General features: G+C 39.3%; 1 long non-coding RNA gene across 2 annotated transcripts; it reads right to left on the minus strand.

Moving 5' to 3' along the window:
• Positions 1-16,387: 16,387 nt before the first annotated feature.
• On the minus strand, positions 16,388-54,939 carry LOC123288797 (uncharacterized). 2 transcript variants are annotated; one of them, XR_011505743.1, is made up of 5 exons: positions 54,900-54,939; positions 32,779-32,935; positions 26,741-26,851; positions 25,418-25,540; positions 16,388-19,759 (listed from the first exon to the last, which is right to left on the minus strand). It is a non-coding gene; the product is annotated as an uncharacterized lncRNA (long non-coding RNA). The 2 variants fall into 2 exon arrangements; XR_011505742.1 differs by lacking the exon at positions 54,900-54,939 and having other exon boundaries at positions 32,779-43,653.
• Positions 54,940-72,089: the final 17,150 nt, after the last annotated feature.

Consider the following 72,089-nt stretch of genomic DNA (forward strand, 5'->3'; position numbering starts at 1 on the left):
GGCCTATACAATCCCAATACTTAAACTGCGCCCCAGACCTGCTATATAAGAATCTCTGGGGGTGGGTACCAGCATGTGCATGTTTTTTAATGTGGTAAAATAGAAATCACATAAAATTCACTACTTTAACCATCTTAAGTGTACAATTCAGTGACATTAAGCACATTCGTACTGTTGTACAACAATCATCACCATACCTCCGCAGAAATTTTTCAGCATTCCAGACACAGACATTGTACCCATTAAACAATAACCTCCTATTCCTCCCTCTTTCAGCCTCGGGTAACTTCTCCTTTCTATCTCTATGAATTTGCCCATTCTAGGTAGCTCATATAAGTGGAATCATAAAGTATTTGTCCTTTTCTGTCTGGCTTATTTCACTCAGGAAAACGTTTTCAAGGTTCCCCCATGCTGTAGCATGTGTCAGAATTTCCTTCCTTTTTAAGGAAGTATACATTTAAGGAAATATACATCGTATGTATAGATCACATTTTGCTTGTCCATTTATCCAGTGATGAACATTTGTGTTGTTTCCACATTTGGACTATTGTGAATAATGCAGCTACGGCCGATGCTTTATATGTATCTGTTCAAGTTCCTGCTTTCAATTATTTGGGGTAAATACCTAGAGTGGAATTGCTGGATCATATGGTAATTCTCCATCTAATAGTATCCATATTTTTAAAGCCCCCCCAGGTGATTGTGAACTTCTGCGTTAAAGTTTGTAACCTCTGAAGAATCCGTACCTTCTCATTCCAATGGTGGGGGTGCGGGGGTGGCAAGGAGCAAGTGGGCAGCTTGGTTGACTTAGCCACAAAACAGGAGCTTACAGACCGTTTTGAGAGTACAGAGAAAGTCTTTCTACCTTCTCCCTCAAGCGTCTGAAAACAATTCTTTGCAGTCCTTTATTGGATGTTTTTATCAGCCTTCCAGAAGAGCTATCTTCAAAGAATATTTCAAATTTCATTACATATACAGCTTTAAAATATTAACTCAATCTGTAGAATTTTATAAAAATGTACTGGATTAGAAAATGACACAAAAATAATATCCACTGGTTTTCTTTTATAATATCGTACAACTAAAGTGACACATTTTGGAGTAGCACAGTTATTAAAATGCAATCTTACGCTGATATAAATGTCACTTATATTTAAAAGAAAAGTAATTTTACATGATTTGCTGTCTTATTTTTTTGTGCTGATGATACCGGGAGATTGGTGGCTTCAGTGACTGCATCGAATGGCCTTGTTCCTTCTACCATACTACTTTAAATGAAGACTGGAAGCTTTTAGAATCCTTCCCAGGGGAATTTATGAAATGTCAAAATGGTCACATCAGCCACTTGGACTAGCCTGGGAATGAAGGCTTAATTTGGTCATGGGAACAGAAGAGGAATCTTCCCTTGAAGTTTTTTCACCCTCCTGGTCTTTCTCCTCTGAAAACATTCCATTATGTTGTATCATTGTCCAAAATGGAATGCTCACAACTGAACGCAATTTATCAGGGATATCATTTAGGACTCTTTATGTTCCAAGTGGTAGGAAACCCAACTGAAGGAGCTTAAACACTGAAGGGAGGTTATGAGTGCATGTAACCTAAAAGAAGTCAGGTGGACTTCAAATGAAGCTTGACCCTAAAGGTCAAACAATGACACCAAGTTTTCCGTTCCCCTTTTTCTCTCTGTCCTATAGTCTACAATGCTGGCTTCATCCTGAGGTGGCTCTCTAGCAGGTCTACACTCTCCCTTTATACTGTAAAAAGACCTGCCATAGTTCTGTATCTGCAATCTGTACACCACTGTGCCCAGAGGGAGTCGTGAGGGTCTCCTCTGGTAAAGCTAATAAGGGCCCGTCCATGAAGCCAGGAGAGGCACCAGTTCCACCCAAATCAACTGGCTGAGAATGAGAGGGCGGTGTTTTCCCACAGGACATTCAGTATTCTGCTTCCAGGGAAAGGGAAGAATCCATTCTGAGCAGCAAACAACATGTGTCTACCATTCCAGGTGTGTTCTGACCAAGGCAGAGCAGAGTGTGACTCATGTTCTAGAGCAGTGCAGCCCCACAGAACTTTCTGCGTTGATGGAAATGTTCTATGCTGATGCTGTCTAATACGGCAGCCACCTAACCACATGTGACTACCGAGCACTTGAAATGTGGACTAAGGCACATGTGTGACAGAGGCACTGGGTTTTTAATTTTATTTAAATTAAAACTTAGTTTAATTTAAATAGCCACACGTGGCTAGTGGCTGTCGTATTGTGCAGTGCAGTTCTGGAAACTTAAAGTTCCATCAAAGCAACTGAAGATGACATTTTTTTTTTTTGGCAAGCACATAAGATTATTTATAGTACATAATGGAGCTTATTATCAACAAAATTCCATAACTTTTTTTTCTATTTATGAAGCCACTGAGTCATGTCTTTGTCACTCTGTACATTTGCAGTTAATTATTTAGAACAAAATGCAAGATTTTACATTTACTACAGTTTGAATTATCGGGGCATCCCCATCCTTAAAGAATTTTTTTTTAAGATTTTATTTTTTTTCCTTTTTCTCCCCAAAGCCCCCCGGTACATAGTTGTATATTCTTAGTTGTGGGTCCTTCTAGTTGTGGCATGTGGGATTCCGCCTCAGCGTGGTTTGATGAGCAGTGCCATGTCCGCGCCCAGGATTCGAACCAACGAAACACTGGGCCGCCTGCAGCGGAGTGTGAGAACTTAACCACTCAGCCACGGGGCCAGCCCCTTAAAGAAATTTTTTATTCTGATTTTTCATCCATCATATTGGTCTGCCAACATCATGTTGGTCTCTATCATGAAAGGAATCTATCCTGTATCAGGGCTTTTATTATTGTTATTATTAATCTAGGGATTATGAATAACTTTTAAGAGGCTGTGACACTTCTATAATTACATGTAGATTTTTGTGTGCTTCTGCTCATGTTCATCTTTTTTTTTTAAAGGAAAGGGCCCAATGCCTTCATTAAATTTTCAAAGGTCAAAATCAATAATAACTCACATCTTTGCACAAATTATTAAACCAAGGCAGAAAACTGTAGCCAGCCTACTGTTTAAAATGGCCCTACACTGGCCCCATGCCCTAGTGGTTAAGTTCGACGCACTCCACTTCAGCAGCCCAGAAGCAGTTCCCAGGCACAGACCTATACCACTGATCAGCCATGCTGTGGCAGTGACCTACATACAAAACAGAGGAAGATTGGCACAGACGTTAGCTCAGGGCTAATCTTCCTCAGCAAACAAAAGAAGACATACCAAATTAATACCGGTGTTTGCACCAGGCCCTGTCTCTGGTCCCTTAGACAAGAAAGATAGGGAGCTTTTCTTTTTTAGAGCTTTAACTACCTTGCTCTGTGACAAAACTGCTGCTTACCGTAAGGTAATACCACAAAAATCAGAAACTTTCTTAAAGTTTTGACTTCTTTAAAAAATTTGCCAACTGTTGTTCAATCTAGAGCCCTTAAATAAGTGTTCTTGTATTTTGTCCACAGTTTATAGTCATGGGTGAGATGGTCACTCATACATCATTGTATATTATTCATTATCTTATTTTCTCATTCTTATATCTTAATATCTCATCCTTATATACATAGCATTTATTTAACTAGAACTATATTAATGAACATTTGGAATTTTACCAATTTTTTCCAGTGCAATCATTGCTGTAATACACATCCTTATTTGTACCTCTCTGAGCACATGTCCAAGCAGATAATGAGAACTGGAGGTGTGGCTTATAGAATATGTACATTAAGATTGTAAAACATGGCGGCTAAAAGTTTGGAAACACAAATAATATTGTTATATAAATTATATCATCATATCAATAGACCATTTGATATGTGTTAATATACGTAATAAAAGTCCAAATTTATCACATGTATCAAATGTAGCAAAATGTTTTCAGACAGGGTGGCCACCCTGTAGATACTACCAAAATATCTATGAATGCTAAACACTCTACCCTGATATAAGTAACCAAGGGAACATTGATTCTTCTTTCACTGGAAGATTTGAAGAAGAGGCCTTTCTATCTGTACTAGGTTAAAGATGGCCATCAAAAGCCATGGGCCGAAACAAGTAGTGGCAGATGGACAGTGCCAGGCACTTGGCTATCTTTGGTGCTCTAGCTCTCATCTTAAACAGGGCTCGGAATGATGGGGTCAGCATCTCCTCAGCTTTGCCTTGCCTCGCACTCTGAAGCCATTGGGGAGACACGGTATTTGCACAACCCTGGAGTAAGAAAGTTCACGTAAATGAATACTACAAGGATGGGGTGATGAAAAGGAGCCTCATCTCAACTGCCCACCCCGTAACGTATGCCAGCCCCGCTCTCAACAAATAGCAGACTCCCCAAAGAGCAAACGTTAAGGATTATTAAACCTCCATTTCTTAATTTCCATTTTGATTCAAAACTCACAGGAGGCTATGATCTGACTTTATGATTCCTTTCTTGCCGTGAAGCTGGAAGGGGGAATCTGACATTTATTAGCTGGTAAAGGTAGGGTTTTTCTTTATGGTATTAAATATTCTTTTTCATGATGGTGCTTTACTTTACAAATGGCAAACAGATCATGATGTGACCTGTGTGGAAATGTTTTCAAAGGAGTTTGAGAATTCTGAAAAATTCTCCCTATTGTGTAATGGGTTGAAATCCCAGTATCACGTCTGACAGACTCTCTGCTGGCACCACTCACCATATTGGTAAGAGAAAGTTAACTGAACATGGGAAAACCCTTGGTGCATCTATTTCATATTCAGCAAAGTTGTTTTTCCAATGAATTGTAAGATAACAAAGATCCATTGTTATCAGGCATTTTTATATTTTTTCAGTCAGGTGTTCATTCATGAAACACTGCCTAAACATTCATGTTGTACCAAGCGTCAGTCTAGATCATGTGGGGAATACAATCATGAAATATGCTTAGATCGGCTTATAGCAGAGTCCCACTTAGTTTCTTGCCCAATATGGTTTCAGATGTAAGGCTGTTTATGGAGGTCAAAGAGACAATACTGATATTTTTAAAGAAAGACAGTTTCTACCCTCATGGAGTTGAAGTCTAGTAGAGAATGTAAATGTTAACGTTAAGTAAAAAATTACAAGTATGTGAATTCACAGCAAAGTGAAAGTTCTAACCTTCCTTTATAACTTAATACCAACTGAATTCTTGTCCCTCCTCCCCATCAGACAGCCAACATCCAATAAGAACGAGCTCCTTGCTTTTCACTTCCTCCCTTCATTTCATTCTTTCTCCTACTTTACTTCATTCTTCCTCCCATGTAATATTTACTTATGCAGTGCCTCCTACTGCCCAGCGCAGTGTTAGAGCAGGAAATGTTGACGTAAGCAAGATACACAGTGAGAGAGGAACTATGGTCACTGGTGGCCTTCTCGTAGCACCTGATGATCCAAGGGCAGGCTTTCCCTTCATAGTTCCCACATGGTGGTCATGTCTTTCCCTTCTCTGACTGGAAACCTACGAATACCTAGGACCAGAAATCAGAGGGTTGTCCCATGGCAAACGATTTACTGGGGCGTGGAGATAGCTGGACAGTATTTCCCATGGAATGAAGGCCGGTGAAATGGCCAAAGTTTATTGAAGCTCTCCGTACATTGCTCAAGACTTGAATTCACAGTCAACAGCCTCAGGGTGGCTTTCACTCCATCCTTCCTTCCAAGAACCACAGAGATGAAGTAAATGAACCACAGGAATAGGGATTTCTTCCAGGCTGGAGATATTGCAATCCTTCTCTGAATATAAGAGTTGGCTTAAAAAGGCAGCATTCACTATTGAGGGGATAACTCTGAAGAGGTCTTGTGGTTATAATGGTTTTATGATTATTTTGGATCTCTGTAAAGACTCCTGTGTTTGGGTAACTGATTCCTCACTGGAGAGATCACACAAACATTCCTTAACATTAGTCTGTGGCTTTGTTAGACAGAATTAAAAGAGCTCTGTGTCCATTCCAGTCCCCAGTCATACCCCAAATCTGTCATTCACATGACTGTAGATTCTTTCAGAATTAGACTCTGGGTCTTCTGTGTTTTTCAAAAATCACATATACAAAAACAGTCTGGGGGAATTCTACACTATGTGTTGAAAATAAAAGATATTTAAGTCAGATCGCTATCCTCCAAAACTCTATAGACGAAGAGGTGATTTTTGTTAGTTAAAATGCACACATACATAAATACATACACACACACAAACATACATATATAAACAAGCAAAGAAATAGGTTGAAAAGCATCCACTCCTTTTCTTCTACCGTCAATCAATTGATCAGGAAATATTGCCTAAGCACATATCCTTTGAGGGAAGTCTACCGTACATCTTGAAAATAAAAGATGTTTAAGTCACAAACAAACACGTAAATAAGGAGAATAGATTAGTGGTTACCAGAGGAGAAGGGGCTTGTGGGGGCGAAAGGGATAAAGGGGCACATGTGTATGACGATGGATAAAAACTGGACTGTGATGGTGAACATGATGCAGTCTATACAGAAACTGAACTATAGTGATGTACTCCTGAAATTTACACAACATTGTAAGCCAATATGACCCCAATAAAATAATGTTAAAAAATGAAAGAAATTTAAACTGATAAATGAAAAAAAGTAAAGGTTGTTTAAGTCAGATCACAGTCATCCAAAAGCCTTTAGATGAAGAGATGAGATTTGTTAATTAAAATACATATTATATATACACATACACAAAGAAATAAACAAATAGGTTTGAAAAATTACCAAAGATGACAAAAAGGAATACGTTCAACAAATATTTACAAATTATTTATTTATTTACTAGGCATGTTCTAGCGCCAATTTAGAGCTTTTATTGTAGTGAGACAGACAGATAATAAACAAGCAAATAGATAATTTCAGGTAGTAGAAAGATCTATAAAGAAACGATAAGTCAGGGTAAAAAAGATAGAATTATGGAAGAAGTATAAGATTTATGTAGAGTGTGGTCAGGAAAAAGGTGACATTTGCTATCAGTCCATGTGAAAATACTTGCAGAAAGTAGCCATGGATCCACATCATGCAGGACCTTGAAGATGATAGAAAAGACTTGGACTTTCGTTATATGAGTTGGAAGAGACAAATGGAGGGTCTTGAGTTGAGGACTTACATGATCTTAGGTGTGTCTCCTGTGTTAGAACAGACTGCAGGGACAAGGACTGAAGCAGGAGACCAGGTAGAAGGCTAATGATGATGAGCTTTGATGACGGCTTGGATCTTGGGTGGCAGTGGGGGTGATAAGAAGTAGATGAACGATAGAGTATTTTGAAGGTAAAATTAACCAAAATTTGTTGACGCATCAGAAGACAGATGTGAGAGAAGGTAAAGAGTCAAGGATGACATCAAGGTTTCTTGCCTGAGCAATTAGAGGAATTGCTAGTTGAAATAATTTTTAAAAGTTTAATTTGTTAAGATGATGTTGTAATCATAATGCAAAATCATCCATTCCCACTAGAATGGTTGAAATTTAAAAGACTGACAACATCAAATATTCGTGAGGATATAAAACACCTAGAATTCTTAGGCATTGCTGATGGGAATGTGAAATGGTATAACTACTTTGGAAATCAGTCCAGTACTTTCTCATAAAGTTAAACTTACAGTCACTTATGACCCAGCGATTTATCCATAGATATATAACCAAGAGAAATGAAAACATATGCTTCAAAAAGATATATATAAGAATACTCATAGCAGCCTTACTTATAATAGTCCTAGAATGAAGACAACCCAAATTTCCACCGACAGGAGAATGCAAAAAATGTGATGTAATTATAAAATGGAGTACTGCTCGCGATTTAAAGGAATGAACCACTGTTACCCAGAACAACAGGGACAACTCTCCAAAACACTTCTATGAGCAAAAGAATTCAGATACAAAAGGATATACATAGATTGGTTCCATTTAAATGAAGTTCTAGAACAGGCAAAGCTAATCTATGGTGGTAACTCAGAAGAGAAAGTGCGTCTGGGGTAGTGGGATGGTGGGAGGGTTTCACTTGGATGAAGCGCAACACATCTTTCTGGAGTGAGGGACGCATTCTCTGTCTTGGTGAGAGTATGCTTACATCAGTGAATGCATTTATTAAACCTGATCGAATCGCACACCTAAGTGTACATTTCACTTCACTATATGATTATTATGCCTCAATAAAAAACGTTTATGTAAAAAGGAAAAAATGTTTAAATGAATATTTAAAACATAAAAATATAGTTACCTAATGATACATGCCACTTATGCATATAAAACACAGAAATCTGTGTATTTCTATTGATACAAATATGTGTATGTGTGCAATTAAAAGCAGTATTTTTACATTAAAAGAATCTGACTTAGCAGCTTTCCCTGTCTGACTCAGCACTAATAATAACTAACAGTAACATTATCTTGTTTAAATTTTAGGACAACCTTTATAAAGTAGCTTGTTTTCTTTGCCCCATTTCACATTGAGTATTGGAGAGTAACCCGACTTGCCCAAGGTCATGGCACTGTTGAGCAGTAGAGTTGCAACTTGAACCCACGTCCACATTTCTCTAGAGTTTGTACCTTTAATTGCTTCATTATTTCTCTCCCACAGCAAGGCCACCGGCACTCTCTAAGGAATCTCTTGGGTCTCTCTAGGACCTCCGACAATCTCTGCAGGCACTGTCCCTGTCCTCCACCCTTGCCTTCTTCTGAAGCTTCCAGTTTCTATGCTATCACCTTGTTCCTGGTCCCAGCCTTCCTACGCAGCTCCTTCACATGGATGCTTCATTTAGAATTTCTGCTTGCCTTTTGCCTTTGGTTTTATGTTTAGATATTGTCTTTTAGCTCTGACTTGGCTGAACCATCTGAAGCTTCCAAGCTAGTCCTGCTCCACCAATGCAAAATATCCAGGCTCCAGAACCCTCCCCTTAATCTAGAACCCTGGAGGGGACTTGGGATAATTCCTCTCACCTGGTAACTGAAACCTATTCCGTCCAATGTGGAAATGCTATATAACTCTTCTCGCTAGATTCATTTGATGAGACTAGACATCTACTTATTAGCTACCAAGATATTCTATTTTTTTAAGCCATAGGATGGAGATAATTTTACTATTAACTGATACAAAATTCGAATGTGTTCGATCTTAGGAAAAGCAGTCCTTTTCTAACAGAGTTTTAAAAGTCCAACTTGCAGATTCTGAAAATTCAACCACTTTATGTTTTCCAAAATTCAAAAATGGTTCTAAAAGCTAAGGCTAGATCTGGCAAGAAAGCAAAAGAAATAACTAATAGGTTAGAATGTAAAACAAACAACCTTTCAGCAAGCTGTGCCTTTTAACCCCGGGAAATACTCTGGTGCCTTGGAGAACACAGGTCAATGTATCGGTCTTCCACTTTATTAAATTATTAGTATTAAAAAATAACTCTGAGCAAGCAACAAAACACAGCACCGTGCTTTCTACAAATAAAATTTAATTTGCTATCTCAAGAGCTGCTGGCTTTTATCGCCAAAGATTGGAACATAGTATTTTCAGAGAGAAAGTTTTTTTTTTTTTTATCTAGTTTGGAGGAAACATGGCCAACATTAGTTCCAAATATTTTATTTCAAACATAAAGCACAGAACCAATACTAATAAACAACAGGCTCTTATGCCAACATTGGTGCATGTTTTTGTTATTGCATTATATTCCATGAGAGTTATTGTGCATAATTAAATAGAAAAAAACCTCTTGAACTTGGAATTATAAAACCGTCACCACAAACCAACAATTCCAATTGATGTGTATTAAGCCATTAAATTTATTATAAAAAAAAATGAGGAGGGAAAAAAATCTTTTCCTTGTAAATCATTAAAAATGCATGAGAGTTGAAAGCACAGCAAACAGCCCATACGTTTGCTTTGGGAACTACTGCAGGAGAAGGCACTGCAATTCAGAACAGAAAATGAGGTTTTCTTGAAACCAGAATGGCCTGTTATCAAAATGACTACCACGTGGGCTGCTGGGAAGAAAGGACTTATAAATTCTAAGAATGTAAATGTTGGTCCCAGTGTCCTGGATAAAGAATGTTTGGGGGGTGGGGGCTGGCTGTGGTCTAAGGAGTCTCACAGTTGAACAATTCGTTAGAATGGGCTGCCGTGGGATCTGTGAAAGGTAAGAAGATCCAGAAAAGACACGCTGAGTTAGGATCTGGCTTCTGGTCAACCCAGTGTGCCCCACATCCACACCAATAGCTGAGACACTGATTTAGCAGCCAGTTATTTAGGCATCAGAAATCATGTCAGTCTATTCATTCTGGAGGATTACCACAGCTCATGTCACAATCCAGTCTGTGTCCGCACTGTGAGTTTGCTCTGAAAAGCTTTTCCTTAATGTGTTATAACTGTGAGGCATTAATGAAATGAGTAGGAGTAGAGAGAAGGGGATCAAAGTTGCGAGGAACAGATACCATTCAGGTTGGCTTAGATAAAAGTGGATCTTTACTGAAGGGAAAGTCAAGGTCATCTAAAGACTGGAAACCGAGTTCAGTTAGAACACTTAGGAATCTATATTGGAAAGTGAGGCGTGAAAGCTCCTTCCTCTGCCTCTCATGGAGTCACATGTGATCCTTTTGGGAAAAGGGGCTATAAGTGAATAGAGCACATTTTCTTTACTCACCTATTTTCTCTGGTGCTCACTGGACATCTGCTCTGTTTTTCTTAATCCATGCAAACTCTTTCCATTTTATTGATGGCTTTGCTGCCCCTTACTAATTTAGATTTGCAGCATTGGATGCCACGGCCCAACACTGGCCCTAACTTTACATGACCTCCCATCTAACTGCCTCTTTCTCTTTGGGTTCACTTTTTTTTTTAATAAAGGGAATCTATTGACCTAGTTGGGGTCACAAATTTATCCCTGGTCCCATCAGTAGTGGCCAGAAGAATTGTCAGCTTCCCAATCACCGGGGCGGGAACAGATTCTCTGAGAAGAGGATGAAGACAGCAAGTAAATTGACTAGAACGTCCACAATCATACAAGCTATATGATTAGCCTGTGAATAGTCAAGAATTGAACCCAGAGAAAATATACATGCTGTCATGGGGTTGTATATGTATAATACTTAAATAATTGCTGTAGTTTTCCAATTCTAAAATGAATATATTTTTCACATTTTAACATTTTTCAAATTGAGATGGAGCTTGCAATCAATCTGTATATTTAATACAGTATTTTTTTCCCTTCCACATAATAGCTGCTATTAAACTGATGATGCATCTTAAGTTCAAGTTTCTCTAAGAATTGAGGAAACATGGAAGGCGTGATTCTACTGGCTTATAGTTTTGTCAGAAGACAAAAATCAAATCTCTTTATATAAAATTACTATTAAGCACCATCTTCCTAATTGTTCTGTTTTTGTCTTACTTTCATTTAAAAGTTGACAATTTCATCATTTCAACAGGTAATTCCCCAATCCCATCATGTTACTCTGTCCTCTGATATCACGCCTAAATCATCTCTCCCTGGATTAACTCATTATCCCAATTAAAATCCTTGATATATGTCAAAGACGTGCCCTTATTTGTGACAGAGCCATTAAAAAGGTATTGCTTTAATTCCTTCTATAAATCAGTTCCTCTATTCCATTCCCTTAATTATGTACTATTTTTCTCTGGAATCACTCCAATGTCTAGGATATTTTTTTCCTTACCTAGAAGTGTTTCCAAAATTTAAGCATAGGATGCCAACATAGTCTGACAAAACTCCCCTTCCTCTTTTGTGATGTTGCTTCGCCATCAGTCCAAGTGAGCCCTTTCCCCTTGCCAGATGATTCAACAAAGCACTAAACTACCCTTTAGACTCATCCAGCATGCTTCCTTGTAGGCCATTTGCCCACCAGTAGAGACTGGCTATTTTGGATTATTTTTAATCCAAAGAGAGAACTAATCTTTCACTTTCTTTTCCAATGGAATTTCCTCTTATTATTTTCAAACTCTGGAGTTATTTATTTAGCCTGGTAGTTAGCAACAGATGCTGTGAACTGGCATCATCAGCAAGTGGAATGATGTGAAATGAAGACCATTCTCCCCAGGAAAGTTTTCGTTCAGGTTGTGACATGGACATATAGCGTGGCTTCAGAAAAGGAGTTACCATCTCTGACCAGTAAGTGGTTAAGAAGATGAGCAGGACTAGGTGACGAAGAGTCTTTCGGCTCTAACATTCCACAGCCTCTTTCTTAATGGTCTGGTTAATATTTTGCTGCGTTCTTATAGGCTCACAATCACACTAAGTCTTGGACCTGCACCTGTAATACCTCACCAACCATACATTCATTAGTCTGCATCTGTCTGGATGCAGGAAGGGACCATCGAGGCTTTTTCCAAGTCCCATCCTCCACTAAATGTGCATGCATGAGCATGCACACACACATGCACGCATACACATTTTGCTTTGGAAGTGAACCTATATGGAATCCACTCCTACAGGGGTTCAGCTCTTTATCTTTTTTCCCTGATGGATACACACAAAAAAAGAAATGATGTTCTCGTCCTTCACTATAAGAAGATTGTACACTGCCTCCCCTTCTGTTAACCTACAGAAGGAACTATTTATCTGGAATGATTTATGCTATTTTTCGATAATCTGATTATAAAGCTGGCTAATACACCATAAGCTTACCTTAATAGACCATGGCCTGCCCTTTGAATTCCTTTTCGTGCTTTTGTTTTAGGACATATTTCCTTCGGGCCCGGTCCTCTTGATACGCACCAGCCATACCTGCAGTGATAGTCACCACCGTGTGACCTCTTCCTGGTTTTGAAGTTTGGAACTCCATTTGGCTTCTGGGCTCATTTCGGATCACAATTCTGCTTGCTAAATAAAGAAATCACTGCCAAAAATTGAGTAGGCATGATACCAACTCCTTTAAGCTCCTAAGAGGCAACTCCTCCTGACCTGCTGATTCGTACAATGTGTGTTATGCTCAAATTACTTGAGAAATCCCTGGCCAGCCTTTTGTCAATAGTTATTTTTGCAAGGTCTACATTACTTTCTAATTGACCAAATTTATTTTCATTTCTCTCATTAAAGATAGGTTTAGAAGTAGCCTCAATTGTGTAGCTTTTCTAATTGCTTTCTTCCTCCAGGCCTGCTCTCATTCCTAAATAGGCCTTTATCCTACCCTTAGCATCTATCTATCCATCCATCTATCTATGTATCTAGTCTCTCTATTAGGGCTAATGGATTTGGAAAAGTCACCAGTAGCTGGATGTCTGGCTTTACAAACTTCGGTATGAATAATGTTCCTTCCCTCAAGTAGTGTCTCCCCTGCCCAAGTACCATATGCATGGAATGACTTGCCTGGGTTAGCAGGAGCCCAGCCCCTCCATTTCCTGACCATTCTAAGATGAAGTCATGCTTGGTCTTTCTTGCTCACTGGAACCAGAACTCTGATGTGCCTTCCTAAACCTAGAGACCTCCTCTACAACAGCAAAGTGATAGTTGTTCCAGAATAACCTACAGGCCGTGGGGCTCCAGGTGCTCCATCCTTGCCAATGCAGATTCCTACTGAAGATCCAATAGGTCTTCAATGCTACATTTGGTTTGTTTCATGGAAAAACTGCCCTGGGCTCCTGAGTTATAGTTTCTGTGTGTGTGTGTTTTAATTCATTGAAAAAGCTGATACCCAAGGCTCAATGTGGCACGTGGAAGATCTGAATCAGAGCATGTTCCAGGGTCCTCTGCCTCTTGGGCCCAGAACAGCCATCCCCTTTACCCTAGTAACAAGGGGCTAAAGTCCTAGATCCACGTATTTCAACGCTCAGAGTTATTTATTTCAGGAAACTTGAGGCCTCTCTTCCACCAAGTGACTCAGTCAAAGCCACTCAGGCTGCTCTAACAGTTTCAGACAGCTTACAATTTTAGAAAAAAGGTGGAGGGGCTCAGTCCTGATTCCCTCCGAAGGTCCCCAGGCTCCTGTGCAAATGCCCCCCCTCCTCCTTTGCGCCTGCTTAGCCATAGTTTCTTTGGCCAGGTACCTCAATGCACACGCTAAATGTTCTCCACAGACATTAAAGCATTTTGCTAATGGCTTCTTTCAGCATTTCCCTCTGAGACTCTATCCACACCTGGTTGACCATTTTAACTGTCTGCTTGGCTGGCCAACTTGGCCCAACCACAGTGAGAGTGTGGGTGTTTTTCACTGAATAAACTGCTTTTACTGTTTTTACTGGCTTGACTAGTCAAGCAGATTAAAAGTAGTTACATGTGCTTTTAAAAAATTAAACCATTTTTGGCTCTTTGATCAGTGGTTTGATGAAATCTAACTGATTTTTCACTTGTGTTTAACACACGTTAAAGCTTAAGATTTCTTTTACCTTTGGGCCTCCTCTCCTCTCTGTGCATAACCCACAGGACTGGTCAATCCTGTATCGATTCTCAGCTGGTCAGTTTTCTCATCTGATACTTGGACGCAAAATCTGATGCTCCCCACTCACTGCTTAAGATCAAGGCCTTTGAATATAGTGGGACCCAGAAGTCCTTATCCTGGCTTTGCTCCTCACTAGTTACATAATCTTGGGCAAATTACTTCACCTTCTTTGTGCCTTAATCCTCAACTGTGAAATGGGAGCATAAATAGAACTTGATGATAGAGCTGTTATAAGAAACAAATTAGATAGTGCATGAAATATCACAGTAAACAACAAATGGTAATAACAGCGAACATTTATAGAGCATTTTCTATGAATCAAGTGCTGTGCTAAGAGCATCTTAGATTATCACATTCAACGATATCTATTATTATTTGTCCAAGTTATTTAAATTCCACAAATATTTGGTCATTACTCTGTGATAAGGGCTTTTGCGGATACAAAGATTACCAAGATAACATCCCACAATCAATTAGTTTATATTCTAAAGGAAACACTAAGACAAAGAAATAAAAAAATATGCTGAGTGGTGAGTTCATGAGAGATCTACAAAGTGTTATGGGGGCATAAAACATGGAGAGATTATTTCTCTAGGGGCGTGGATGTTATCAGGAAGCCTTCTTGAAGGAGGTGATATTTAACTATGGGTTTGTTTAAGCAGGCAATAGTAAAAATAAGAAGAAATCAGCAATCATAATAGCAGCTAACACTCGTAGATTCTGTATAAGCAGATGACTTACTTATCTCATTTACTCAACCCCATGAATTAGATAGTATTAATCTCATTTAATCAACCCCATGAATTAGGTATTATTATCATCCCCCATTGTATTCACAAGGCTAAGAGAGGTTAAGTAACTTTCCCAAGAACTCATATCTTGTAAGGCTTGAGTCAGGATTTGAATCCAAAGCCTGTGTTCCTAACTCCTATGGATTTCCTGCTTTCAGGTACTTGGGAAGCAAGTTACAGTACAACTGGCAGGACCAGTTTGTATACACACAAAACAGGGGGCTGCAGCTGGCTTCAAGGAACTCTGGGAAGTTATGATTGGCTGCAGAAGTGGATGGGGGAAGGGCGGGAGTAGGAGACAAAGATGTGAATATCAGCGAAGTCCCTCCCAGAGAGACATAGCCTTTAGGAACACTGCAAGCAGAGGAAGTCACACAGTCAGAGACGTACTAGAGGAAGACGAATTTGGAAAGGGACTTCACTAAGGCTGAACTGATAAGACTTGGTGACAGGTTGGGTTCAGGGAGGCAAAGGCAAGGCAGGAATTGAAAACGATTCCCAAATTTTCCTCGGGACATAACATGGGAGAAAACATGTTGATAATTATTAAGTGTCAATCACATGTAAGATTTCGCTTTTCACTCAGGCTCTTCTCAAGTTGCATAAGTGTGGAGGTTCCCTATCCTTTCCTCTCACTAAAGAATGTTAAGATTCCTCCAGAGAATCTTCCCATGGAACTGGGAAAAGGGGGGAGCCTTTCAATGTCCCTTCTGGAATTGTCCGTGCAGTTTCCTTAGTCACGAGCATAGTGCACATTATGGTGACTGGATTATCCATCACATCTGCATCCTTGCCAGGAAGTAGGATAGAGCTAAAATAGATATGCATGGGACTAAGGGTCAGAGTTTGAAACTTGTCCTTGTCACTTCTAATTTACATTAGTTTGGGCCAAAGTCACTAATTTATGTGAGCCAAATTATCTCATTTAATTCTCTTAACCTCTCCATGAGGCAAGCATGGTTAATCCCATTTTACAGATTCAGTAAAGTGAGGTTCAAAGAAATTAAGTAACTTACTAGTAGTGGAGCTAGGGTTTGAACTCAGATCTGTCAAGCTCAAAAGTATGGAGGTTATCAGTTCACTGAAGTCTAGGAAAAATCGACATTCATCTCCTTATAGTAATGAGACCCTCTATTTGAAGCATTCTGAAATATTATATGGACCTTCTTGGGTGTTCTTCCTCACCTTTTAACACAAAAGTTTCCAGAGCAATTTTCCCAAACATCTTAGATTTGCTGAAAGAGACTCTTGCATAATTCCAACCTCTGGCCAAACTCTCTTAATGAGGTTATTTCCCATCATATGCATTGAGTTTGGCCTGAGTCAGCCATTTTTCTCAGTTTTGATTTTTTTCCTCCCCCTGCCCCCTTCTTTTGCAGTCAATATTCATTTTAAATGCAAGAAGTCAGCCTCCTTTTTAGCTGACAAGGCTGGTTGTTCACACACCTTTCAGGTGCATAACTGACAAGTGTCCACTTAGGTGTGGGGCGGACTCTTATCAAGTCTTCCGAAACATTCAAGGGAGAGAAGGCAGAGGAAGCCAACAATTTGCTGAGCAAAGGATGTGGCGATCACTGGAGCCAAAGCAATCCCCACCCGCTGTTCTGAAACAGTCTCTTGCTTAGCAAAGGTGAGATTGGCAGCCTCCAAGCATCCCAATTCCAGCTCCTGTGTCCTCTTTCCTGGTTGTTTCCTGGAGTGAAAAGAATTTGCCCACCCAGGGCAGCGAGGACCCCTTTTCCAGACGAAATACTTCATCCAGCCCTAATCCTCTTGCTCCTTTTCCCTCCTAGTGCGGTCAGTAACTCTCTCTTTCTGGGCAAAATGCATTCCAGTGGTATTTCCATCTTGGCTACACGTTTTAATCACTTGGGAGCTTTAAAACCTGCCAGCACCTTGCCCCACTCAAGACTAGCTGAATTTGCATCCATGGAAGTGGATCCAGGGCACCGCATTCTTGGGGCAGTGTGCTAGCCAGGTACTTTGTATAATATCCCTCAATTGGGGTTTGTCTGATATTTTTCTCGTGGTTGGACTACGGTTGGTTATGGGTTGGAAGAGGAAGACCGCAGAGGGGAAGTACTCTTCTCATCACAGGATAGTGCCATTCTCAGCACATCTCTGAGTTTGCCTTTGAGAAGAACCGTGTTGTAATGACAGCTCTGGAGTCAGATGGCCTGACCTCGCACCCTGGCCCCACCACCTACTCACACCTGATCTCAGTCAAGTCCATTTTTCCCAAGTCTCAGATGCTTTATCTGTAAAGTGAAGTAATAATCCATCTGCCCTATGCATTTACAGCATTTCAAATAGCGCCTGGCCCACGGTAAATATTAAAGAAATGACGACTATTCTTATTTATCATTATTAACCATTATCTTGGGCAAATTTCTCTCATGTTTCATTAAATATGAAATACAAGAGTTGCATTAGGTGATATTTTAGGTGCCTTTAAGTGATAATATTCTTGGATTCTGGATGAACCTTTTCAAATTATTTGCAAGTAAAAAAAAATGGACCCATCAATGCATGATGTTTTACAGTTTCCCGTTCTCATTCTTTAATTATCTTTTGAAACTGAAAGCTGAATTAGCATTTCTTCCAATGACAATTTAGTTAAGTTCCTCTATATCTCAGAAGCAGTTACAATGTATGGGAAAACACTGGACATAGAATTAGGAGATATGAGTTCAATTAGGGATGACAGTTGATGTTACTAGTTGCTAAGTTAGCTTGGAGTTGTGTTTCATTTCTGGAGACGAGTGCACTTTGACCCAGCCAGGCACCCTTGAATGGGTTTTATTGGGACCACCATGGTAGATAGAGGGCTGGGTTAGAGGTATGACCTAGGATGGCAGAGATGAGCAGAGTGTGGCAGAGGAGAGTGGGCAAAAGAATCGCCTTGGGGAGCACTTGGCAATCCCAGACTAGTAGGTGGGAACTGGCTAGCATGGCTCCGGAGTTTCCCCTACAGTGTGGAAGGCAGTCAGCTGCAGGATTAACTTGAGGATTCTCACGTGTAAAATGAGGATAATAATTCCCAGCTCCTGGAACTATTGAGCAACTTTAATGGGACCACAGATTTGGAAAAGCTTTGCAAACATGAAAAATGCTATTCAGATGTATTATTATTTGTGAACATTTGGGACAGAAAACAGTGAGCACTGAGCAGAGACGGGCTTATATTTACACAAGAACATACAATCTTCCTGTCTGCAAAGGTCAATAATGTGGCCCAGTGCATGAGCCTGGAGGAGGTGAGCCGCGCTTTCTGTAGTGTTTAGGAAGTTTCCCTCTTGTAAATCTTGAGGCCACTCAGGTAAACCTTGGACCAGCTCAGTCAAACAAAAGATGTACGGGAGTCTAGATTCAATGAAGTCGGGAACTAATGACAAACTTGCCTCTCTCAGATAACAGCCCTTGTTAATGAACATTTTAAATTTTAATGTGTCAATAATTTAGGAGCCAAGTTTGCTTGGGTTGTGGGCTTTTTCCTTCCTCTTATGAAGAATAATTTTGCAAGAGTAAAATCACTGAGCGGGGCATTCCTGTGAAGTTCATTAGGAAGGTGAAGGGAGGTTAGTCTGTCTCAGGATGTCCGTTCTTTTGTTGCAAAAGCTGGCTCCTGATTTTTATTTTAATACTGGTCTTATGAGATTCAGGGTGATGCATCTGATCCCAAAATTTGAGACACACGGCTTGAAGCTGGGACTGTCTCAGAAAACAGAGGTAGAATGCAAATAAGAGGCCTTGCTGTTCCCTTATTGCCCAGGTTAACGCATTTAGATTGTGCCCAAAATGAACGAATATAGTCACTTGGTAAAAGTTTCAAAAGGTTCTTTGTTTCATCTGGAGGAGAGGTTGGCTGACTACAGCCAGTGAACCAGGGACTCCGCCTGTCTTTGTAAATAAGTTTTATTGGAGCAGAGCCACACCCATTGGTTGACTTGTTGTCTAGGGCTGCTTTTGCATTTCAGCAACGAAGTTGAGTAATTGTGGCACAGCCTGCATGACTATCAGACTCTAAAATATTTACTACGGACCCTTTACAGAAAAAGTTTGCCAACTCAAGACCTGAGATAATTTTAGATGTCCACAGGTAAACAGTTTTATTTTAATAGTTATACGTTTATCTTAACATGCATTGGAAATTCATAAAACCGCCAAGTCTGTATTTTTTCAGATTTTTTGCTGTTAAGGACAAGCTAAAGAAGATATATAAGGACAACTTTGAGTCACTTTAAGGAAAAATACTGAATAAATAATACAACAAGAAAATATGATGGTAGTATGCAAAACTCTATTTGAGAAACAGACACACTGGGCACCAAAAAATTTGTTTGATTTTCATGTTGAATTAACCTCTCTGGTTCTAAGAAAATTAGCCTAAGAGAGGTTTTTCACAGGTATGCTTTTAACTTATTCTCTGTTTGAGTCTTACAATAGTTTGGAGCAGAAACTAAACAGGTAACAATATTGACTTCAACTCACCCACATAAAGATGAGACATGGAGGAACCTTCCACTTGCAGTCACACAGTCATAAGCAAACCTGTTTTAGGGGAGGGGATGGGGAACAGAATAGAGCTTTCAGGGTAAAACCATAAATCTAATCTTTGCTCATCTGAAAGTGGTGTTGGCTAAGGCCTGATATCAGATCATCCTTTGGCTTTGTCATGTGACCACGGACACAGGAATTCAGACTGCTCTGGCCTTACCACTATGGTCAAGTACTTAGGCTTAAAAGAAAACCATATAAACAGCCCCCACAATGCACCACCGGAGCTTACTCTGGGCCCGTGGTTCCCTGAGTGTATACCATGGAATATTTGTAGGTTTGGGGTTTTTTTTAATTAGTTCGGTGGCCAAATAACCTTAGGAAAGAAAACTATGTAAACAGAGTTGAACCTGCTCAGATTTACTGCAGGATTTTTCAAGATCTGCATAGAGATGGAGGATGCAACTTTGCCCAAACCTACCTGACCACAGAACTCTTTTCTCCCAGAGTATTTTGGGAAATGCCACTTTTAAGGATGTAGAGGAAAGCAGACATAATTAGATAAGCATCAATATGATTTGGAGTCTAGAATTGATTTAATTATGACTTTTTTTGGAATTCCTTCTCTTTAGTGTGTATCGTCAACCTAACGGGAAATAAGTTTCGTGATACTAGATGGTGCAACTTCCAACCCTGAAAGGACTTGTGTGCAGAAAATACTTGGGAACTTTGAAAAACAATCTATGCTAAAACTTTTAGGAGGCTAATTAAAAATAAATACCAAAATCCTTAAAAATGTGCATTGTCTTTTTGTAAGCAATTCCACTTTTACAAATTTATCCTCTGGAAAAATCAGAGACATGTGCATAAAAGAATTCCTGTAGAGTGATTTATAATACTGAAAAATTAGAAACCATTTAAATGTTCCATAATAGAAGATTGTTGGGAGGGTTTAAATATACTGGAATATTAAGTAGACAATAAAAATCATATTATAAAAAGTACTTATTGACATAGGAAATTGTTCATGATGTATATCTAAGAGGAAAAGTACTATTAAATGGTATTCACAGTATCCTATTTTTTAAAAATTACATAAGTGAGTAAACATGAAGAATATTAAAAAGACTTACAGGAAGTATAAGTAGTGGCATTGTTTTTGGTGATGGAATTATGGGGGAAATCCTTTGTGCTAATATGTTTGCCAACTTTCCTACACTGAACCTATGTTATATAATTAGGAAGAAAAGAGTTTGACTCAATTACAGTAGAAAATCCTACAGAAAACAGATAGATTTCTCCTTATATCACTGTTTCCAAAACAACGATGACATGAAACATTTTGAAAATGCACGAAGCTCTGTATTGCTAGGACCAGAAAGGATTTCTCCCAGGCGCAGTATGCCAAAGGATGATACCAGAACCCTGGAGGCTTTGTGACTAAAAATCGCTCTTCATGTTTTGTTCTGTTCAGAAACGTGTTGACATGAGGAATGGTTGTGCCCACATCTCAAGAAACGACCTCTGGTTTGTAATCCAGGTGGACAATTTCTGTCAGCACATCAAAGCCCTGACTCAACGTGTCTTATACATCTGTCCCACCCATATATAGCCCAGACCTCCATGCTTGGCCCTTCTCCCCTTACCCGACTTCCTCCCAACCTTGTGGAAGGAAACAATAGCCTGCCAAAATCCCGGAAACAAAAGGATGAGTGATTAATTCAAGAGATTAAAGGAAAGTCATATGGCCAAAATAGAGGGTGAGAGAACGGAGTGGAGCAAGATGAGGACAAGTCACATTCAAGAGTTTAGACCAGCACAGTCTAAGATATATAACGTGAGCCATGTATGTAATTTTAAATCTCCTAGGAGCTACATTTTAAAGAGTAAAAAAGAAACAGCTGAAGTTAAATTTAATAACATCTTTTAGTTAACCCAATATATCTAAAATATTATTTCAACATGTAATCAATATAAAATTATTAGTAAGCTATTTCACATATTTTTCTACTAAATCTTTGAAATCCGATGTTTACATTTATAGCTCGTCTTAATTCGGACTCATCACACCTCAACTGCTCAACGGCCACATGTGGTTACTGCACTGAACAGCGCAGGTTTAGACTTTATCTTTAGGGTAATGCAAAGCCATCAAGGGGCTGGAATGAAAGGAGGATGATCACCCAGGCTGCTCCGTGGATGATGGATGTGATGGGAAAAGATGGGACACAGGGAAACCAGAAAGGAGGCTCTTGTAGAATCTACAGGAGACCTTAAGGTAATGGCAGAGAGAATAAATAGATCACAACAGAGTCAAGAGATAATTAGGAGGTAAACTTAACCATTTTGACGTGCACATGAGCCCGTGGAGCACACAGACCCAAGAGCTACTTCACAGGGTATAACGATGCATTTATTTTTCCCTTTCTGACCTCTTCAGACTGAATGTCATAGACCTGTGCGAGCAGTCGCAAAGGCCATATGGGTTTCCTAGGAGCCATGAAGTGAATGGTTTGGGTGAATGGTTTGTGGTGCTGTTTTGACCCTTTCTCCTCTGTACAGAGTAAGACAGAAGAATCATCCAGAAAGTCTGAGAGTGGTTGTTGCCTTTTTTCCCCTCCATTGCTGACACATTGAATCTATGGATAGAGGAGGGGTGGAGGAGGCAGATGGAGAAAATGCTTCTTAGGGGTGATTACAGCCAGAGAGGGGCTTGAAGAGACATCTCTGGGCCCCATATTTCTTTTGCCACCAGTGACTCCCAAATCAAATGAGCCCAATCTGCAGATCAAAATGAGATTTTTCTTATTGACTTCCCTGGAAGCTTAGCCGGCTCTCTGCAAATCGAGTCATGATGTATCCTGCATCATCATCAACCATTGCCGATTGCAGGGATGTCGGAACTGGGCTGATGTTGGCAAATATGTCACTGATGCATGAGGCCAGGGAAAATCCAGCTCTTATTGGCCTGGCAGTGCTGACCTGGTTTGTCCATAAATGAAGAGCAAATGCAATTTGCAAAACACATAGAACTGATAAGGGGTTACAACAAGGCGGAGCTGGAATCACTTTTCTAGGAGCAGGCATGCTTGAAGAGGAGACAAAGCAGATCTCAGCTTGAAATTGGACAGACAGTGTTTCTTAAGGGTTGCTCTGCGTACCACCTTTCTCATAATCACCTGAGGATTTAAAAATATGCACATCTGGGTCTAACCCCAGGCCTGCTGAAACAGAGCATCTGTGGGTGGGGTCTAGGGAACCTCCATGTTTAACAAACACCTCAGTGATTCTTTTTTAGGCGGGGGGAAAGAAGATTGGCCATGAGCTAACATCTGTTGCCAATCTTCCTCTTTTTGCTTGAGGAAGATTGTCCCCAAGCTAACATCTGTGCCAACCCCCCTCCATTTTTTTTTTGTATGTGGGATGCTGCCACGGCATGGCTTGATGACTGGTGTGCAGGTCCATGCCCAGGATGTGAACCTGTGAACCCCAGGACGCCGTAGCAGAGTGCACAAACCCAACCACTACACCACTGGGCTGGCCCCTCCCCTGGGTGATTTTTGCACACATGAAAATTTAAGAGTTCCTTGAGGAATGGTAGTGTGACAAGAGTATTTCCCCGTTTATTGGCAAAAGCACTGAACTGGAAGTCAATCTACCTGGCCTTTCATCCAGACTCTGCTACTGGATGCTACTGGCGGGACGACCTCACGGTGAGGAGAAAGAAAATGCAGTGTGAAATCAGAAGAGGGTGCAGGCCTGCCTCCTTCACCTAAGAGCTGTGTGGTGATGGCCAGTAGCCGAGCCGAGCCTCATTGTCGCCACCAAAAAATGCAGAGATAGACTCAGGTGACCTTGAAAAGTCAAGCTCTGGCACTCTCCTTCTTTAAAACACCTAACCTCAGTTCCTTCATCTGTAAAGTGGGCAGGTTATCTTTCATTTCGGTTATGCTATTTTAGGGATCCAGTGAAACACTGTATTTTGAAAAAGACTTTTCAAAACATTGACACAAATATGAAGTTGTAGTATTAATCCATAATAGATTTATCTTTGTAGGACATTATTTATCACAAGACTATTTCTACACTGATAAAAATCCTCTTAAAAGCATAGTATTTCATTTTATTTATCTTATTTTTTTTTAGATTGGCACCTGAGCTAACATCTGTTGCAAATCTTTTTTTCTTCTTCTTCTTCTCCCCAAAGCCCACCAGTACATAGTTGTATATTCTAGTTGCAGGTCCTTCTAGTTGTGTTACATGAGACGCCGCCTCAACACGGCCTGATGAGCAGTGCTAGGTCTGTGCCCAGGATCTGAACCTGCAAAACCCTGGGCCACTGAAGCACAGCTTGTGAACTTAACCACTAGGCCACTGGGCAGGCCCCAAAGCATAGTATTTTATTTTTTTAACAAAGCACAATACACAGTACAAAAGGATATTTTTTGTTTGTTACTGAAATGGGTCCAATTAACCTCTGCCAACCCTCTCTTTAACACTATCACTAGCCTTGCAGAGGACAGAGATTCACTCTGCGAACTTAGCATTCAAGTCTATCAATAATTTGGCCACTGTCTCCTTACACATAGCCAACACTAGTATAATTTAATTATTTGATGACATACCTTGTGTTTTTCTACTTCACAACTTTGCACTTATTTCATGCCATATCCTTGTCCTAAAATTTCTCTCGTCTTACCCAACACCCTCCTATCAAGCTTCTACCTATAAAAATATCATGGATGGGCTGGCCTGGTGGCGCAGTGGTTAAGTTCGCACGTTCCACTTTGGCGGCCTGAAGTTCGCTGGTTTGGATCCTGGGTGTGAACCTAGCACTGCTTGTCAAGCCAGGCATCCACATATAAGGTAGAGGAAGATGGGCACGGGTGTTGGCTCAGGAAAAAAGAGGAGGATTGGCGGCAGATGTTAGCTCAGGGCTAATCTTCCTCAAAAAAAATATCATGGACATATGCAAATATGTAACTTCAAAGATGTTAAGTCTGATGCTGTATATGAAAGCAAAACAAACACCAAAACAGAAACACAGTTCATGACCTAAGTATCTATCATTAGGGGATTGATTATACAAATACAGTTATACAATAGAATACTATACACCAGTTCATATGTTGTGTAAAAGAACATTTAATGGCATGGAAAGATAGTCATGATCTGTTAACTGTTAAATTAAAGAGAAAAAGTGCTATTTAAAAAATAATCTATAGATAAATTATACAATACAAATAAGAGGAAGACACACACTGACGGTTAGGCTCTAATTTTCTATTACATCGTGGGGAGTTTATTGCACAGCCACACAAAGAAGAAGGGAAAAGCAGGAAAGGTCCCAGGACCCACACAGCCAGAACTCAAGGAGAACTGAACCCCCTGCTCACTGCTGAAAAATGCAATATTGCTCCTCGAGAGTTAGTCAGATACTCCAGAGGTTCACATGCACATCATGCAGCTTCTCTCAGCCTTTGCTGCTCTCTCAGCTTGTTTTTACTGCCCTCTGTGTGTCTCAAATTTGAAACCTGAATGAGAGGATCTGACTCAGTCATTTTGTCATCCCCCAATATGGAGCCTCTGCACTGGGCAGAGCTCACAGGCCAGGCCAATTCACGGCCAGTGGTTTGCTCAGCCTATAGACAGTTGCCTTTGGCCTTGATCTAATTACTCACGTGCAGGGTGACATGAGCATATGACACAAACCTGGAAATGTACACGTCAGGAACTTCTGTGGCTGCTCTTCTCAGAAGTCACTGAAAGCATGGCAGGCACTTAAAGATTCGTCTCCTCCTCAGTAAATTCATCAAATAATATCTGTTATTATGCCTGAATGGTGGGGAAGAAATAAGACAGTTAGCACTGGATTTGGTTCCATGTGACAGAAAACCCAAAATTACTTAAACACATGAGGGTTTATTCTCTCAAATGGAAGAAGTCCGGAGGTGGGCAGTTCAGGGCTGGTATGGCGACTCGTAAGGTCATTAGGAATTCAGGAGCATTCTAACTTTCTGCTTCTCGTTCTAGCACACAATACAGAAGTCATTATTTATGCTCAGCAATATTCTTTTCTTCTCTCCTTTCAATCAAGCACACAATACGACTGCACTTTCCCTCTCCTTTGAATATTGGTGTGGCATGTATCTTGCTTTGACAAATGAACTGTGAGAGGAATTGACATGTGTCACTTCTGAGCAGAAGCTTTAAGAGCCAGTGCACAATTCATTATATATGTCCTTCCACCTTTTACTGTGAATTTGAAAGTGCAGATCAAGAGAAAGCCTCTATCAGCCTGGGCGGCGGAGTAACCCTAGTTAGCACAGGGTCTTTGCTGAACTCTATTGGACATTTAGGTGAGGAAGAAACAGAAAACCACTGAGATTTGGGGATTGCTGTTATGGTAACATAACCTAGTCTATCCTAATACATAGTGGCATCCTCAAAGTCACTTCCTGGTCTACTGAGCTGCTAGAGATTTAGCCATCACCTTCATGTTCCAGGTGTCAGGAAAGAAAAATGGGGAAGGGCAAAAGGGCCAAAGCTCTCAGTGATGTTATCTCTCTTAAGGAGGCTTCCTGAAAGTCCCACACTTGAATTTTCACTTACATCTCATTGGCCAGAAGTTAGTTTCATGGATAATGTAACTGCCATAAAGGATGCTGGGTAGTGTAGTCTTTTAGGAGGACACATTGCTGCCCTGAATGTAATCAAGGCTGAGTTATTAAGAAAGAAGAAAGGATATTGGATAATCAACCAACAGCATATAACACAAAACAGGATTCTCACTTTCTTCTTTTACTTAAATTTTCCTAATCTTTCTATAAGACCTGTAGTAATTTCATGTAAGAAAAAAAGTTATTGGCAAAAATGAGAATTTATCCATTAAGATAGTTTGAAGGCCACCTACTTCATGGATGCTTCCTTTATCAACCCGGTAGAAACCCAGTCTCTCTCCTGTGAGTTCTCCCTAAATCCTGTTTGTCCCACCCCTCTTTTTTTTAATAACATTTGCCTTTGTATCCTAGTTACCTGTGTGAATGCATGCCAGGTGTCCTACTTGGTCAAGGGCTCCCTGAGGGCAGGTCGAGCTCTTATTCTCCTCCATCTTCTAACATACATTTCGGGTATGGTAGGTGTTCTCTATTGGAAGAAGAGAAAGAAAAAAGAAGGAAAGAAGGCTATTGCTCAAACACTATTTATTTTCTTTTAAATTCCAAACTGAAACAGAAATGAGCTCATCCTTCCTCCAGAGAAAGTGCATTAGGGAAGCACCTAAGTGCAAAGCACCGAGCTCCAGTCCTTGGAAAAGAGAAGAATTTAGACAGAAAGCACACACCATAGACATCCAAGAAGGGGAATGATCCAACACATGTGGAAATGTATGGACTGGTTGGATTTGGGCATGATCCAACTTAGGAAGCACATGGACAGGTTGTGCTGCTGGCTGAATGTCATGGAGGCCAGCATACGAATGTCCTCTAGTGTATGCCAGAGCTTCCCTCCACACTGCCCACGCCTCCAGGTCACCTCGCATGTGGAACTTCTTCATAACTAAGCACGTGCTGTCTATCAGGGACTACAGACCCTGAAATGTCATCCACATAAATGTTTATACAAAATTCCAGTATATGACCAAGAGTGCTGGGGGAAGAAGCCAATGTCCCAACATTACCCTCTGGACAAGAGAGTTTTAAAGGAGAAGTAAGATGGGGTTGAAAAAAGTCCTCCATAACAGGAGCCGGAAAAGGAATCCCCATTCTGGAAAGGCAATCCAAAATAACAAATCTAAGAGTTAACACTCTGAGTACTTGTCACATGTGCTATGTATCAGGTACTATGCTAAGCACTTTACATGCATTGCCTCATTTTATCCCCACAATGTCCCCATGCAAAGGATATTATTTTAACCTCTATTTCTAAAACGCAAAAACCAAAGAGCTCAGGGATTTTAGGAGATCAATGACACTAACGATACCGTTTAACAGTCTCCCTGTATGCACACCCCTGTGTCGGGTGACTTTGTGGTTCCTCTTATCAAAGGATGAACTTTATTTCTCCATCGCTTGGATCTAAGCTGATCTTGTGACTTGCTTTGGCCCAAATAATTTCAAAGAAGTGAGGATGTGCTGGCTTTGAGGCTGGGCGTGCACGCTTCAGTGGTCTCTCTCTTCAAACCTTGCTACTGCCTGTGAAAAACCAGAGTAAGCCTGCTGTATGATGCAAAGCACGTGAGACAGAGCTGAGTTATGTTAGCTGACTGGCCGGCCACGAGCTGGCTGCCGATGTATATGTGAGCCCAGCCAGGATCACCAAGTGCACCCTGATCAGCAGAACCACCCAGCCAGTCTCTGGACTCCTGAGCATTTATTTTAAATGTTTATTATTGTATGCCACTGAAGGTCTGTAGTTGCTTGTTAAGCAACATTATTGTGGCACTAGAAGGCTGACAGAGGGACAAATAAGTAGCTTCTTCAAGGTCATCTAGCTAGTAAATGACAGAGTCAAGATTTGAACCTTGTATGTCTACCTTCAGAGCCTGACGGGCATGGGGAACACCTGAGAGAGAACAAATCGCCTGGCAAATATCCAAAATTCCTCAGGATCTCCAGTCAGAGGTCTGGTGTTAATCCCGGGGTCTCAATGAACTAGTTCATGTCTCGGGACCTTGGTTTCCCTATCTTTCAAATGGGTATAATAAATACTTCTTTTTTGAAAAACAAGATTGACACCTGAGTTAACATCTGTTGCCAATCTTCTTTTTTTTTTTCCTTCTTCTTCTTCTTCCCAAAGCCCCCCAGTCTATAGTTGTATATTCTAGTTGTAGGTCCTTTTGGTTGGGCTATGTGGGATGGCTTTTTTTTCTTTTTTTTTGAGTAAGATTAGCCCTGAGCTAACATCTATGCCCATCTTCCTGTATGTTATATGCGGAATGCCTGCCACAGCATGGCTTGATAAGCGGTGTATGTCCATGCCCAGGATGGAACCCCAGGCCACTGAAGCAGACCGTGCAAACTTAACTGCTATGCTGCCAGGCCGGCCACTAAGAAGTACATCTTTTCACGAGATTCCTGTTAGGATCCAATGAGATACCTGATGTGAAAGCGTTTCACAAAAGGCTATGCAGATGCCAACATCACATTCTCCACCTCTGCCAATAGCTCAACAAGCAGAGGCTGCTCTGCCTGAAAGGGGCTTTGCTAGGAAGTCCTCTGCTCTGCTCTTCGCGCAGATGGATTAGGGCGTGAGTGCACCTGTGGAGGATGGGGTGGTAGATGGTTTATCCTTAGAGCATTCCCCCTCTGTTAACAGGAAAGCTTTAGCTGAGTTCTAAATGGGAGATAAAGAAAAAAACAACCTAAGCTGCTATCAACTCACAGCGGCCCTTAATGGTGATTTAATGCTGGAAGCTCTAGCTTGCCACAAGATTGTGACAGGGCTGTATTTTTTTCCATCGGGGTTAGGTGAGTGGTAGTGTGGCTGTATTCAAAGGCAGTGGGGAGAGGGTGTTGGGAGGGCCGTTAATCATGTTCCTGAGAGCATGGTCTGGACTATGAGCTGAATTAAAGGGGCAGGGAGACTAGGAGATGGCTGGAGAATGACCTTCGGGGCAGGGCGTTTTCAATGAAGCACAAAAAAGAGGGTCAGGCGACACATCGCCTGCAGTTACTCTTCTCATTTTTATAACTAAATTCCTCCTCCCTGGAGCCCCAAAACCCACTCTACTAAAGCCTTGACAGAGATCATTTAGTTTCCTGGGTGGTTCCAGACATGGTCTCAGCATGCAAAAGATCAGGAATCAGAGGCATCACAGAATGCCTTAGAGTCTCGAGTTGACTCCTGCTTTCATCCTTTACACGCCTAAATACTTTTTTAAAATGTACTCGCATTTAATGTTTAACCCCAGACACTACTCAGCTCTATGCTTGTACCAGTATGCATTCATGCATTTGTTCATCAAGCACTATTTGCACCCTTCTGTTAGGTGACAGGCACTGTGCTAGGCCCAAAGGACACAAAGATGAATGACATATGGTCCCTGCCCTGAAGGAGAGCACAGCCCATCCAAGAGGCGTAATTGGAGATAAGACTTAATCTGCACTTGGGCAACCAGAAACTGCCTCCTGGAGGAGGTGCCACCCCAGCTGAGGCATGATGATGAGCCTCAGAAGTCTGTAGTGAGCAGTGAGCATGAGCGAGGCACAGAGACAAGAAGAAGCATGGTGTGCAGAGAGCTAGGGGGTTGCTAGAGAATGCCGGAAAGAGAACAGGGGAGCTGGAGTTGAACCTGGAAAGATAGGTCAGGCGAGATTATGAAAGGGGCTCAGAGGCCATGCTAAGGAGTCTGCAGGTGATGTGGAATCAGCAAGGGCTTAAGAAGAGAAGTACAATGGTTTGGTCTTCTCCACCTCCCTGATTGGCACCACTCAGTTGCTCAGGCTAAAAACCCGAGTCAATCTTACACTTACTCAGCACTTGTCTTTCCCTGCATATCCAATCCATTAGACCATCCTGTAGATTCTACCTCCAACACGCAGCCACTTGTCTGCACCTCTCCCGCCTCCACTCTCCTAGCCCCCATCACCTCTCACCTGGGATGACCCCCTAACAGCTCCCTCCTTCCACTCTTGCATCTGTTCTCCCCACTGCAGAGCCATCTTTTCTAAACAAAAATTGGAACCCATCTCTTTTCTGCTTCAAACTTCCAGCGGCTTCCAGATGGACAAAATCCAAGCTCCTCATCATTCCCCACAAGGGCCTCTGTGCCCTGGCCTCTGCCCACTGCCAACCTCATCTCCTTGCGCTTCTCCCCTGCTCACCTTGCCCTGGCCACGCTGGGGCTCTTGCTGCTCCTTCAACAAGGCAAGCTCATGGCCATCGCATCACCTTTACCCTTGACCTTTCTACTGCTTAGTACTTTTTTCTCTCACATCTTCCCATGATTCTCTCTCATTTTGTTTAGATCTGCACTCAAATGACTCCCCTTCAGAGAGGCTTTATCTGAGGACACTAAAAGAACCCCTCCCCATCCCTACTTGCTGTCATTAATCCTCTTATCTTGCTTTATTCTTTTTTAAATACTTATCAAAGGCTTAAATTACGTTGCTTGTATATTTGTCACTCTTATTCTCTATCTTCCCTTTTAGAATGTTACTCTCTTATCTCTAGCTTCCCTTCTAGAATGCTCCATGAGAGAAGACAAACATGTCTATCTAGTTCACCATCCTGTCCCCATTTCCCAGAACCATGATCTGAGCTCATAGGAGGTGCTAAAAAATATTTGTTCAGATGGAGGATACAGGAAATGGGCATGTTTGAGGCAAGAGGATGAATTCTCTTTGGCACTGGTTGAGATATCTAAAAATCAGTCTCCATAGCTAGACTCAACTTTTCTTTAATCTTCTACACCCGTGCTTCTCCCTCATACCCATATTTCCTCTCAGATCCTGAGACCACTTTCTAAGATCTTTAGAAAGGAGAGCTTCACCTCTCTGAATCCCACCTGCAAAATAGGAGTAATGAGACTCCCTTCAAAGCTGGCTATGAGGATCAAATGAGACTATATAAGTGAAAATTACTACCTAGATCTTGATGACAAACTTAGACTCCAGGGAATAGATTATCACAAGATGTTTGAATTTGATGGATACATAGATATTATTATATAGTATTCTGATATTTAATATTTCTTTAACTTAATATTTTTAAATTTTCTGCTAGACTACAAGGACCAGTTCTTATTCTTTTTGGTACTTCTCCATACCCCCACCCCAGTGCCTAGCACAGTATCTATTTGCTGATTTCACAGAAAACAAACAGCTTATGCTCCAGAATCAGGCACATTTGGAGATTCTCTGCTTGCCAGAGCCATGAACCACCAGGATACACTGATTCCCTGACTGCCTGACCTCCAGGATCTCATTACTCTTCCCCCTCTTGCTGGTCTCCTGCTCCCAGACCTCCCTTCTTGTGACCATAAGAAGTTTCTGAATCCTTCGTCTTGGCGACTGCTTCCTAGAATACGTGATTGTAAAAGCACGCATGTCTGGCTCTCCATCCCCATGTTGACCAGTGTTCCAGGCTGAGGCCAAATTCAGGCGCACTCTTCTTTTCCAATCTATACACACACACACACATGCACACACACTTTTCCTATTACAGTTGTAAAAAGTTGGAGCAAATTATCTGCATACATTGTGTGAATTTTTTTTAACTTAATAGAGCTTGTAAATCATTCTTTAAATTGACTTATAGACAGAACGCGTGCTTTTTCATAGTAAGCTCCCCTTAAGTTTATCTAACAGTTCTTTGACCAAGGACTATTTTGGTTATTTCTAATTTTTCCTGTTTAAAAGTCACTTCACACGTGTGTGGGCATGACTGTTGAATGACTTCACACAAGAGTACTGGCGAGTAGATATGCTGTCAATCTTGATTTCTATTGCCCAAAAGGCTACATCAACTGACATCCCAAGCAACAGCATATGAACCTCTGTTTCCCCAGTATTACCTCAATTTTTTTATCTTTGTGAATCTGTTGAGTGAGAAATGAACTCTCATTTTTGAAAACTTGTATTTCTTTAATTGTGAGTAAGGCTGAGCATTTTATTGAATGCTCAAGACATTTATGTTTGTTTTTCTTTGAATCTATTGTTAATATCCTCAGCTCATTTCTCTTTCAGTTATTTATTTTGTTTCTTTATTTGCAGATACTGAAGAATTAAGAAAAATTATAATATAGTTTTTTTTCCATGTAGAATTTTAAACATTTTACATAGTCAAAGTTGTCAGTCTTTTTTTGTGGGGTGGTTTTTTCGGATTCATTTCTCCTTTAGAAATATCTTTTGTACTCACGATTACAAAAGCATTCCACTACATTTTCTTTTAGTGGTTTGCATGGTTTCCTTCTTTCCTTTTTTTTTTTTTTTTTACAATTAATTCATTAATCCATATGGAACGGTGTTAGTTTTCCATTGCTGCATAGCAAATTACCACAAACTTAGCAGCTTAAAACAATACACATTTATTATCTCAGAGTTTCTGAGGATCAGGAACTGAGCATCACTTACCTGGTTCCTTTGCTTAGAATTTCACAGGCTGTGATCAAGGTCTTGGCCAGAAACATGTTCACAGCAGAAACTCAACCAGGGAAGGACCTACTTCCAAGCTCCCTCAGACTGTTGTTCAGATTTGTTTCCTGATGCTACAGGATTCATGATATCCCGCCTCATGGAAGCCAGAGAGAGAGAGACTCTAGTGAGACGGGCATTATACTATCATGTAATCACACACACGTGATCACATACAACCCATCACCTTTGTCACATTCTAATGGTTAGAAGAAAGTCACCGATCCTTCCCACACTCAAAGAGATTCCACAAAGTCCTGAATACCAGGAGGTGGGGTGCTGAGGACCACTCTAAAGTCTGTCCTCCACAAACTCATTTTTGTGAAAGGAATGAGGTAGGGATATAAATTTTTTTAGATGGTTAGCCAAAGGTCTTAATATCACTTATTAAATTATCTAACTTTCTCCTAACTTATTAGAAATTCTACTTGTTTCTGTTTTCCTCAGACAGATATAGTTTAAATATTTCAAACTAGGTCATTTCTCCTTCTTTCCTCATCTCAAGCACAGCATCTGTAATACTGGAAACGCAGTTTGTTAATTCCACAGTCAGTTTATTGGGCATAAAAAGAACACTTATCAGGCTTTCTCCCCAGAGGCAGTCACCATTGTCAGTTTCTGTTATATTCTTTCATACATATGTATATCTGTGTCTTTATTCATATTTATATCCATATCCATATATATCCAGCTATATATAAAGGTTGAGGGAAATAAAATGAAGAAAGTCCATTCATTGTCTCATTCCTTTCCTCATAAAAGGGGCATATTCACAACAGAGCCCAGATAATCTCAGGCAAATCCAAGTATATTCTAGAAAACACTAAATCAGTCAGTTAAGCCAAGAGCTGACACTAATCATGTTCATAAATGAGCCAAACTCAGGACCAAGACAAGAAAGTGGGCAGCCAACAGGTAGATGAGGAACATTTCTGAGGATATGAGTATATCTCAAGGAAGATGATGCAGATAAGAAAGGATGAGAATGCGGTAGAAAAATCCAGCTGCTAACAAGTTCACGTACTTGAACTGCCACAGTTTCCACTTGGGCCTTGGTGAGTAGGATCCTGTTGAGTTGATAAGAAAATTAATAATTTCTGTGATTATATTCTGTTTCATATTGGAGTTTATGACCATCCGTTGAAGCCAATATCACTGTCTCTCAGAAGCAGGTGGTGGAGGAAAGACGAAGTACGTACTAGCCGTGACGTTTCCTCAACAAATGCCCATCATCTCTATTGTTATGACAGCCCATCCCTACCCTGCCACTACCTTTTTGGAAGAGGCTATTTCCTGTTGATTAGGATTTTTTAAAGTTTGTTTTTTGTAATTATATTTATTTTGAATGGGGAATAAATTCATGTGGTAAAAATGTCAATATTTTACTAAATTGTACATAAAAAGAAACATTGTCTCCCCCATCCCTGTCCTCTAGTTCCCCAGGCTCTCTCCCCTTCCCAGAGACAGCCACTACTGTTGTCTGTGCCTCTCATGTCCTTCTAGAGATTCTGCTTTATATACAATTATATCTTTTATATATACATTTCTCACTTTAAAAAAATACAACAGTAGCATTCTATACACCATTTTCTGCACTTTGCTTTTTTCACTTAATGATATATCTTAGCATGGGTTCCATATTAGTGCTATAGAACTGCCTTACTTATTTATTTATTTTTTTGAGGAAGATTAGCCCTGAGCTAACATCTGCAGCCAGTCTTCCTCTTTTTGCTGAGGAAGACTGGCCCTGAGCTAACATGTGTGCCCATTTTCCTCTACTTTATATGCGGGATGCCTGTCACAGCATGGCCTGACAAGCGGTGTGTTGGTCCACACCTGGGATCTGAACTGGTGAACCCCAGGCCACTGAAGTGGAATGTGTGAACCAAACCGCTGTGCCACTGGGCTGGCCCCTGAATTTCCTTATTTATTTATTTTTTTAAAAGATTTTATTTTTTTTCCTTTTTCTCCCCAAAGTCCCCCGGTACATAGTTGTATATTCTTCATTGTGGGTCCCTCCAGTTGTGGCATGTGGGATGCCGCCCCAGTGTGGCTTGACGAGCAGTGCCATGTCCGTGCCCAGGACCCAAACCAACGAAACACTGGGCCGCCTGCAGCGGAGAGCGCGAACCTAACCACTCGGCCACAGGGTCAGCCCCCTGAACTGCCTTATTTTTAATAGCTACATAGTATTGTTTGGATGTAATATAATTTATGTAACTTATCTCCCATTAGTGGACGTTTTGTCTATTTTCCATCTTTTGCTTTTGGAATAATGCTTAATAAATGACTTTATACTTCTCATACCATTTTAGTTCATAATCCTTTTAAATTTCAATAACATTATTTCTAACATAACTCACATTGTTTCTATCATAGATCTGCATCCATCAAAAAGCAGTACTGTACTCCAGAGCAGTTGTCAAACTGAGGTCCAAAGCAGAGGTCCAGTCTGACAGCTAGTGGCTAAAACTAATATACAGACATGATGTGTTTGGTCCACACCATTATTTTTCAAAATGGAATGACTTGTTCAGCATTAAAATTGCCAGAATCTTAATTCTTGCCCATAGTAGTCAGCCAGAGCTGAGTAAAAGCTATTCATTTCAGATGTGGCACGGGCCTCCTCAATCCACCACATGAACAAGAGGGGGACCAAGATTGTTCCACATCTTTGAGGTTGTGTCACTTGTCATTTATCATCACATATTCCTTATTTTCCCCTCTCTAGCAAAGCTGAGAAAACAGTGAAATGTTTTTATACTCAAATGTCTTATAAGAGTAAGAAAACCAAAAATCAGACCCATACTCACCACCACTCCCTGTTGCCTTACACCCAGATTCTTCCTCATTCCTTTACATAACTAGCCTGGCTTCTGAAAGCATCTGAGTTTGCAATTCCATGTTTAAAAGAACCAGACTCCTCCCAAGGTCAAACACATTTTCAGAAAGAGTTCAATAGAGGACTATTATCTCTCTCTTCTCTTTATTTAAGCCCTTTTTCCATTTGTCAACTTTTTTGACAGGTTTGACCTGGAAAGAATGATTTATTTTTTAATACCATTTCTTAAAAACCCCTCTGAGTCTATCCAATGGACTTTGCAGCAAAAGTGGCCCATCTGTTGATTCTGGAGGAAGAAGAGCAGCTAGGAAAACTGATCACTGCTGGACATTTGCATTTCCCCTTTTTATGGGCTCCCTTGGTGCTGGGAGATTGGTTTTCTGTGTTGGAAGAAGAGCATGGAGAGCAGCTGCCGCCTCCTGGTCTAGCACATAGCAAAGGAGAGAGCGTGGTGCAGAATTCATCTACAAAATATCCCAACAGGTTAACCAGTTCTGGAGCAAGGAAGTCACAGCTCTTGCTTTTGAAGGTTCTTTGTATTGAGTATAAAAGATTCTGTGTTTCTGGGATGTCTCTCTTAATTCCCTCTTTCTATACTCTAGGCAGCAAGATATGTGTCTTAGGCTTGATGATCTCCTACTGATGAAATGCTGGCAAAAAAAAATTTAAATAGAAGTATGAACTTGAAAAAAATAAGTATATGCATGCTCCTGAAATCAGGCAGCAAGGATGTAATGCTCACTACAAATTATTGAGCACTTCCTATCTGCCAGACATTGTACTCAATGATACACATGCATTATCTCATTTAATTTTCTCGGTACTCAAAGATATGTGCTATTGTCAACCCTGTTTTATAGATGGAGAAATTGAAGATCAGAAAACAAGGGCTCTAGGCTTGTAAATGACAGAGATGACATCTAGGTCTTTCTGACTCCCTTGTACACCCTTAGCTAAATCCCTGGAAAGCTTCCTTCATAGAACAAGCGTTCTACAAGGAGGTTGGTGTTGGATTTTCAGTGGGGACCACTGAGTGTCCTTTGGAGCCCTTTGGAGTTCATAATGCTGCTAATGATAATCATTCAGGGAGGAACATTTTCCTCCTATTCTTTATGTGATTTTTCCCTTTCACATCTTCCTCACAAGGAGCAATCTATTATTGGCTCCTTTCTCCCCAAACAAGTCACAGTTGAAGTACCTACCCCGTGATCTCACTTCTGTTCAGAAGGATTATTCCTTTCATCAGTCACTTCTCTTCCTAGCACTCCAAGCTCTCCTTGATGTCCTAAAAAGTTAGTTCACCAGCTCTCGCTGCTGGCAGCATACCATTTATTGCAACTACTTAGCCAGAGAGCCACACCTACCCCAGGTCATCTATCCTATAATCCATGAAGCTTCAGGCTTCATACTCCATCTCTCTCCAAAAAGATCCTTAGAGATATCTTTGAATAATTATTTTTAATTTGCATGTGATAAAATACACTCTTTGTAGTGTGTAGTTCTATGAGTTTTAACAAATGCATACAATTGTGTAACCACCACCGCAATAAAGATTAGAGCACTTCCGCACACACACCCCAAATTCTCTCATGCTATCCCTTTGTTGTCACCCACCCCTAACTTCTAAGTTCTGCCAACCACTGATTATTCTGTCCCTACTAATTTACTTTTTACCATAATACTGTATAAAATGCAATCTTTTGTATACCTCTTTAAGTCTGACTTCTTTAATCCAGCATACTGCATTTCAAATTCACCCACATTTTTGTTTGTATCAGTAATCCACTTTTTTATTGATGAGTAATATTCCATTGAATGGATGTTCCATAGATTTTTAATTCATTTACAAGTTGAGAGAAATTTGAAATGTTTCCAGTTTTTGATGACTATGAATAAAGTTGCTATAAACCTTTGTGTATGGGGTTTTTGTGAACATAGATTTTTATTTCACTTATGCGAATACCTAGGAATAGAATTGCTGGACCATATAGCAAATTTATGTTTAACTTTATGAGAAACTACCAAACTATTTTCCAAAGTGACTGTAACATTTTTCATTTCTACCAGCAACAGATGAGAGTTCCAATTGTTCCACATCCTTGTCAGCACTTGATATCATCAGTGTTTTTCGTTTATTGATTTGTTTTTAGCTATTTTTAATAGGTATGTAGTGATATCTCATAATGGTTTTAATGCAATTCTCTGATAACTAATGTTGACTATCTTCTCGTATGCTTATTGACCACCCATATATCTCTCTGGTGAAGTGTCTTTCAAATCTTGTGCACATTTTAAAAAATTAGGTTGTTTAGTTGTGATATTCTTATAATTTAGAGATTAATTCATCTTAAGTTGATACTCCTTTACAATTTAAATATCCCAGAAAGGCAACACATTAAGCTTCTACAGATCACTGAATCTCAGTATAAATTAGTTATCCAAGCGCTCAAAAGATATAAGCACCTACTATTTACAACTCTTTGTCTTAAGGACTATGAATTCAAAAATAAGCAAACACAGTCAGCTTTCAAAGAGACTTGTTTAATCAGATTGCTATCTACACAGCTAAATAAAACCAACATTGAGGTAAAAGGAAATTTTATGGAATGGAGCTGAGATTAAAATGGTAATTTTAGAGTAGGAGTTCTCACAGTATGCTTCCTGTACCAACAGCATTAGAATTACCTAGAACTTTGTTAGAAATCTACTGAATCAGAAAGTTTGGGGAGGGATCTAGTAATCAGTGTATTAACAAGCTCTCCGGGTTATTCTGATGTATGTCAAGTTTGAGAACCATCATTTTAGAGCAAGGGGAACTCCTGAAGATATCTAGAGGAGGAGGTGAGTGGGAAAAGGCTTTGCTTGAGGCTCCAGTTTTATACTTGAGTATTACTGAGCAGTTTTCTTCTTCTGACTTTTATCTCATAGTATTTAGACTTGAAAATTTGATGGGTAAGACACCGCCAACATAGTTGAGAGTTAGCCTCACTTAGTCCTGTATGTTAATGCTGAATGTAGTCAGCTAGTCGCTCTTAGAGAGGTGAGCTCTCTCCTCACCACCCTCTTTCCTTTCCAGCACTGGTCAGTTGTGGCAAGATAAGAAAAAGTAGTATGCCCTGGGGGATCAGCAACAGAGCAGTAGGGCAAACCAGTTTTAACAGATTAGTAATCTTGCCACACTTCTTTCCTGATTCCAAGAATTTTTCTCTTTATATTTTTGTTGTTGATATTGTTTGCACTCCAGAAGATTTTTGAGCACTAGAAGGCTCTTATTGGAGTTAGTAATTCTTACCTTGTACACATTGATATAGAAAGGTTTCAAGGGGATGAACTGCTTTCAGAAGAAAAATGAGAAGTCAGAGGCAACTTATCCTTTTGAAACATTTAACCTAATTCCAGTTCTACTCCTCCTTTACTTTATGAATTTGCTATTTTCCAGAATGACAAGTGTCCACTCAACCTGTGCTATATGATGCAAAGCACTTGCTGCATCCTATAATCAGATGAACGTGAGATGGCTTACCAGAATAACCACATAAACAGCTACAGTAAAGGGTGGAATTGCACAGGCGCTCTGTAAGACGCATAAACAAATTGACAAAGAGATTGCAGGGTGGGAGGGTGCTATCTCGTTGCGTGTTTGGTCTTAACTGACGGATATTATTTTTAAAAACAGAGATATGGAGATATAAAAAATATTCCAGGTAAAAGTATAGCATAAGAAAAGGTGAGGAAACAACAACTAAAATCATACTTAATAGTGTAAGATAGAGTATTTTCCTCTTAAGATCAGGAACAAGACAAGGATGTCCACTCTTACCACTTTTATTCAACATTATACTGGAGGTTCAGGCTATAGAAATTGATCAAGAAAAAGAAAAGTCATACAGAATGGACAGGAAGAAGTAAAACTATATCTCTTTGCATATGATGTGGTCTTGAGCATAGAAAATCCTAAGGAGTCCATTAAAAATACTATTAGAACTAATAAATGAGGTCAGCAAGGTTGCAGGATACAAGATCAATATACAAAAATCAATTGTGTTTCTATACACTAGCAACAAACAATCCAAAAATGAAATTAATAAAACAATTCTACTTACATAGGATCAAAAAGAATAAAATACGTATAAATAAATGCAACAAAAGAAGTGCAAGACTTGTACACTGAAAAATACAAACTACTGTTGAAAGAAATTACAGAAGACCTAAATAAATGGAAAGCTATCCTGTTTATAGATTGGAAGACTTAATGTTATTAACACGGCAATACTCCCCAAATTGATCTACAGATTAAATGCAAGCCCTGTCAACATCCCAGTTGGCTTTTTGCAGAAATGGACAAAATTGGCTGATTCTAAAATTCATATGGAAATGCAAGAGTCCCACAATAGCTCCAAAAAATCTTTAAAAAGAAGAACAACGTTGGAGGATTCATACTTCCAAATTTAAAAACTTACTACAAAACTACAGTAATAAAAACAGTGTGGTATTAGCATAAGGATAGATAAACAGATCAGTGGAATAGACCTGAGAGTCCAGAAATACACCTTCGCATTTATGGTCAATTGATTTTCGACAAGGGTGTCCAAACAATTCAATGAGGCCAGAAAACAGTTCAGCAGATCCTCAAAATGTTCAACAGAGTTATTATATCATCTAGCACACCAGTCCTAGATGATATACTCAAGAAAAATAAAAATATATGTCAACCAAAACCTTGTATTTGAATATTCATAGCAGCATTACATAAATAGCCCAAAAGTAGAATCACCAAATGATGAATGGATAAAACAAAGGTGGTATATCCATATAATGAAATATAATTTGGCCTAGAAAAGGAATGAAGGATACATGCTACAACATGGATGAACTTTGAAAACATGCTAAGTGAAGGAAGCCAGAAACAAAAGACCACATATGGTATGATTCCATTTATATAAATGTCCAGAATAGGCAAATCTATACAGACAGGAGATTAGTGGCTGCCAGGAGCCAGGAAGAGGAGGAAACAGGGAGTGACTGAATTACTTTTCGAGGTGATGAAAATGTTCTAAAATTAGATAGTGATGACGGTTGCACAACTCTATGAATGTACTAAAAACCACTGAGGTATATACTTGAAAAGGGTGATTTTTGGTATCTGTGTATCTCAATAAAAGTGTTATTTAAAAAAGAAAAAGAGTTGGGAAGTTGAGAGTCTCTTCTTATGGAACAGACAATTTCTCAGTTTCTGTAAAGTATACAGTAGGTTGGGAGACCACGATGGATCTTGAATGACCATGTAGAGACAACTGAACAGCCACGTGATCAGACTTGCACTTAAAATTTATTCTAAAAGTAGGGAGCCTGGCCAGGAGATTGGCTTACAGGTGGCAATGTGTTAAAAGGTCACTGAAGGCGTTATCCTGTCTTCAGTGTTTTAAATTAAGATACTCTTCTTAATATGTCCACATTCTCTGTGAAAACCTTAAAAAGTGACCTCGCGTTCCCCCTCCTCAGACAAGGTCTCTATAACACCCTACTACAGAGTGAAATATTTCAGCCAACCTAGCTACACTCACAAAACCACCATCCCGCTTGTGATTGTTTTTCAATTGCATTGACCATGAGCTTGGACATTATTAGAAACAGATACACTTTAAACAGAAGTTTGCTTTCTAAATTATTCCTCTGGTGAAGGGATCAGACTTCACATGTACCAAGAGACAACGGAGAGGGAAAACCTGGTGAAGTGTGAACATATGGCCACGAGAAGTCAATGGGGCAAGTATTCTAGAAAAGCATGAGAAGGGGCCCAGATAAAAATTTAACTGAAAATTAAAAGTATACATATTTAAATTTATAACTTAAAAGTATTTACAACACAATCCAAAAGTCTAAAATAGGACAATGTTTGAAAAAATTATGGTATATCCATGAGGAGATTATTATGAAGATATTGAAAATCATATCTCATATTTAATGACACAGATATATGGCCATGATTCAGTTATAAGTTTTAAAAAGTTCAATTTTTAATATAGTGTATTCCCAAGTGTCTATGTGTGTGTATATATGTATATGTATATCTTCTTATATAACATTTATATATATATCTGTATATAGATATATAGTTTTATTGACATGAAATACAGATATATATATAAATATATTTTATTCTATTCTACACCAAATAAAATTTCATTCACTTATATTTACATAATGCTATACACAAAATAATAATTTTATATGTATCAATAAAATGGTAATAGTAAGGATGAGATTATGGGTCAGTTTTATTCCTTTTATTATAAGTCCTGGGGAACTAGCATGATGGATACCACAACAGCTTGGATATTAGGCAATAAAACTGTCCTTTGATGTAGCCACTTTGCAAAATGTTTTGGACGTTTCTTAAAAAGTTAAACATAAATTTACCATATGACCCAGAAGTTCCCCTCATAAGTATCTGCTCAAGAGAAATGAAAAGATATGACCACACAAAGACTTGCACATGAATGTTCATAGCAGCATTATTCATAATAGCTAAAAAATGGCAACAACTCAAATGTTCATCAACAAATGAAGAGATATATAAAATATGGCATATCCGTACAATGGAACACTCTTCCATAATAAAAAGGAATGCATAATGATACATGCCACAACATGGATGAATTTCCAAAACATTATTCTAATTGAAAGAAGCCAGACACAAAAGACCACATATTGTAGGATTTCACTTCTATGAAACGGGGATGGGAATAGAGATTAACTGTTAATGGGCATGATGGATCTTATTGAGGTGATGAAAGTGTTATGACGATGGTTGCACAATCTGGTAAACTTCCTAAAAAATCACTGAATTGCACATTTAAAATGGGTAACTTACACGTCAATAAAGTTTTTAGAAATTGCGCTTTAAGAATTGAGCCTTAAATCAGCAGTTAGCAGACCTGAGCAGAGATATACAAAAGCAGAAGACAGAATGACTCCCAGACCAACAAGACTTGACTCACCCTGATGAAAGTAGTAAGAAAGCTACAGAAGGAATGTGTTATCAGAATGGAGAGTGCTCAGTCGTGGGACTGTAGCTAGAGGGGGATGGCCTCGGCTTAGAGTATTGGTGTATTAGGCTTTCCCTTACTCCTGTCATGTGGGAGGTGAAGGGAGAGAAGGTTGGTGCTAAAAAGATAACTCAGCTACGAGTTACCTGAATGACTCCTCACGCACTGATTCCAGGTACCCAGTCCAAGAAAACAGTTGTTGGTTAGCTTCCCATGCACTTTGCTGCAAGATGAGGATGCACTTATGGGGATATGCGAGTCCTTCTAGACTGTGGCTTTGCTCTTTTGTAAGTTAACAAGCTTAAGATTCTGAGTACCACAGCTGTTTCTGTGACCCTAGTTAATGTTAATTCATCCCTCTAAAAAACAGGTTTCTGAGTCTATGGAGGGCCGAAAGCCTGAGTATGGAGGGTGGTGAGTTCCCCAGACTAGATGTTCCCCCAGGAGAACTAGTCTGAGTGATTGGAGACCTCCCCAGTTGGTACATTCTTTCTTCATGTATGTTCCTAGAATGTAGTTGGCACAGCCCAGTGCAAGGTAGTAGAGCAATATTGGATAAGAAAGTAAAGACTCTGGAGTCAGACCATCTGGGTTCAAGGTCTATGGTACTGCTCACTAGCTGTGTGACTTTGGGCAAGTTACTTAACCTCTCTGTTTCAGTTTTCTCATTTACAAAACACGGATAATAACAGTACCTTCCTCATGTGATTGTTAAAAGGATTAAATGAGGTCATATATGTAAAGCACTTAGCATAGAGCTTGTTACCTAGTAAATACTCCAAGAGTAACTATTACTCCTCCGTTGGCACTCTTTTCTGCTTTTTAATTGATTTTCTTTTAATGAATATATATCATTTCAATTCATAATCAGAAAAATAATCCTATTCAAAAAAATTGAAATAAATATGACTTCTTTTAAACCAGGAAAGAGAGAAGAGTAAAGAAAAGAGACAGAGGAAGGAAGAGGAAAAGAAGGAACGATGCAAAAATAAGGGACATTTTAGAAGTACAGGATGTGGAAATTCAGGTCTTTCTACCTAATACAAGCCATCTGGTGAGCTCAGCTGAACAAGCCCTACCAAGATTTTTCTCATGGCGTTCTTTTGCCACTGTTGATTCCATGCTTCATCTTAGCAGACAAATGAGTGGATTTGCCCTACACAGAGCAGAGACAGTCAGTGGAAGGAGCTGAGAAGAATAATTTAATGGCAAAAGTGAGGAGTGATTAAGGGTGAAAGACAGCAAGGACCTCCTCCCCACGTTCCTCTCCATCCTCTCAGTGTTGGAATCTAAGTCTGGTTTTAGACAAAGCTCACGCACAGCAGAAACCATAGATGTGGTTCCCTTCCCCAGTCCCAAAGGCTCCCGATCAGCCTTGTTGGCCTTGTGTAGGAGCTTCCAAACCCCTACCCATGGTTTAATTAATTTTCTGAAAAAAGTGATCGGTTGACATGACAGCAATAAACATAAAATTCCATTAATTAATACAGAGACATCAGTGTCCATGTTCTTTCTCAATTACACATTCAGAAGCAGCCACCTTGGTACTGGCATCATTTTGGTCACGGAGCCCAGAAAGGGCCATTACAACGGAAGGAGGACCGCAGGTGGGTGGCGGGTGGCATCTGCACTTACACTGAGATAATCAACTTGGAGGAATTCACACTCCAAAGGCACTCCCCAGAGAAGGGTTTTAGAGACCTCGATGAAAGGATTGAAATGTGGTTGGGTGCGGCATTTTCATTTTGCTGATGGCCTGGAAGGGAACTATCAGCTTGATGAACACAGAGCTTCCCTTGGGCTCCAAGACACACTCTTCGCACTGGCTTTCCCAGCCTTCTTCCCTTGCTCCCATCTTCATTGTTCTCTCTCTCTCTCTCTTTTTCCCCCTAACTACAGTCTTCAATTTCATGTTAATTCAGAAGAGAGTCAAAGGGGAACAAAAAGCAATCTTTGCTACTTCTACTCAAGTAAAAACCCTAAAGGGACTACAGCTCCCATCGAGGAACATGCTTTAGGGCCTGGAGACAAAGCAAAATGTTCTCATGAACACTCAGAGGTTAGGTCCTGGAGATAAAGCGATGTGATTAAATCTTGATAGATTTTTATATTAAGAGTGAAAGAGCTGGGGGAAGCTCTTGTTTGCCTGGTTACAAAGAGTGCCGTTGGCAATCCCTGCTTAATCAGGATCTTGATGAGCATATTTTCCCTCCCAGGACTGAGACACCAAGGAAGAGTCTATTTGAGGCAGCCTCGGGCCCATTCCCATGTGGTGGCCCCATCCCTGTCACTTCACCGGACCCTGCCTTGAGAAACAGCTGTTTCGTTGTTCCAGTTATCTTATGATAAGTGTTTGTGACTTCAATTTGAAGGTTATGAAAATAAAACCCTAACCCCACCCAGCCCTAGAGTAACAAAGTTGATTATTGTTAAATGTCTTCCATATCTTTGTAGGGAAGTATTATTCCCTTATTAATAAATTAATCATCTTTTCCACTTTAAGGAGGAAGAAACAAAGACCCAAAAAGTGAAGTAATTTGCCCAAGGTCACTCTCCAGATGGATTACAGGTCCCTAACAGATGCACAGTGTTCAGAACCAGGAGGGAATGGAATAGGGTGAGCTGAAATGAGAGCATGATGTCTGGACACTGGGGCTGGGTCTCAAGACTCCAGGCTTTGAGGTTGGTGGTATTAAGATAGGGAAGATTCTTTATTACTATTTATTTCATGTCAGTATATTTCAAAAGGTTGGAAAGAAGGTGACTGCTCAGGACTGAAAAGTACAGAGGTACACAGATAGAAATTAAATAGTAAAGGTCATAATGGCGTGATTTCAGATTCAGATGTACTCTGGTTACAAAAAATAAAGAGAAAAGAAAAGGTCTTAAGCTGATATAAAGGACTGAAATTAATGCTGAGAAAGGAGTCCAAATATTCAATTCTAGCCCCAGGTCCCATCACCAACTTGCAGAGCAATCCTGATCATTTCACTTAACCTTCTCGTCCACAATTCTTTCATTCATATAAAGGAGCTCAGTTATCCCTGCTCTATTGTCAAGGTTGATATAAGATAAGAGCCAAATGGCATCTATCTAGCAAAGAGCCCCATACAAACTTCAAATGGACCCAGCTATGTGGTAGCAGTTGGATGGCCTACCACTTAGAGAATAATGGCTAATGTTAGTAAGTTTCTAATATGTGCCAGGCACTAGGCTATTGTACTTTGCAAATTATCCCCATTCAGTATTCAAATACTGTATGAAGTAAGTGCTAGCACTGCTCTAGATTGGAAGATGAGGAAGCTAAGACTCAGAGAAGTAAAGATTCTTGCCTGAGAGTCACAGGACCGGTAGTTGGCAGAAGGAGGATCCAAAGCTAAATTTGTCTAATTCTGGAGCTCAAGCACTCACACACTAGGAATTAATTCTATATGGCAAAAGCACTCCAGTGCAATTCAAACAAGCTGTAGCACACCTCCACTGAACACGATATGAAAAACACCAAGTTGGAACATTCTCATGTAAGAGGAATAGAACTTCTAGTCCTGAAAAATCCCATCAGTATGGTCTCCGGGCCCCCTCTCAGACTGGAGCCTGCAGGCAGAGTGGAGGGGTTTGTTGAACGAGGCGCGACGTGGGACAGACACAGCCCTGAAGCAGCCCTACCACTCCACAAATCAGCGATGGCTCCCTCCGCGTGAGTTCATTCCAAACAAATCCATTAAAAGCACTATCTTAATGAATATTTTATACAGTTATGACAGAGTGAGTCCCATTTAGGAGGAGCTCTTCCTAAAGGCTGAGACAATGAACTACTAAAATAGCCAACTAATCACCAAGGCCAATAGAAATCTGGTCAGGGGACATGATAATTTTACACAAAGTAAAAAAGGAAAGTCATATACTCCCTTCTTGCTGATTTAAGAATCATTTTTTTAAACTCTACCTAACATGTTCAAGTACTGCCATTCATCAGCGAAAGGCACCTATTTGTATAATTAATTTGTTTCTCCTTGGCCTCTTCATAGATTCCGAAGAAAGTCAATGTGTGTATTTGTTTGTTTGTTTTTCTTAAATTAGATCTATTTCTGAACCCTTAGCAAACAGGCACACACACAAATGCATAAACAGGTCTTAGCCTGCTTCTCCTAGAAGTAGAAAGTGAGGAGAATCCTAAGGGACAAATTGAATGGCATCCTGTGTACTATGCCACTTCTCTAAGTCTTGCGTCTCTCCCAGAAAAACATGGTGTAGTTCAAGGACTTTGGAGTGAAAAAGGGCTGAGCATAGAAGACAGGGAACAAACCAGTGGCCTATCTGTAAAATGCAACTTGCAGATGTGTTCTGTTTGTTCTGCCAGTGTTGGCGTGCCTACTGTTTTTAAGAAATTTTAATTCATTGTTAACATTAAAAATTTCAAGATTTCACAAATATTTCTGGGTTCCTGACTTCTCTTGAACAATTAGGAGATCTGGCATGACAGGGCCTGCATTCCTGCACAATGACAGCCAGCTGGAGCCAAGTCATAGCTCATAGAGGAGCCAGTCCCCCCAGTTCCCAGCCCCCATCATGTTTCCCTGACAGGAAGACACAATAAGTTGCCATTTGTCATTACCCTTGAGTGGCTATTTTCCTTACAGTTGAAAGGAAAGCACAGGCACACAGACCAGTGGAACAGAATATAGAGCCCAGACATAAACCCATGCATATATGGTCAACTAATTATTGACAAGGGTGCCAATAAACACAACGGGGAAATAACAGTCTCTTCAATAACTGGTGCTGGGTAAACTGGATATCCACATGCAAAAGAATGAAAATGGACCACTATGTTACACCACTGACAAAAGTTAACTCAAAATGGACCAAAGACTTAAATGTAAGACCTGAATCTGTAAAACTCCAAGAACAAAACATAGGGAAAAAGATCCTTGACACTGGTCTTGTCAATGCTTTCTTGCATAAGATACCAATAGCAAAGGCAAGAAAAACTAAAATAAGCAAATGTGACTACATTAAATTAAAGAGCTTCTGTACAGCAAAGGAAACAATAAATTGAAAAGACAACCTATGAATGGGAGAACATATTCACAAATCATATATCTGATAAAGGATTAATATCCAAAATACATAAAGAACTCATAAAATTCAATAGCAAAAAAGAAAATAATCCTTTTAATTTAAAATTTTAAGATGGGCAAAGGACCTGCATAGATCTTTTACCAAAGAAGGCATACAAATGGACAATACATATGTGAAAAGATGCTCAACATCATTAGTGATCAGGGAAAATCAATCAAAACCACAATGAGATATCACTTCACACCTGTTAGAATGGCTATTATCAAAAAGACAAGAGATAACAAGTGTTGGCAAGGATGCGAAGAAAAGGGAGCCCTCATACACTATTAGTGACAATGTAAAATGTCACAGCCATTATGGAAAGCAGTATGGTAGTTCCTCAAAAAATTAAAAATTGAACTAACAGATGAGCCAGCAATCCCACTCCTGCGTATGTATCTGAAGGAACTGAAATACACCCATGTTCATTATAGCATTATTAATAATAGACAACTTATGGAAACAACCTAAGTGTCTATCAATGGATAAGGAAGACGTGGTATATATACATACAATGGAATATTATTCGGCCATGACAGAGAAGGAAATCCTGGCCATTTGCAATGACGTGGATGGATCTTGAGGGTATCATGTTAAGTGAAATAAGTCAAACAGAGAAGTTAAATACTGTATGATATCACTTATATGTGGAACCTAAAAAGGCTGAATCTGTAAAAACAGAGAGTAGAATGGTGGTTACCAGGGGCTGGGGGATGGCAGAATAGGGGAGACAATGTCTAAGGGTACAAACTTGCAAGTAGTAGATAAATAAGTTCTGCAGATCGAACGCACAGCATAGCGATTACAGTCAACAATCCTGTATTATAAACTTCAAAGTTGCTAAGAGACTAGATCTTAACTGTTCTCACCACAAAAAAGAAATGACAATTATGTGACATGATAGAGGTGTTAACTAATGCTACTATTGTAATAATATTGTAATATATAAATGTATCAAACCAACACATTGTACACCCTATACTTATACAATGTTATATGTCGATTATATCTCAATTAATCAATTTAAAAAGAAAGGAAAGCGAAATATTTTTTGTACCCACGTCTGTATCTAAAGTGGGAAAATGAGTGGCAGACTGGGACAGCCACGTATTGGAAGAAGAGTGGGAGAAAATCTAAAGCCTGATTCTGAGTAAGAGTGAGGACTAGGCACTTGCGCTTGATATGCAAACCAACCCAAGCTGGTTTAACTTGAGGTTCTCACCTGGCCCTGTGGGCATTTGAAAATGACATCCTTGCCTGAAGTCACTGAAGACCTTTGGAAATTGGTTTTTACCCCCATAGTTTTCATTCCCATCATTCTGGGTGCCTTCCTTCATACTTGGCACAGTGCCAGGCATATAGTAGGCACCGAAAAATGAAATGCATTATGAAGTAAAATTATATTGTGCCCTTTTACCCTCCCCAATTGATTTCTGTGTACCAGCTGCCCCACACCACCATCCTCCCTTCTTAGTTTAAGAATTCTGTTACAGCCTTTCTGCTCTAAAGCTTTATTCAGGACCAGTCCGACTGGAAAGGACCTGGTAAAGGAATCACATGGAGAATTTGGTGGCTGGTTGATAGAGTACTCACTTGGGGACCAGCCAAACTTAGATTTCAATTCCAGCTTTACCACTCATGGTCTCAGCTTGGGTTTCCCTAAAGCAGAGCTTGAGATGAAGGGGTGTGTGTAGGTAGTTTATTGGGAAATGTGATCTCCCAAATAAGGGGCGGGGAAGTAAACAGGAAAGGAGAAAACACCAATACCAGGAAGTACTAACTGCTGCAGGTGAGTGGTTACTTCACACAGAGCCTTCTGAAGAGTCTTATGGAATGTGTGTCAGAACTGTCAGCCAGGGACAAAAGCCTTTCTCCATCGGCCACTGCCCCCATTGGCAGAAGGTTGCCCCATGATGTATTAACGTCCCCATGCGGCCAAAGGAAGCCAGAGAGAAGCACATAAGGTGATGTGGTAGCCTTGCCTGGCTTTAGTGGCAAGAGCAAGATGTGAGGTGGTGTACAAAGGGTATCCTATACAATGACTGCGGTCAAATACTTCATTTCTGGAAACCTCAGTTTCCCCTTCTACAAAATGGGCTAACACAAGTGCTTCCCTTTTAGGAATGTAGGGAGGATATAATGAAATAATCCATGTAAAGCTCATTGCAAAATGCCCAGCACATAGTGCATGCTATAAAAGGCCATTTGTAATACAAGCTCTTACCTCCAGGACTGTGCACTATGGAGGCCCTTTATCTGAGAGGTCTACAGCAATGATCAGTGAAATCAAACACTGAGCATTATGATCTCAGCATTCACTTAGCAAGAGATTGTAAACTGGCTGCTGCTAGGCCAATTCTGTCCCATAGACATGTATTCTTTTGCCCCCTTCCACAATAAATATACATATATATATCTATATGTATACGTATATGTCTATTTAACAGAAATTGGTTTCCAACGTTTAAAAATCAGAAAAATGTATATAAAATTCAGATTTCCAGCTTCCCTTGAAAAATGGAAAGATCCGACCCCACCAAGCTGGCATTCCCACTGTCAGCTGGAGCTGAATAGTGGTGACCCTTTCAGATGGGACATGTTTTCTCCAATTTGCCATTATCCCCTCCGAGTCCCTTTCACTCCTTCATGACTTGTTGCCCTCATGGACTTTTAGATTTCAAACCCCTGAACTGATACTTAACCTAGAAAGACAGGGTCCCTGGAAACCCCTCCAGTACCCAAGGAGGAAAAATGCCAGAAATGACAAGGCCTTTGTTTTTCAGTGAGACAGCTGAAGAGCCACCCTGGAGGCCCGTGGACCTCAGCATCCTGTGTTGGAGAGCTAAGTGAATCCTGCTGAGGCGAGAGTGTGTGGTTCCAGCGAGTCTGGCTATTACCAACCTGAGGCTGAGGTCACCCCAGCTGCTCCCGGTGCCTGCAACTCTGTTTATTTCATTCTGCTTCATACCAGAGATTTATTTTTATGAAGAGTGAACATTTTTTGTAACATTCCCTCATTTAACCTTCATTATCAAAGTCTCTGCCCAAAGCCCATATAAGCACCATTATTGCCCATATAACATTTTCCAACATAAACCATTTAAGGTATTTTTTCCATTCTTATTTATTTCTCTTCCATTACATTTCATTTGAAATGTGCATGGGGGAGAATGTGTCTTGTTTTTATGTTGTCTCCTACAGACCATAAGCCCTAATGGTGGGGGCTGCCTATTTTGGAGGTTAATAAGCAATGGTGACATTCATCATATGGAACAAACAACCAGGATATGTTGGCCTCTTAAAAAGAGTACTAGAAAGGAGTTGTGTGTGACCGGGGAAATTGAAAGGAAAATCACCCGGCTTCTTTGTCTTTTCTGAAAGTCAAGAAAAGAAGAAACATGATGGCTCCAAAAACGGTAGCCAGGAAGATTAAAAGCACAGTGTTGTAATATTACTCCTCAAATCACCCATTAATATGCAAATTCTCCATGGAGAGTGATAGCATGTGTATCCCTGGATCTCCAGTATCTGGCCAAGGTCTAGTACAAAGTAGGTAATTTAACAAAAGTTTGAACTTGATTTTAAGAAACTCGATTCAACTGACTTAAGAAAAAATGGCAATATATTGACTTATACAGTTGAAAAGTTCAAGATCTTTAGGTATCTCTGTATGCAAGAACTAAAACAATGTATTTAGGATTCATCTCTCTCTCTCTCTCCCTCTTACTCCTTCTGCCTTTCTTTCTATTGGTTTTATTTTAAGCAGATTCTCTTCTGTTGGTAGTCAGCTGTTCACCAGGAAGCTCTAGGCTTACATTCCTACAAGCTCAGTAACTCTAGTAAGAAGGAAAGAGAGAAGAAAGAAGGAAGGAAGGAAAGAAGAAGAGAGGGAGAGAAGGAAGGAAAGAAGGAAGGAAGGAAGGAAGGAAGAAACAAAGAAGGGAGGGAGGGAAGGAAGGAAGGAGAAAAAAAAGGAAGGAGAAGGAAAGAACAAGCTTCTTTTTTCCAGCAGTTCCATCAGTTTGGGTCTCTGAATAAATCACTATGGTCAGAGGTAAGAACTACATGGATTGGAAGGCCAACCCTACCCACCAGGACTGAGATTGGCCAAGGTGAAGTGCATGCTGGGTGGGCACAAGCAGAAGAGGTACATCACAGAAGCCATGGGTGATGCTGTTGCATGAAGAGAACCTCAGGAGTCAGGAGTCCTGGGCACTTCGTTCCAGCTCTGGAGTAACCAGCAAGGAAGTCTTGTAAATTCAATTTAATTCATTGCGATAAACATGTACGTATCTTACTACGTTAGGACTGTGCTAACACCTAAGAAAGCAAAGTTGCAAAGCTATTGACAATGATCAACAAATCTACCAACTGGCAGGGGCCACAGCTACAAAAACAAATTGTTAGGACACCTTGTGCTAGAAAAAAATAGTAGAAGTATGTGCGAGGTGCAGAAGTATCTTTGAATTCCCCTAGAAGCAGAACCTGAGAATTGGATTTGAGCACAAGTGATGGATATTTGGAAGGCAATCTAGGAATCCCAAGTAGAGTAATGGGGAAGTGAGTCAGGGAAGGGAAGGATGCCAGTATAGGGGGGAATATTATACTATAATTATACATATAATTATGGCTTATAATAAATAATATACATATTATAGTTACCATCTATAATATATAACATATTATATATAATATATAATATTATCTATAATTACCACCTGTAAGAAACACTATATTATAGTTATCACATATATCATTACATAATAATATATATTATATACTATAGTGGTAACTACCCAAATTACCACTTGGAGCAAGTAGAACTTAATGTGCTGGGAACTCTGGGAGCCAGTGTAGAACATACGCCTTAGAATCATTTGACAGGCAAACGTGGGGCTGATGGTAAGGAAACTGTGGTACTCGTATATGAATTCCTGTGTACCACTGGAAAAGGCTGCTGGAGTACAGGACAGTAATTCCCCAGGCATTTCTGGCCTGCCATATGTGTGGACAGAGCAGGATTCAAAGTCCAGGGAAAGCCCTCAGGCAAAGAGATGCAGATGCCGGGGTGGCAGTCAGACCAACTGCACCGAAATGGTAGGGCCTGGGGGTTACGGGCAGGGCAGTGACAGTAACTGATCTTTGGGTAGAAGTCATTTTGCAGCTCTTTTCTAAAATAAGGAAATTGGACCTGAAAATCTCTGAGGGCCTAATCAACACTAAAACCCTAAGATGCAAGACTCAGTCTAACAATCTTATGTTTTATACTTCCGTGTCAATGTGTCTCAGGCTGGTTTTAAAACAATCTGAAAATGCCTGGGAAATGGGTGGGTGGTGGGAGGTGGAGGCAGCTGGGAGAATGATAAGGTTAATGATTTTTGTGGTCAAAAGTCCAGGACTTCACATGAAAACGTATCCATCAAAACAGCCTAACTTGCTCAGAAAGGATCTGCTTACATTTAACCCCATGATCTCAGCCCCTGCCCATGCTGTGGGGCTGCTTATCATCAGAGGACCCTCAAGCCTGTGGATGCATAGAGATGATAACTGAGGTTGTGGTGTGGTTATAGCTCCTGGATCTTCAGACTCTGGACCAAGTGCTCTCCCCTCTGCATGGCCAGGGACAGGAACCAAGAGGTGGTTGTAGCAAACCAGGCTTTATAGACGAAAGTGATTTTTTCTGTATGGGGCTTAGTCCTATACCACCTTCACACTTCCAAAGCTTGCTCCCAACACAGGGAGCTTGGTTATATTTGTTCATATTATTTTTAGCATTTCCTATCCTTGCAAGTGCTTTAGTGGCTGTTATGTAGACAGAGTCCCAAAACATTTTTGCAACAGGTCCGTGGCTCTATGACTCCTCATTCCAACACAACCTGATTTCCCAAAAATCTGCCCGTAAAACCCAAACCCCTGTGAACCCACACTGGGCCCCGTGCTGGAGCATGTGAGTTCCCAGGGGCAGGTTTATCTTCTTCTAATTTCTTGAGATGTGTTCTGGTAAATTAGATCTCTTCCCTATTTTTTCCCCTCTTTTTCTTTTTCCATTCCATAGAACACCACTATTGTTGCTTCTGAATGAAGCCTGAGAATTGCATTACATTGCAAAGGAGGGAGCATTTAAAGTGGTAAGTCTGAGGATGGAAAAAATGAAAATCATATAATCCAATAATGAACCACGACAATGGAGGGGAAACTCTTCCTGAAGCGCTCTTGACAATGAACATCTCCAGATGCCCATGTGCTCAACTCATTAGAAAGAATCGCATTTCTCTCTTGGTCAAGCACAGGACCAAATTCTTTGTACTCAAGTCCTCAGTCTGCACACAATATTGGATGGCTTGCTGTTGTTTTCCTCGCTTCGCTCAGGCAATTTTCCTAGAAAAGGACTTAATTTAGCAGATTTGGGGGGTGATTTGAGTACTGTTGTGCACTGTATGTTTTTTTGGAAGTGGAGAAAGGACACCCTTTTCATGGACGAATTTGACGCTAAAATAACCACCCAATTTCTATGGGCTTCTCTCAAGTCCTAGCACTTACCTCTAGGAGAAGAATTACCTCTAGAAAAAGAAAGAATTATTGTAACTCAGTGGCTGAGAGAAATTGAAATGGAAATGATGTTCCTTGAATTAGGGTTTAATTTTGGTTGATAATAATAAAAGCTAGCTTTTGAGAGGTTGATTTGTGTTAGGCATGGGTCTGCGTGCTTTACGTGTATTAATCCAATCAAACCTAAAAAAGAATCATAAGGAAAATGCTAATAGTGTCTCTATTTAACAGATTAGGAAACTGATCATTTCTTCCTCTTTTCTTATATCCTACAGAAGAAATGCTAGAAACAACAACTCTAACTACTACCGCCATTGTTATTGCTACTAAGATGAATATTTAAAGCACAGGAATTGGCCTGTCAATTTAACTAGTTACTAAGCATTATTGAATACCCAATGTCTAAAACAGTGCTAGATGTTGGCATTATTCGTAAAAATAAGAGAAACAAGAAATTACTCTCAGATACATCCCAATAGTGTAAGGACATAAGACAGTACCTTGGGAACAACTGCATGCAGTGAGCTTCCTTCAAGAAAATACGATTGTTGCTTAATGCTGTAGCTAGAAGGAAAAACAGAGAAAATAAAAACTTTGGTATTCTTAACTAAATTCTTACCCAAAGTTGACATGTATTTCAGACTAAAATGTATGAATAATATCCTTAGAGAGCCTCAAAATAAAAGTGTTTCACATGTGTCAAGCACCTTTGTTAATAGAGGTTCATAAGAAAGGGATGCTTTTTTGAAAAAAAAAAAACCAGCAATAAAAATGAACTTTTGTTTTTTTTCTTTGCTTTCTTTAACTAGGAATAAGTACTAATTTGGGGGATATTTTATGCTCATATTGCAAATAAAGTACATAAAATGAAGATGCATGTATACAGTCATTTTCCAGAAATTAAAGACATGTTGATATTTCCCTGACTCAGGTTTTGGACACTGTTAATGCCATTATTTTGACTATATAAAAATTTCTTCATGTAAAAGGGATCATTTCCTTGATGTGTAAAGAGTTTTTACAAACCAGTAAGAATTAGGTCAATAAACAACACAACAAGAATAACAATAAAGCAAACTAATATAAATAATGCTAACACGCAACCCAACAGAAAATGGGCAGAAGACATGAACAAAAAGTTCACAATAAAATAAATACTTTGCTTTATAAGTATATGAAAAAATGCTCAACTTCAGTTAAAGCAAGTAATAAGACATCATTTTGGCCTATCAGTTAACATTTGCAAGACACTATCATGGAACATATATTTTGTTGGCCCTAGATCGTAATAAACATTGTAGGTAGCTCAAATGTTAGTCTCAATGCTCTTCATAAACAGTACAATTGTTTTCTTCCTTTTATTCTTCGTTTTCACCAGGCTGTGCTTTTTCTCAGTGTGGCCTCTTCAAATTTCCCCTCCACCAACAATGTTGGCTATGTCTGCACAGAATTCCTATTCCAAATAGTTGACTCAAAATATTTTGGACATCCTATATCAGAGAAGAAAAGTCCCAGGTATCTGAATCCCTATGTAGAGAAAGGTACAACCAGCTGTCTCATGAGGGTATTATCATTAAGCCCTTAGATTTAAGTGCAGTATTTCCACAGTTACCAATATTCTTTGAAAATACCTCCCAGATTAGATTGGCAAAGCTATCTTTTGCTCCTAAACACCAGTCAACAGGGGAACAAAAAGAGAAGGAGGAGGCCATTTAAATGAGTTTGATTGTCTATTTGAATAAATTTTGAAAACTATATGGATTATTTTATCCATGAAATTTTTATCCATATTATCTTTTTTAACTTGAATGTAAAATGTTTAATATAAATAATAATGCTCTTTAATGATCCTTTATATATCTTATCACATTTAATTCTCATGATAACCCTATTACATACTATTATTCCCAATGTACACATGAAGAAGCTAATGTTTAGACAGATTAAAGAATTTGTCCAAAATCACATGATTACTAAGTGACAGAGCTTTGATTCAATCCCAGGCAGTCTCTTTCTAAAACCTGGATTCTTGAGCACTCTATTATTCCATCTATAACCTTCTGCCATGTCCAGAAAATAATTTTGTTTGCCCTCACGCTGTGGATCAGGATGTATTTCCATAGAGATGAATTTCCTTTCTTAGACTCTACTGCTCCTCTGGGTAAGACTGGAATTCAGTGATGTTTAGAGAGGGCAAAGGGCATCTTCTCTGTGCTTTCCTCACCTCTAAGTTCTCCCAGTGGGCCAGCTCTAAATGCTTCTCTTGGTTGGATGTACTCTAAAATGCTCTCTTTCATCTCTGCTTCTAGAATACTAATCAGCCCAAATCATCAAGCAAAATTCTCTGTTAAAAGAAAAAAAAGAGTAGACCAAGTCCAGGAGTATCATTCAGAGGTTGGGCCAAGACCAAGGGAATAAGCCGAAAGTTTATCATGTGCCATGGCCTCTTCACAGATACTTTCTACATGGCCTATGAATTTACAATGAAACCAATAGGGAAAAATTTCAGAGGAACAGATTTCAGCTCCATCTGGACTGAGCTTATTAATAATTGCAGTTCTCTCAGGAAGAAGTGAGATCCCCTGTCACTGGAGGTATGCAAGCAGAGGACAAATAACTACTTGGCAGAAATGTAAAGGAGTCTTAAAAATGAAGTGAAGAGTTATACTAGTTCAGAAGTTTTCAACTTTGCTTTCTGATTCATTGTTGTGGCCACAATGTTGTACATTACAGGTAATTTGTTACTACCGATATAGAACAATATTTGTCATTGATTTTTTAAATATATAAATTAAAATGTCTCTGTATCAGTTTCTTGATTACAATTAATAGAAACTATTGGACAGATATGACATAGCTAAGAGAATTGAAAGAAAAGAATTGCACATACCCACAAACCAAATTATCTTTGTAGCAAGTAAACTTGACTGACCTACCTCAATGGGAGATTCTTATCCTTGTCTACATTATTCTTCCTTTTGTTGAGACAGAGTGAAAGTTGAGAACAATTGCATGCTTGGTCTTTAAGATTTCCTCCAAGCCTGAGACACAATGATCCTGTGATTCTAAAGGACAGGGGAACAATAGCACAGAGCAGAGCTGTTCCAGTCTCAGATCCAAATTGAGCTGTTTGAGGGCACAACTAATTGGTCATGTTGCTAAGGCTGAGTCTCTGCAACTTATGACACTAGAATGGTAGGCTGGCACCTTTGGTTCCCTCCGAGGGTGTTGCAAGGGATAAAACAATGGGATTACTTCATTTCTGGAAGAGTCAGGCCACCTGTGTGAGACTCAAGCAGAGAAATCCAGAAAGAGAGTGAGAGATCATTTCCCTAGTACTGCTACCTGGGGTTAGACTAAGGACCTACCTGAGGAAGTTCTCTTAGCCAAGCATTAGGTATGTGTATATGTGTGTAGGGTGAATGGGTAGGGAGATTGAGATAAACTTTAAAAAATGAAGTGCCTAGCAGCAAGCGAGGCTCCAGGACTCAAGGGCACATGGAATTACTATTGCACCTGGGGCCTGAGGTACAGCTGCATTACTGCAGCAGTGACAGTGGTGTCTAAGGTGTAGCCATGTGCTGATCATCCATAGAACTGAAGTCTTGGTCTCTGAGACTTACTGTGCTGACTTCAGATGGGGAGCAGGACACAGCAACGGTATGGGCACAAAGATGACAGGGTGTACCACTAGCCTGGGCCCAGGGGGTGTGTCACAGCAGTGTAACCTTGAGGGATGGAGGGCCGAAGTCCCAACTCAGACCCCATCAGGCAGGGTGCAGAGCAGCAGCAGTACAGCCCTGGTGATGGCAAGTTATATCTATAATTCAAGATCCGTGGGGGAGAGTACCGAGCACGAGCTGCACAGCCCCAGTGATGGAGTATCAAAGGCATGACTTAGGACCCAGGAGGCAGGGGGAAGTGCAGTGGCAGCTCCAACCCCATAAATGGCAAGGCACTGTGGTATCCCAATCAGGGAGAGCAGGCACAGCAACTTGGGCCCCTGGGAGCAAGTCTAAACGCAGCAACAGCTCTAGCCCAAGGGAAGAGATGTAGTCTCAGGAAATCTGGGTAGCTCCATTGGTTGAGTTCAGCATCAGTGAAAACTGTAGGGGTCCTCACTAGCAATGGCTGCAGATGCCACAAAAGTGACAAAGATTTCTGAGGTCCTTGTGTTCTCCTTTTCCATGGGATGAAATCCCTCTGAAGGGATCCCTCTTGGCACCAAGCCACTCCAGACTGAGGGTTGGGGTGATGCAGGTAAAATGTTTTCTACACTTCTCTATGGTGCCATCCTCAGTTTTCAAACTCCCCAGGGTGTCTGCTGCTATGTAACTGTAGTCCAGAGCTCTCCCAGAGCTACTTTTGTTGGTTTGCAGTTATCTGCTGTTTTAGTCATTTTAGTGAGAGAGACAAGTGTTTGAACTTCCTAGTCTGACATCTTCCTTATGTCTCACCTCGTGAAATTTCAAATATATATATACAATTTTTGACTGTCAATTATACCTTAATAAAGCTGAAAGAAAAAATACATTCTTTAGGTAGAAAAAGTATATCAGACTGAAACTTGGACCTACACCAAAAAATGATGAATGCTGGAAATGGAATAAAGGAAAGTAAAATTGAATTCATTTTTTTTCCTTTAATTGCTCTGAAAGATACCTGATTAAAGCAAAAATAGTAGCAATGCATTGTGTATGTGCAGCATATGTAAAACTGAAAGCACAAATGGTGGGAGGGAGAAATACTGGAAATATATTGTTATAAGGCCCTTACACTACACATGAAGTGATATATTATTTGAAGCTAGATTCTAAGTAAAGATGTATATTTTTAGACCCTAGGGCATACACTACAATTATTTTAAGAGAACACATTATAAATGAGTAATAGAGGAGATAAAATAAAATCATCAAAAGATGCTTAATCAACAAGAGAAAAGGCATTAAAAAGGAGGGTGGAAACAAAGAACTGAAGGAAAGAATAGAAAACAACTAGCAAAATGATAGATTTTAACCCAGACAAACATATAATAACATTAAATGTGCATAGTTTAAAGGCAACAATTAAAAGACACATATTACCATATTGGATTAAAAAACGAGACCCCAGGGCCAGCCTCGTAGTGCAGTAATTAAGTTCACTCACTCCACTTTGGTGGCTGGGAGTTCACAGGTTGGGATCCCAGGCTCAGACCTACACACCGCTCATCAAGCCATGCTGTGGCAGTATCCCACATGCAAAATAGAGGAAGATTGGCACAGATGTTAGCTCAGGACCAATCTTCCTCACCAAAAAAAAAAAAAAAAAAAAAGAGGAACGGAGAAAGATACACCATACAAATACTACAGAAAAGAAGTTGGAGTAGCTATATTAATATCAGACGATTTAGAATTTAGAAAGATTATCAAGGATAAAAATGGGAGAATATGTAAAGATAAAAACGTCAATATTCTAAGAAGATAAAACAATCCTAACTTCAAATTGAATTGAAGAACTTCAAAGTACATGAGGCAAAAATTGATAGAACTGAAAGAAGAATAGACAAATCCGAAGTTATAGTTAGAGACCTCAACACTCCTCTCTCAATAATTGACAGAACAAGTAGACAAAAATTGGTAAGAGTATATACAACCTGAACAACACTATTTATCAACTAGACTTAATTGACATTTTTATAGAATACTCCACCCAAAAGAAGGAGAATGCACTTCATTTTCAGGTGCATCTAGAACATTCACTAACAGATCATATTTGGAACCATAAAAGAAACATCAACAAATTTAAAAATAGAAATCATACTATTTATGTTCTCAGATTATAACAGAATTAAACCAAAAATCATTAACAAAAAGATGTCTGAAAAATACCCAAATTTTTAGAAGTTAAACAATACACTTCTAAATAACCCATGGATCAAAGTGGAAGTCTCAAAGAAACTCTTAAAATATTTTGAACTGTATCAAAGCACAAAACAACATATCAAAATTTGTGGGATGCAGCTAAAGCAGTGCCTAAAGGTCAATTAATAGCATTTAATGCTTATATAAGAAAAAGAATCTCAAATCACTAATCTAAGCCCTCATCTTAAGAAACTAGAAAAAGAAAAGCAAACTAAACACAAAGTACACCAAAAGAAGGAAAAAAATATAAAAGCAAAAGTCAATGAAATTGAAAAACAGAAAAATAGGGGAAATCAATATAACCAAAAGCTGGTTCTTTGAAAAGATTAATAAAAATTCATAAATCTCTAGCTACCAAAAGAAAACATAGATTATCAATATCAAGAACAAGAGAGGGATTATCACAATATAACCCACAGACATTTAAAAAATAACAAAAGAATACTACAAACAACTCATATCCATAAATTTCAAATGCCTCAATCCCTTGAGAGACATAAATTACCAAAATTCACCCAGTAAGAAAGAAATAACCTGAAAAGTCCTATATTTATTAAAGAAATTTAATTCATAGTTTAAAACCTTCCAAAAAGAAAAAAGAAAACTCCTGGCCCGGATCATTGCACTGGTAATTTTTATCAAACACATAAGAAAGAAATAATATAAAATGTTAACTGACTGGCCAAAGAGAATATTGTTTTGATGTTAATTCTCTCCAATTTAACCTATAGATTCATTTCAATCCCTAACAAAATCCAAGCAGATTTTTTTAGAAATATCTAAAAAATCATAATAGCTTATTCTAAAATTCTAAAATGTATGTAAGAAGCAAATGAACTAGAATAGACAAAATATTTTTGAAAAATAAGAATAAAGTTGGAGGACTCACATTACCCATGTTTAGGACATGGAGCTGCTGAAAATCAAGACCATGCATTATTGGTAAAATGATAGACACACAGATCATGAACAGAAGAGAAAGCCCAGAAATAAACTCACACATGGAGAGTCAGGTGACTTTTGACAAAGGTGCAGAAGCAATTAAATGGAGTAAGGATAGTCTTTTCAACAAGTAGTGCTTAAATAATTGGATGCCCATATACGAAAAGCGAGCTTTGATCTACGCTTCAGATCTTATACAAAAATTACTCAAAATGGGTCTTGAACTTAAATCTAAAATGTAAAACTATAAAACTTCTTTAAAAAAAATAGAAGAAAGTATGTGTGACCTTGGGTTAGGCAAAAGTCTTTAGATACAGCAACAAAAGCATGATCAATAAAAGAAAAAATAAGTTGGACCTTACTAAAATTAAAAACTCTTGCTATGTGAAAAACACCGTCTAGAGAATAAAAGACAAGCCACAGACTAGGCTTGACTGCAAATCACATTTCTCACAGAAGACTTGTACCCAGAATATGTAAAAAACTGTCAAAACTCAACAACAAAAAACAACCAACCTAATTTAAAATATGTACAATAGATCTGGGCAGACACTTCAACAAAGGAGATATATAGATAGTCAATAAGCCCAACAGTACTAAACACTAAGGAAGTGCAAATTAAAACCACAATGAGATATCACTATATGCCTATCAGAATGGCTAAAACAAACAAACAACAACAATGACAAACACAATACCAAGTTCAGGCAACAGTGTGGAGCAACTAGAACTCTCAATTATTGCTGCTGGAAATGTAAAATGGGAAAGTCACTTCAGAAAGTTTGGAGTTTTCTTATAACATTAAACAGAAAACTACTATTCTTTACGTAAATGTGAAAAAAATAAACCAAGATTGGCAGGAAAGATGGAACACAGCCTGTGGCAAACAAATTTAACTAAATTACAGATACATCACATAATCACACTGAAGGGGTTGGAGAAGAATGTAGCTGGCCTAAATAACTTTGGAAAACAATGTTTTGAGAGGATACTATTAGTTTAAAGACAGAAATAACTATACACATATACTACACTCTGGTTGGTAAATTTGGTTAGCACTGGAGTATGGGTTAGGAATTCTGAAATCACTATATTTTTGTATAAGGTTGAACAAATAAGTATATATGCTACGTACATAATGAGAGTCAAGTTTCTGACCATCAGATAAAGTAGTTAAAAATAAGGAAAGAGAGAAGACTAGAAAGAACCCTGTGGTGCTGGATTGAAGTCAGAGGTATCAATATAGAATAGACAGATGATAGCCAGGGACAGGGAGAGAGAGAGAGAGAGAGAGAGATGGATAGACAAATACAGATCTGTATGTATGCATGAGTTAGTATATGTACATATATTTTCTAATTCTATCCACTAAGAGGATGTAGAAACATGAGACTTCCATAGCAATAATCACACCTAGCACCCTGACCTTGGTTTCTTAGTTAAATACTCCAATAAAAGGAATCAGTCTCCTTGAAGAACTGGTTGATTTCCAGGCTGGAGCAGAGAAATACGCACAACGAGCCTGGAGTATCTTGTGATGCCAGAAAGTAAGTGCTCAAAAAAACCCCAACAAAACAAAACAAAACAAATGACAGCACATGGAAATAACACAGGAGCCAATCTGGTAATGCTCTTAATGGCCAAAATTCGAAGAATCAAGTCACAAAATAAATAACTATAATATTGGACTATAATCCAAAGAACAAAAAAGTCCACAAGTCAATACTGAATAAATACATAAATGGAGAAGTGACAACTGTTCCTTAGAGCAGAATTCCAACTAATGCATGTAAAAGAATGAGAAAAATAGAATATCACCATTAGAACATCACAGTAACAATTGCCGCAGGCCAGGTCCGCCAATGGATGCTTAAATTGGTGAGTGAGAGTTTAAGCAGAAACAGAATATCTGCATAATCCCAAAGCATCTCCTCAAAAATATTTAGTAATTCCAAAAGGGAAAATGGTAAGTTTACAGTGGAAAATCCAGGCAGCCAGCCAGGTGATGGATGTTAGCCAAGTTGTGAAGGTTAACATCACCAGTAACGCGTATCGACAGCATGTACCCCCTAATATGTGCCCAGAGAAGGACACACATCACCTCTATTGTATTCTTCGTAACAATGTATAACCTCAATATGATCAAGAGAAAACTTTAGACAAATTCCAATTGCAGAACATGCTACAAAATAATTGGCAAGTACTCTTCAAATGTGTCAAGGTCGTGAAAGACTAGGATAGACAGAGGAACTGTCACAGATTGGAAGTGACTAAGGAAACATAAAACTAAATGCAATATGGGATCCTGGGACAGGAAAAGGACGTTAGTGGAAAAACTAGTACAATCTGAATAAGTTCTGAACTTTGGTTAATAGCCTTGTACCAAAATTAATTTCTTGGTTACATAAGCTGTTAGCATAAGTGTACACTGCGTGAAGGCTTATAGGTACTGTTTTTGCAGATCTTTTGTAAGTCTAAAATTATTTCAAAATAAAAAGAATGTTTCAAAAGTAAACAACAGCATATATGCTTACCCTAGTTATCTACTATGTCTGAAAGTTCTTATTCTCTGCTTCCAGATAACTGGTATAGCATCCTCCATACCAAAAGCTTGTCATTTAAAGAAAAAAGGAAGCTGCCTGCCATAATAATTACTTCCCATTCATTCTCTCTCTGTCTGGTTGTCAGGATTTTATCCTTGTTCATGATTCCATTGGCTCTTCATAAGGATAAGACACCAAAGGAGAAAGAAATCATTAAGATGGTGAGGAAAATGAAGAATATTCTGTTGACCGGAAAAATTCCAAGCTGGGCAGAGGCCTATTTTTAATGTTTGTTTGCTTTTGCTCCTTTGTGTCTTCATGTGTGTATGTATTTATGCATGTGTGTATGTATGTGTGTGTGCATGTGTGGTCACCTGCGCCTGTGAGACCCACGCATCTCAGATTGAGTATGGCTTGCTCTCTGTGCTTTTGGCCCCTCTCTGACATTTGTGATCAAAGCACTGCTGCACTTGGACCTTTTTCAAATTCCCACTCATTTTAACAGTTTCCTCGTGCCAAGGGAGGAAGATTTGAGGGGAAAATGGAGATAACCTCACACAGATTCCTCAGCGAGTTTCAAGAGCAGCCCCAGCCCAAGCTTCCAAATGGAGAAGGCAGGCCAAGGCATGTCGAGCTCCACGGAATCAAGTGATTTGGGAGCTGTAGGGGCCCATCTAGGTCACCTTCCTTCCTAAAAGACTTGCCTTATTCTCCAAATTGTTCTCCTTGAACGATATCTCAGCGTCAACATCCCATCAATTAAATTTGGAGAAAGAGTGTGTGTTGGGAGGCAAGGGAAGCAACGCTTTTTATTGTCAGGCTGCCCTATAAAATGAAACTTGCCAGTGACGTGGGAGGACACGACTCTGACACTGTGTCCTTCCCTGCAGAAGGGGAGAAATGCCTGCCGTCCTCCATGTCTTAGACTGGTGAGGATGAAATGGAATGATTAAAACAAAAATGGCATTAAAAAATTATAGACCAGGGTTTTCATCGAAACGTTAGGATTTCCTCTTTTCCATTCTCATTGTCCTCAGGGTAAAATGAATACTACTTGAAAATGTTTCACAAAGCCCTCATATCTAACTCCAATCTGCCTCTTAGCTCTGGACCCTTCTCTCTTCACGTCCCTTATCCAGTCACACTGGACAGTGCCCTGTTCTCTTTCCCACGTTATGGCCTTTGCACATGCTTTTCCTCCTTTCTGGAATAGCTCCCCCTGCTCCTATCCATTCCTGACTCTCCTTAAAGTGAGCAATGCCTAACTTACACTCTGGGTTTCAACTTAGATACTTCTTCCAGAAAGCCACTGCCCAAACCCCACTCACCTCTCAAGTACCCAGATCCTGGTCCAGTTAGTCTGCTTCATATGTCCATCCCCTATCAGGGTGTAAATGCCTAGATTAGAAGAATTCGCCTTTTTCACCATTACGTGTATCCCTGACTCCTAATAGGGTGCAGCACACAGTAGCTTCTCAATAAATATTTGTTGAATGAATGAATAACTGACAGATGAATAAATGCATGCTTTCAATACAAGTTGTATTTGGTGATTGAGATGTGGGAAAAGTATTCCAAAGACTAGACTGATGGAACAATTAGTGCATAATCAAGAGAAAATTTCTTAATGGAGTTAGTCATTTTAAACAAGGACTACTCTGAAACTTAAATCTTGGGCTGCTTATTATTATTTTAGCAATATAATATCATAGCAGCTTACATTTATGTATCCTAACTATATGCCCAGTAATTTGCTAAATGCTTTTCACACATTAGCTTTTTTTAATTTTTTTTTGGTGAGGAAGATTGTTGCTGAGCTAACATCTGTGCCAATCATCCTCTATTTTTTATATGTGGGATGCCTGCCTCAGCTTGGCTTGATGAGTGGTGTGCAGGTCCATGCCCAGGATCCAAACCCACAAACCTTGGGCCGTCAAAGTAGAGCATGTGAACTTAACCACTATGCCACCAGGCCGGCTGCTATTAGCATTTTAACCTCCACAAAATTCTTATGAAATAGATACTGATTTTATGTCCATTTAGAGATAAGAAAACAAAATCAGAGAGGTTGGGTTGCTTGTCTAAAGTCACACCACTGTTAAAGAGCAGAGTCACAACTCTTATCCAAGGCTGCGGACTCGAGAGCCTGAATTGTCAAACACGACGTTCTCCCATCGCACCCAGTCTCACCCCTACCTCCCCTGCCAGACAACCAACCTTCAAGTTCTTCTGGGTCCCCAGAGTGCAGAAAAACTAGTTTAAACCCAGTCCTCATTGAATTCTTGAGTTGGGGTTCTACGTTTCCCCATCTTCTTCTCACTCACTAGTAAGGCTATCCCATCCAGGGGTTCTGATGGCAGCTTCTCTCCATCCGAAGCCAGGGCAAGTATTCCCCTCATGGATCCCCATCTGAACGGCAGAGTTTATGCTTTAATATAATTATGTAGCCCCTACTCCCCCACAGATCCTCTTTTTTCTTCATTTGCTTCCAATAAAGAGACATTTTTTGTTTGGGAGCTTTCCAGGGTAACATGAATCCATCTTTTAAAAACTAGTCCCCGATCTGGAAAATTGAATGAAGCGTGGTGTCAGTTTAGCAAGAGAGCCGGTCTGTGGAAACAGCATTGTTATTTTATTATCTTTAATGCTTTTAAGCCATATTAAGCAGATTTAATTTCCAAAGATGTCTCTTCTCGCTACCCTCCCCTTTTTTAAATGGACAAGTCAGTTTCTACTTTCAATGGGTCGTCTTCAAATATGCCACTGAACATTGACTTGGCCACTTAGCAGAATTAGCCACATGGTCCATCTGTGCCATCCTGTCCTTCCCCAGCAAAACAGGTGTTTCCTTGAACATAATAAGAAGGTTTTTTCTTATCAGATGACTTCTTATCATAAAATTGAATGCACACACATCCAGAACCCCAAATCCATCATATAAATAAAAAGGGACACTCCCTCAGCACAGACAGCAGCTCCCTTAAGAAAGAGATATCCGACATGCCCTAATCCATGAACTAGAGAGAGTTTTGATCATCCTAATCTTCCCAGTATGACTTTTTATTCTTTGCATTAATAAATACTCTAACTGGGGATGCTCACAGTGCCAGCATGTGATAACTTCGGTAATCTTCTCATCTACAGACCAAGAGACTGCTCTGTTTCTTCACACCCCAGATAAGATTTTGAACCTTGGGAAAGTCAAAAATAGCTGATGTCTGGTTATTGTGTTCTCTATCCTTGAATAACGCAAATGAAAATATACTGCAAAGATAAAACCTTTATTTTTTTATTTTATTTTTTTGAGGCAGATTAGCCCTGAGCTAACATCTGCCACCAATCCCTCTCTTTTTGCTGAGGAAGGCTGGCCCTGAGCTAACATCCGTGCCCATCTTCCTCCACTTTATACGTGGGACACCTGCCACAGCATGGATTGCCAAGCGGTGCGTAGGTCCGCACCCAGGATCCAAACCGGTGAACTCCGGGTCACCGAAGTAGAACATGCGAACCTAACTGCAGCGCCACCAGGCCGGCCCCAAGACCTTTATTTTAAAGAGAATAAAAAATAAAATTTACTTCAATATTGAAAAATTCATATAGGAAAATCCCAAATCAGACTTTGAAACACATCACGATGATTATGGAGCTAAACAACAACGGAGGGAGGGGAAGAGCAAAAAGATCCCCATGAATTTACTCACCTCGATTGAATTTTTTAATCAAAAACTAAATTTGTTTGCAAAATGTATCCCTTAGCATAAACACACAGCTAATCATAAAATGCATAATAAACAACAATAAGAGTTTATGGAACTAAGAGTAAATTCCTTGCCCATTCTAAGTAGATTCTAGATCATGAAGGGGCACTCCAAAATGTAGAAAAGATAACCTAAGTTCTGAAGCTCAGAAACAATTCAGTGCTATTTCATGCTCTTTGTCCCTGGCTGGAGGACAAGATCTCTGTCTTTCTCATTAAATTATACAAAGTGCCTGGCATAGGACCTTAACAGAGAAGAGCTGCTCACTCACGTGCTGATGAGGAGGATCGACATGGTTGAAGGAAAGAGCTTTGGGTTTACTTTTTCTTTCTTTCTTCTATTATAACCCATTCTACCCAAGAATTCAATTATGTAAACAATTACTGCACACCCACTAGGAGCAAAGGACAGTGCTAGGTGTGCACAGAAAGACCCCAGGCAGCTTCAAGTAATAAAACTTTCCCCTTATTCCTTATGTTAACTAAAGACATATTTATTATCAACAACAAAATTAGCACACAGTTATTAAATCTACCCTGTGTAAACATATTCAGGGGAAATTTACCTTTTTCTTTTTTCCTTCATACCTAATCATCTTTAACACTACGGTTTCAGGTTTGCTCCTATTTGTGGATCCTTAGGGATCCACACAGGTATAAGACATGGTCTCAAACTTTGAGGACTGTCCAGCACCCCCACTCTGAACCTCCTGCAAACATCTAGCCGAAAAAAATCCAAATGATTTAATGATGGAAAATAAAATAGGAATAAGCACAGTATTGATGCAAAAATACTTTGGGGAAAAAATGTGGAAAAAAGTAGCAAAATTCACCAATAGATAAACAACAGTCACTAGAAAAGTGTTACCATAAAGCAGATTAAAAATATAGTGACCAGACATCATACCATGAATTTAAAAATCATAGGGAAGCAATCATGCCTTCTTAAAGTAATACTACAAAGCAGAGATGCAGAATCTCGGGTAATGGATGGTAAGACTGTAGGAGATGAAAAAATGAGCTGGCAGACCTCAGTAAGAAACACAGAAAGACATTTTTTAATCAAAACTCTTCAATATTGACTGAACAAATGGGAGAATAGACACTGTAGGGTGTGCAGTAAGAGAAATAATAGACAGCAATAAGAAAGTCAAAAAATATGGAATAAAGAGTTTAAAAGGACAAATGACTAAAGACAAGTATGGAAGAAAGGATACCAAGATGCAGCAATCATGAAATTGGAGTCCACGCTAAATAAAACAAAAACAGTGGACCAGAACATATAGTAGAAAATATAATTTAGGAAAACTTTATTTTTAAAAAGATGATTTGAATTTACTCATTGAAAGATGGTACCATGTGCCAGGAAAAATTGACATGGGAAGATAAACAATGATAATATCTGGGAAATTCTAGAATTTTAAAGACAAAGAAAGAATCCTCTGGGGTCAGGAAAAAAGACTAAGTTACATATAAGGTGGAGGAAAATGCTCCCAGATTTTTCCACTTTAATATTCAGCAGCAAGCAAAAGTGAGTGTTATCTATAAGATATCACTGTATGCAAACTTTTCCTTAAAAGAAAAAAAAATAACTGTAAACAAATATTGAGCTCTGGTTAATAATATGCGTGCTAAAGTATCTGAGGGGCAGGTTGCACTGATGTCTACTACCTATTTTTCAATGCATCAAAAATAAGATGCATTGAAGAATGGATAGAGTGATGGATAGGTATGTGATAAAGCAAGCAGAGTAAAGCATTAGTTATAAAATCCGGATAGTGAGAATATGAGATATTTATTGTAAAAGTCCTTTAGCTTTTCTCAACATTTGAGAATTTTGTTAAACTATTGAGAAAAATTAATAATGATATAGAAACCGAAACAACCTAACTAATAAGGTAGAGATGATTGATTATATCCAACTCTGCCCTAGACCCAGACAAACCATCTTTTTCCCAAGCGCCCATGAACACTCATAAAAATTGACCATTTATTAGCCCCCCAAAACCCTCAAAAAATTCCCCCAAAATAGCAACTATACAGATAAGGATCACTGACCACAATGCAATAAAACTTAAAATCAACACTATATCAGAAATCCCAAGGCTTCTTTCTGCTGGACATTTTGAAACTCTTGGATCTCGAGTCCAATAGGAAACACACATCAACATTGTGGAATTTCAGAAAACACTGTTTATCAAAACATGTAAAAAACATTACTGACGGGGAAACTCCTTAGCCTTTAATATTTCTAACAATAAGGTAAAAAAATGGAAGCAAAAGAATTTTATATGATTTTAAAAGTTATAAATGGAACAATAATCCAAAGGAAAGAAGCATAAGGAATTAAGTGGAATAAAATCAGAAAATAATGTCATATGACAGAAAAACAGGAACACTAATGAAAAAATTCAAAAGTAGGTTATTTTTTAACTGTGAATCTTGAAATACTTTTTGGTATGCAGAAAAAATTGCAAAATGAGTACATAGAGATCCCCATATAGCCTTTATTCTGCTTTCCCAATGTTAACTTATTGCTCAACCACAGTGCAACTATTGAAACCAGGAATTAAATGAAGGCAATACCATTCACCAATCTGCAAATTCAAATTTGGTCCCTTTTCCCACAAATATCTGTTTTCTGGTCCATAATTCATTCCAGGATTCCACATTGCATTTAGTTTTTCAGTCTCCTCCAATATGTGACAGTTCCTAGCCTTTCCTTAACTTCATGACCTTGACATTTCTGAAGAGTACTTGTCAGTTATTTTCTGCAATGTCCCTCAATTTGGGTTTCTCTGGTATTTTCTCATGATACATTGAAGTTTGCATCTTTGGCAAGAATATCTCAGAAGTACACCAAATCAGAATATACCTGATGACTATACGTCTCTTTACTGATGGTATTAATTTTGATCACTTGGTTAAGGAGATGTATGCCATGTTTCTGCACTTAAAGTTGCTATTTTTTACCTTTGTAGTTAATAACTATCTCGTGGGAAATATTCTGAGACTGATTAATTTTCATATCCATTGATTGTTCTTTACTAAAACAATTATTATACAGTCTCTAGCTAATAGTACTTTCTATTTCTATCATTCCTCCTACATTTATTAATAGAATGCCACTATAAGGAAGAGCTGGTCCTCTCCCTCATTTATTTATTTATTCAGTCACTTACTTATATCAATAGGGACCCGTGAATGATTTATTTTATTCTACAGGTGATAATGCAATTTATTATTATTAATTTTCTTGTCCAAATGGTCTCAGTTTTGGACATTGGGAGTTTCTCCAAGTTGTCTCCAGTGTCATTTCAAACCATCATTTAAAAAATAGTTCCTTATTTCTGGAGTCACAACATTTTCCAGGCTCATCTTGTATTTTCTCTGCCATATCCCCAGAATCCACTATTTCTTAAAGAAGCCCTGGTTTCTGCTGTTGGAGAATGATGTTTAGAAACCACAACCTGAGTGCTAAGTGTGCTCATTGCTATTGGAGTGTCTAGCCCCTCTCTGTGGACACAGCTAGGAGATATATGTATGTATATTAACTTATGCATACACACACCTATATTTACCTCTGCATCTATGTGTATATATCAAAAACTATGAGTTCATATTGATATCTCTAATTCTAATCCAACACCATAGAGGCCATTCTAGCCTTCTCCCTTTCCTTATTTTAAGTAGTTTCTCTGAAAGTAAGAAACCTGCTTGCATTATCTACACTACATCTGTTAATTTGTTCAATTATAGTATACACATAGCTTCAGAATTGCTCACCAGATGTCTATGAGAACCAAATTTAGTAGCTAGAGTACAATATTTGTGTACAGTCGTTTTTTTTCTTTAGCCTTATAGTGTACAGTCAGAATACTGTTTCCAACGTTACTTAGGTTAGCTCTTTTCTTCATCCATCCCCCTCAGTGAAGTTATGTTATTCATTCGTATTACAGTTAAGTTCATTTGTGATTTTTATCTTCTATTTTGTATTGCATCCGCATTCTGGCAGATAGTCTTTTTTTTCTCAGTGTGTAAAATGTTACCATGGTCCTAAGCGTTAGAGCTATATAAAAACATACACTAGGAGTTGTATTGCTCCCCACTCATCCCTCCCAGCCCATTCTCATCCCCTCATCCTTTTCACCCCATTACCACCCACCCCTATAGGTAACCAAGCTCATTAGTTTCTGAGCGAATTGGTAACCAACCTCATTAGTTACCCTTCCTGTATTTCTTTTGCCCAAATGAAGAGATATATGTATTTTTTTATATCATTTTCTTTCTCACCTGAAAAGCATAAATATTCTTTTGACCTTTCAAAAACTAGCTATTTTAAAACTAAAATAAAAGATAAACTACCTAACCTAATCAATAAAAAGGGGAAAACAAAATACTTTTAAAAATAAAATTATAAAAGGTAAATAATTACAAAGGAAGAAAGAATTTTTCTCAAATCTATGCCAATAATTTTGAAAACATAGATAAAGTGGACAATATTCTTGTAAAATATACTTTATCCAAACAGACTAAAAAGGATAT

This window comes from Equus asinus, chromosome 9 (assembly GCF_041296235.1).
Source record: "Equus asinus isolate D_3611 breed Donkey chromosome 9, EquAss-T2T_v2, whole genome shotgun sequence".
In the NCBI taxonomy this organism is placed as follows: domain Eukaryota; kingdom Metazoa; phylum Chordata; class Mammalia; order Perissodactyla; family Equidae; genus Equus; species Equus asinus.